Raw genomic sequence first — 72,089 nt, 5'->3', positions numbered from 1 at the left:
GTAGTCTCATAAAATTGTTTCATTAGAAGCTGTGATGACCATCTGTAGTGACTGACTGACTGACTCTGGAGGTTTATGATGTTTCATCCTTATCCTTATACCAATTCAAATATAGCGTTAAAATATACGGTTATTCTGTAAAAGCCTTTATTTTAATATCACTGTTTTATCACTGTAATAGTTTTACGATTGTAAAAATTCATTCCACATTAAAATGGAAGACACTTGCTCTTGTTCCAAGCAAGACAAATTTAATTCTGGGAGTCGATGAAAATGGCATCAATTCGTATCACATTAATATTATAATTATCTCTTAATTTTTACGTATTCACTTTGATTAATTATTGCAAAACATAGACGAGTGAAAAAAAAAAGTGAAGAGAATAATGTAGCTTCCTTAATCACTCGCGTTGTTTTCACATGATTTTAATTTAATGAATTTCACTGATTATCACCAAATAAGAACCATGTGAATAACTAATGCTTTATACCCTAAACTTTAAAGAGGAAAAACTGTCACTGTTTTGTAATTTCATGATTTTGGAATTCCCAAATATGTCGTTAAAAATGAGTGGTAACTTCTGAGTTTATATATACCGGTAGCCTCGTTTGTGCTCATTTTTACTACTGTAAAATATTTTATTTTAGCTGGAATTAATTTTCGCTAAAAAGACTTTTGGGTATTTTGTATGGAATTTATTTTCACTGATATTTGTGAGTTGAATGTAAAATATAGGAGAAAAGGTATATTTGCTAGATTTTATTTTCACTGAATCTTTCCTTCAGTGAAAATAGCGAAAATTAATTACAAGCGAAAATAAACAGTAATCTACTAGGGAAATAAAAATGTCTACAATTTCACCATCCAAAGAACTAGAATATTCCATGGCGATACAAATGTAGTTATAATTTAAAATTCAGTTTGTTGAATTGCCTCAATACTGCCATGCAGAAGCATTTTCTGTACTATTCATATAGGCAGATTTAAATAGCATATTATTGTGATTTTCTGGCTTCAGAAAATTGTAATTGGTTTCTCGATTTTCAAGGCTGCATTGATATTCAGAGACTATTTGATTTCAAGAACCAAATGTTATTGTAGTTTGCAGAGAAATAAATGTTCTTTACTAGGCTGCCATTCATAGTGTAGGTTGCTAGTATTTCATTTACAAATCAGAAATATGATGCATGTCATCGGAGTTATTGCTATTGATGACCAGGGCTTCTCTTTCTTTGATGCAATCAAAAATGGATAGCAAGCAGAAAAAAATAATATATTAAATTTAGCGAATCATGGTGTAGACAGTCTGTGGGTAAATAATTGGTAAATTACAAGTCGTGAAATTTGGTTTCAGAATGTCTCATGGCTGACATTTTGTTTTGTGCCTCTAGAACATTTTTTATACCACGAGACAGATATCCATTTTGATCCATTCACTCCACTGTCTATCAGTCTCTCAGTCTTGCTGCAGAAACCACTAAACTGAGTTTTCAACCATTGAGTGCAACTACCATTGTAAAAATCAACTAAGTGACGTGGCGAGAAAATACACAACATACTGTTGACGCAATGGCTACAACATCTGGGACGTGTGCACATCCTTGCTCCGTGCATACATTTATCATAATACATCATTAATCATCATATAACATAAAATTTACACTTTCCTATCTAAATGCGTTACATTAATAAAACCCAGTGAAAACGTTAAGTTAAAAACAGAATGTATTGTTTCCTTCACAACCAGTGAATTTGAAATAATCCCGTCAACTTCAAATCAGCTAAAATTAAACCCAGTTAATATTTTCCTGCCATACATTATAAATTGAGAATCAGGTATACATGACCATCTTTCAACATGCTGTGAATAAACTCATTATTGTCATACTTTTCAGATAGCTGGTAAAAGCATGATGCACGTTTTAATATATATGGTAGGCAAGCTCTCGTAAATGTGAATAATTTAATGCGTTAGATTTGGCCATAGTTCAAGGAAGCAATGTTTTAGCACACTGAACCGTTTGCAGTATTGCAATGTAGGTACTGACCAACCAGAGAACAAATATAACAGTAGAAAGCACAGGCATGCCCATGGAGTTCTTTTGACTGTATCCCAACAGTCTGAAAGTAGACTTGACCGGTTCTGGTTTAATACTGGTATAGTGCATAAAATTGACACAATTAGGTAACAGCAAGAATTGCTCTGGCAAAATGCAATGTGTGACATCAGCATTTGTAATTTACGCATAGAAAAGTCAGGAACATCAACAGAAACATTCAATGTCTCTAACTGTCACATACATGTATGCTAAGCGCTAAAGTGTACAGGAGAAATGTTTCTATTCATCTTAGATATTTGTGACAAGGCGTTTCAGATCAAAACTTGTACTAGGTGGAGCTCTTGAAAGAATTGGCAGATTGACAGGTTTCCAGTTTACGTAGTTTAGACAGGTTTCACTCTATTAGGATTTATCTTCAGAGTAATTGTTGTGTATTCTCAGTCATTCCCTAATCACTCTCGCAAACACATGTACCACATTGGTTAACAGTCACTGTGATCACCGCTGAATAGCGACTGTAAGGAATAAATATATTTCTTCTGTTAGTAAGCAGATGTATTAATGGGATAGAATAATGCTGTTTGTTGGCATATAAACATATGGGAACAATTGGTTGATTGATGACTCAGATAGAACATGATATGACAAGTAGCAACTCAACTGTGCCCTGCATGCCCTTATTAGAATTTCTTATTTTCATTGATAGACTTCAAGGCCAAGCTCTAAGAAATGATTGCAATGTTTTATGTAATATTCATACATACAGTTTAGTTATCTTAATTTATTGTTGGGCAGGCGTGTGCTTCCTCAGCCCGGACAGTATAGTAATATAAACAGCCTAAAATACAACACTTCATGTATGAGGAATGTCAACTTCAAATTTGTTTATCAATGACTTTGGGGGTCATTTGCATATTCTTCACCATGTTCTGGTGCTGCAGTTTTCTACAATAAAGCTTCATGCTAATTTCTGTAGCTTACATTTAGTCAGTTGAGTTGAAGCATATATATGCTAGGTAGAATTTGATACGTCAAAAAAAAACCTGTCAGCAAGTAAACCGTTCTCTGATTGGTCTGACTGTTAGGTGTTAGGGCTGGATAGCCAATCAGACGCAATCTTGTAAAGTATAACTTCACATTTACAAAATATATCTACAAAAAATGTAACCCTTTGAGTGTCAAAGTACAATGTTTGTCAACTTTCACACAATAAAAACAAATAAAAATTGTTATTAGCTGATAGGATATTATGTTCATTTGGTCCAAAATTAGAAAAATAAATTAATTAGAGAAAAAAAATGTGTTCACTAAAATCATTGCAGGAAGAACGATAGTGTTCAAGGGGTTGACATTTCTATTTTCCATCAACGAAAGGTCTATTGTTAGAAACACAATGCTCAAACAATATTTAGAGACTTTAGGAAGTTGAAAACAGGATGAAAACAAAAGTTGCGACGAGTTCAATTCAATTCATTTATTTTAAAGTCAGTTTGAAATACCTAGCCAATGGATAATATCACTGACTACTAAAAATTACATCAAACAAAAGCAAAAATTACAAACATCAAATATAGAGAAAAACAACAGTAAGACTTCACAAATAATTAATTGTTTAAATAATTAAAATATCCTAAAATGATGGTGACCACAATGACACCATTTGCTTAAAAGAATACAAATCATTGCACTCCTTCATTTGGTTAGGAAGCGAGTTCCACATTTTAGCACCGTAATAAGACAATGACTCCAGTCCATAGCGTTTTGTCCTTGGTCGCTTTAACTGTAATTGTTGAGAATTTTTTAAAATTGTACATTACATTTTTCTCCTTGTATAAATGCCACATAAGAGATGGGGAGAGTTTGTACACACTTTTATAAACTTCAACAATTATGTCATGATTCCTTGACATCTCTAGTGCTTTTAGACCAGCACGTTCTAATAAAGTTTGATAGCTGGATTGAAAATAATTGTACACAAATTTCAGAGCTCTGTATTGAATACGCTCCATCTTAGCAATGTTTACTTTACCACAAAAATTCCAAACTAAAGAACAATAAGTAAAATGTGATAAAATAAAATATCTAAATATACATAGTCTTGAGGCTTGATCTAAATAACCAGACATTCTTTGCAAAACTTTCAATTGGGCACCTGCCCTTTTACACAGAACACTAACATGATGATGAAAATTTAAAATGATGATGAAAATTTAGTTCTTTCTCCTGTCATACACATAGCAGATAAATTTATGTGGGAATTATTCAGCATTTCAGACTTACGGAAGTTGTTTTCCCTGAAGTCTGAAGATTTGTAGAAGTACCATGTCTTATAAGTTTGTCATAGCGTGAAGTGAATTACCCTTTTGCGCATTCATCCTGGAGTGGATTACGCTTCTACAAGTCTACATGTACCCTTTCCTTTTGACAAGTGCATTAATATATTGAATTTATTTTAACCAGGGAGTTGTAAAGGACTTTGTTGTTTTCATGCTGCAAAGGGATCTTAGTATGCAAATGTTATCTCAAAATAAAAAGGATGGTAATTACTCTGCATGCAATTTCTGTTTCTGTTTCTGTATCCTGAATACAAAAATATAGTATAATTCTGACATTTTAAATGCAAATTAATACACAATTCTTCGTTTACTTGAATAAAAAGTACTTGAGGATAGACATCACATAGCTAATAAGTAATACAGAAAACTTAAAACACTAATAAATACTTGATTTTTTTCTTGAACAAAAGGTTCCTTCTATAAAATGCTCAAAAATTATAAAAATTGTGTCTGCTTGGTCATAGTTTTTTGTGACAATAAAGTAATATAGCTACAACTGTGAGCATGCATGCACTAAAGGCCAATCAAAGAACAGAACAACAGAGCAGAGGAATTCGCACTTGTGCAGAACAGACTAGTGTTGCTTTACTCTGTAAATACTGTATCACAAATCTGTATTCAGACATAGCTGTATGTGTAGACTAACATGTTTTGCAATTCAATGCAGCCATAGTACTGTCTGAATGCAAACTTGTAGGTGCTCAATGTTCTTCCATTTTGAGAGACAAATGTTAATGAATTTCGACTCGTCAGTGAAAATCATGAAATTTCATAGCACACTGAAAATGTTCAGGGGTATTCAAACGTTGTCAGTGACTTTCACAAAACGTTTGTTCTCAAAAAGACAAAATAATTAAGAATATACCTACAATGTGAAAATTAAGTGATTTACATGTAATAACCTTATTATAAAATTCTGCAATGTCTTAGATCTGCATTTGCATTATTTACTGTAAAATCTGTGTAAAACTGGTAAATCAAACCAAACTTGGCTTACACATTTCTACAAATATGATACCATATAGCAACCATTAAAAGAAGTTGTGTGTAACATAACCTGCTGAAAATAGATAGCAGAAATGAATTGGGGGGGGGGGGGCAGTACCAGCAGGCTGTCAACAAATACATGTATAAATTAATTATTTGAATTAATTCTTAGAAATTGACTACATTTGTAGCAAGTAATTAAGTTTCATTTTAATTGTCCATTTTTCACCACAAAAAAAAAAAATTAAAAAGATGCCAGATGTAGCAGTGCTGTCAATTTTGAAATTCAAATATTATTGTCTGATTGTCTCTTGCATCGATTCCTCTTTCTCAGCAAATTTGCATATGTTGTAGTGGAGAGAGCAGTTTTATGTTTTTAAGGCATGCATCATGCAAGAACTATGGAGCACTTGGAATTGATGTTTTATTCAACATGTAAAAAACGTGACTGATATGGATTTTCACATGTTAGACACAGTCTAAAATACTAATTAAAGACAATTTTGATGTGTGCAGTACTCATTTTCCTGAATCTCCTCTATAGCAATCATGATAGAAATATTAACAAAATATATGTACAATACATTCTGATTCTGTCGGTGATGGGGCTTTATTTATTTTTTTGTGGTGTTAAGATTATTGGTTTACAGCCACTGTAAAATACTTTATTTTCACTTGAATTTAATTTTTGATGAAGGAATAATTCAGCAAATATATCCAGCGAATATACTCTTTCCTATATTTTACATTCAACTTGTCAAAAATCGGTGAAAATAAATTCCATACAAAACACCCAAAAAGTCAATCAGCATCAGTAAAATAACGTACATTTACATAATGTATAATATGGCTGCCTTTAGAAATACTAAATGATTAACAGTGTGGTGATGTAGGTCTATTTGGTCTTCATAAACTGCTCACTAAATACACAAATATGAAAAAAAGTGTATGTAAATTAAGCACCCTTGACAATTTCCTTTGAATAAATAAAAGCATATGTACATTAATCCAGCTGCAAAAATGTGTAAAATATTTGTACATTTTTATTTATTTCTCCATACTGTCTGCTCTCAACCTAAATGACAAAATAAAGTCAAAATGATCCTATAATAAATAGCAATTTTCGGTTAATGTGTGGTAATGTAGTAGTATCTTTAATTTAAGGATATGATTTCTCATTGCCTTTAGGTCTTGGTCCAAATTTTCAAAGAGGTTTACTTGTTGTATATGTTATAGAAATTGACCCCTTAGACAGGTGTTGCTGTAGTATAACATCGTGATTATCTCCCTTAATTTTGTTGTATACAACATGTATTAAGTAATTCTTGATAACATTATTAATGTGTTTGTTCATGTTTTTTTTCTTGCAGATATTGGCAACGAAGATTACGTTTTATGCCGATTTGGTTGTAGCTCCAGCATACCAGCTGTAAAAGTGCTATTATCAGTAAAGACACTCCAAATGCATTATGCTGTGGTTTGTTTTGATGTGCCGGAACTTTACAATCTGAAGGGTCTTACTGACTACTTGGTAAAAAAAAATGATAATTTTAGCATCTGTCATCGTTTAAATGAGATTTGTGGATTTTTTTACGTTCAACTCTTATGGTCCAAGTTTGATCCCAATACACTAGTACAAAACTATTATTTGTTTTCAAAATCAGATCATGCTATTCCTTAACAGAATGCCTATGGCATTCACAAGTCATATTAAGGTAGTGACAGGACTGAATATACATATTAAAATATTGTAAATATGTTATACTGTGATGTCACATGGTTGAGTGCACAGACTTGTGATGCATATATATTCACAATACAAAATGTATACCACTCTCAGAATTATGAAACACTTATGAAACCTGACATGAGCAAATTTGATATAGTGTCAATATAAAAAGCAATAATTTAATTTATCCTGGTGTATCACAAGATATTACATGAAAATACTACATACAAACTCAACGAGTCTTGTTTTGTGTTTTTGTACAATATCTTGTATTATCCTCAGGCTGGGTGATTATTTATTACTTATATTACTGGATATGTATTTTCAGAAAGTTGAGAGATTTTTCACTGGAAGATTGAGTTTAAAAAAATGTTTCTATCTTATTTGGATTTGTTTCTATTTAACCTTCATTAGGAAATGGATAGAAATCTTAGACACTGCCTGCAGCAATGATAATAACTTAATTACAAAATCCCTCACAGCTCGAAAAACATTTCCCAGAAAATATGACACAGTTTATATTCATTGTTATCTCGCGTCTAAGCTTTCTGAAAACATAAATGTTGCCATGGTAATTGCCTTATTTAACATACACTTCATTACATAAAATCATTTCTGACAGTGAAATTTACAACATATTTATTTTTATCCATCCTGTCACTACCTTAATCCTCAATTCTTGGACGAACTGCTAAGAACAGTGTCACTGACGATGCTTTAATTATCCACACCATTCAAGTAAAAGTCTTGATAGACAAACAGTCAGTCAGTTAATTAAACATTGATATTTGCTTAGAAAAAAAAAGTTAAAGCAAAATTAACCTTTTTAAAACTATCAGGTCAGTAAAATTATTAAACCATTTATATTAATTTGTAAACTTTATTAACCTACCAGTCACTATGTATATTTCTCCCTGTGCAATTTATCCTGCAGTTTACAACTCCTACCATAAGCATTGAAAGAAGTTTCGTCTCATAGTTGGCGGGCTCAATTTACGTGCAATTGTTTTATGATTGTTTGGAAATGTCTGTGTGTGAAATCACTGTGGTATCATAGTGCGTTGTTGTTGAACGTGAAGAGTAAAACACTGTGTGTGATAACAGATACATTACCTTGCATCTTAGTGTTTCTGCTGCACCTCGTCTGTGTAAGTGTTCATTGTGAATTCTCTTTAGTACACTACAGCTGATAAATTTGGTTCAAAATGGAAAAAGTGAAAACTTCATGATGGCAGGTTTTAAGGATGGGTGTGGCTGATTGACTGAAAATACTGTATATCAAATCACTGACGAAGAACAAATGAAAATTGTGATGTTTCCATGGAAACAGGGAATCGTGATTTCTCCATACCATTAGGCCCTATGAATGCAAAGTTATTGATTCATTTGAGGTTCATAATTTAATTTTAGTACTTTTTTTGATATTTCAAATAGTCATAGGAAATTCTTATGGCACAATGACCACTGCCTTTTAATAGCCACATCCATTCTTAAATGGATTGTCCATTTGAGTTTGTACTTATTTGTTTTGTAACACCAGTTTAGAATGTAGACAATGCTCCAACAACATGTGATAAGAGTTAGAGAGGGACTGTTGTCATGATGGCTTGATGGACATGCATGTTCTAATCGCTGCCATTTACCAGCCATTACTACACTTAACAATTGTTAGCTCATTGCTAGTCGAAGTTGGTTGATGATATTAATGGTTCATATGTTTCCTATGGTTAACAGACCATTTGCAGATTATTGTTAACCATGAACCATTGCTTGTTTTGTTAGCTCATCACTTGTGTTCATGGATGATCAACACTGGTTTGTAATTTATTGGGCAGTTGTGACTGGTTAATGTGAAATTTGATGCTGGTGTGCAGATTGTTGGGTTATCATTTATTGCTTAGATTATATCTAGGTAATGAACAATTGGTTAGTCGTCATTCATAATGTAGCATTTGATTCATTTGCAAACCATTGTTAACGGTTGACAAATTTTAGTTTTTTTGTGATTGATTAACTAAGATTAAAATCATAACTGGTTGAAACAACATTGTTAAATCTTGTTCACCTAGCCAACCTATCATCATGAAGTTCTCCACCCGAGTTATAGCTTAGATACAGTATGTATTGTTAGAGATGAGTTATCAGACCATAATCATGATATTAATTTGTTTATGTGGCTAATAAATCATGATAATAATTTATCATATTCAGGAGAAATAAAATTAAAAAGCATTAATTTTGAGGGGTATGCGCTGCATTTTTTTAATAACTTTTTATCCATTAACCAGTGATGGTACCAAATGAATGAACACATGGTGCTATGCCATATATTCTTGATAATTACATGCAAAACATTCATGGTCCAGCTGTCTGAGGCACTGTTTATGTGTGACCTGAATAGTTACATTTGACCCAGCGTGTGTTGATTTAGTATCACATGGGTCATTTTGGCTCTCTGTTACATGATTAAAACATAAATGCAGCTCCTGCCCTTTCAACCACTGTAACTATAAGAGTATTTATTCCTATCATTATCCAGCATGGCTCCGACTGATTTTTCTTGTTGTTTTAACTTTGATACTTTGTAAATAAGACATGTATAATGTGAAGAGATCATTGCTTACTGTGTTTACTCATTCTTATAAAAGTCCAATAACTTCCTTGTTGAATATTTTACTTTAACCGAAGGTTTTAATACTAGTTTTATTGTATGGCATTATTGCCATATTTTTCTCAATCACTTTTTTTTTTTTTATATAGACTAGACTAGAAATGTAATTTTTTTTAATAGTGTGTGCGTATCAGTCAATTAAAATGAAATCCTTCAGGTTTTTCGTTGTACAGGAGAACACAACAGTCTTGATATCCAGAATGTGCGATTCTCTACGTACAGATATTAATCGTAAATGCCATCAGCATTTATTTAAAGCGCCAATATTATCATGACGCACATGTTCCAATTTTGCATAAACAAAACGTATCTAATTTACATGCATGGCATACGTTGTATGGGACCCATATAAAACTTGACGTGGCATGACAATGTGGCACTGGATACTGCAGGAAAGTGTCTATATAAGTGGTGTTGATGAAAATTGTACTTGTCTCTTGCTCGCTGTTGATTTTTTTGTTATCTGTAGCACCAGAGTTGACCTCAGGCAGATTAATTGTACTTTCGCTTCTTAGAAACGAGCGCATAGTTTTTTTTTTTAAAAACTATTATAGCTACTCACTAGTGATTATAGATTTATATAGTTTATGTTGTAATAGAATTTGCATTGTTGTGTATATGCTCTTGAATTATTAGAATGTATTTATTGCATGTAATCCTTTTATACCTAGAAATGTTTTTCTTGATAGTGTTGTACAGTAGCTTTAGATTATTATTAGCACTGAATTATAATTCTCTAGTGATACATCCTACTTGAGTCTGTTGGTAGCATTGATTGCGCAAGTATGTGTGTGTGTTTTTACTCTACTGTTTTGATTGCATTGGTACCGGTACTTTAGATATGGGGGTATCAATAAGTTTCTCAGTTATTTTCTCCAAAATAGTGCAAGCTATTGCAGTTTATTATGTTGCATATTATTGTTATCGTTCTAATTTTCTTCTTCTTTCGCTGTTTTTCCGTTGTTTGAGAAAACTGCTGAACAGAATGGTCTGAAATTTTTCATACTGATAGTCCCTAATTTGAACTGCATATCTATAGTATTCACTTAATAACTGCATATCTATAGTATTCACTTAATAACTGCATATCTATAGTATTCACTTAATAACTGCATATCTATAGTATTCACTTAATAACTGCATATCTATAGTATTCACTTAATAACTGCATATCTATAGTATTCACTTAATAACTGCATATCTATAGTATTCACTTAATAACTGCATATCTATAGTATTCACTTAATAACTGCATATCTATAGTATTCACTTAATAACTGCATATCTATAGTATTCACTTAATAACTGCATATCTATAGTATTCACTTAATAACTGCATATCCATAGTATTCACTTAATAACTGCATATCTATAGTATTCACTTAATAACTGCATATCTATAGTATTCACTTAATAACTGCATATCTATAGTATTCACTTAATAACTGCATATCCATAGTATTCACTTAATAACTGCATATCTATAGTATTCACTTAATAACTGCATATCTATAGTATTCACTTAATAACTGCATATCTATAGTATTCACTTAATAACTGCATATCTATAGTATTCACTTAATAACTGCATATCTATAGTATTCACTTAATAACTGCATATCTATAGTATTCACTTAATAACTGCATATCCATAGTATTCACTTAATAACTGCATATCTATAGTATTCACTTAATAACTGCATATCTATAGTATTCACTTAATAACTGCATATCTATAGTATTCACTTAATAACTGCATATCTATAGTATTCACTTAATAACTGCATATCCATAGTATTCACTTAATAACTGCATATCTATAGTATTCACTTAATAACTGCATATCCATAGTATTCACTTAATAACTGCATATCTATAGTATTCACTTAATAACTGCATATCTATAGTATTCACTTAATAACTGCATATCTATAGTATTCACTTAATAACTGCATATCTATAGTATTCACTTAATAACTGCATATCTATAGTATTCACTTAATAACTGCATATCTATAGTATTCACTTAATAACTGCATATCTATAGTATTCACTTAATAACTGCATATCTATAGTATTCACTTAATAACTGCATATCTATAGTATTCACTTAATAACTGCATATCTATAGTATTCACTTAATAACTGCATATCTATAGTATTCACTTAATAACTGCATATCTATAGTATTCACTTAATAACTGCATATCTATAGTATTCACTTAATAACTGCATATCTATAGTATTCACTTAATAACTGCATATCTATAGTATTCACTTAATAACTGCATATCTATAGTATTCACTTAATAACTGCATATCTATAGTATTCACTTAATAACTGCATATCTATAGTATTCACTTAATAACTGCATATCTATAGTATTCACTTAATAACTGCATATCTATAGTATTCACTTAATAACTGCATATCCATAGTATTCACTTAATAACTGCATATCCATAGTATTCACTTAATAACTGCATATCTATAGTATTCACTTAATAACTGCATATCTATAGTATTCACTTAATAACTGCATATCTATAGTATTCACTTAATAACTGCATATCCATAGTATTCACTTAATAACTGCATATCTATAGTATTCACTTAATAACTGCATATCTATAGTATTCACTTAATAACTGCATATCTATAGTATTCACTTAATAACTGCATATCTATAGTATTCACTTAATAACTGCATATCTATAGTATTCACTTAATAACTGCATATCCATAGTATTCACTTAATAACTGCATATCTATAGTATTCACTTAATAACTGCATATCCATAGTATTCACTTAATAACTGCATATCTATAGTATTCACTTAATAACTGCATATCCATAGTATTCACTTAATAACTGCATATCCATAGTATTCACTTAATAACTGCATATCTATAGTATTCACTTAATAACTGCATATCCATAGTATTCACTTAATAACTGCATATCTATAGTATTCACTTAATAACTGCATATCTATAGTATTCACTTAATAACTGCATATCTATAGTATTCACTTAATAACTGCATATCTATTGTATTCACTTAATAACTGCATATCTATAGTATTCACTTAATAACTGCATATCTATAGTATTCACTTAATAACTGCATATCTATAGTATTCACTTAATAACTGCATATCTATAGTATTCACTTAATAACTGCATATCTATAGTATTCACTTAATAACTGCATATCTATTGTATTCACTTAATAACTGCATATCTATAGTATTCACTTAATAACTGCATATCTATAGTATTCACTTAATAACTGCATATCTATAGTATTCACTTAATAACTGCATATCCATAGTATTCACTTAATAACTGCATATCTATAGTATTCACTTAATAACTGCATATCTATAGTATTCACTTAATAACTGCATATCTATAGTATTCACTTAATAACTGCATATCTATTGTATTCACTTAATAACTGCATATCTATAGTATTCACTTAATAACTGCATATCTATAGTATTCACTTAATAACTGCATATCTATAGTATTCACTTAATAACTGCATATCTATAGTATTCACTTAATAACTGCATATCTATAGTATTCACTTAATAACTGCATATCTATAGTATTCACTTAATAACTGCATATCTATAGTATTCACTTAATAACTGCATATCTATAGTATTCACTTAATAACTGCATATCTATAGTATTCACTTAATAACTGCATATCCATAGTATTCACTTAATAACTGCATATCTATAGTATTCACTTAATAACTGCATATCTATAGTATTCACTTAATAACTGCATATCTATAGTATTCACTTAATAACTGCATATCTATAGTATTCACTTAATAACTGCATATCTATAGTATTCACTTAATAACTGCATATCTATAGTATTCACTTAATAACTGCATATCTATAGTATTCACTTAATAACTGCATATCCATAGTATTCACTTAATAACTGCATATCTATAGTATTCACTTAATAACTGCATATCTATAGTATTCACTTAATAACTGCATATCTATAGTATTCACTTAATAACTGCATATCTATAGTATTCACTTAATAACTGCATATCTATAGTATTCACTTAATAACTGCATATCTATAGTATTCACTTAATAACTGCATATCTATAGTATTCACTTAATAACTGCATATCCATAGTATTCACTTAATAACTGCATATCTATAGTATTCACTTAATAACTGCATATCTATTGTATTCACTTAATAACTGCATATCTATAGTATTCACTTAATAACTGCATATCTATAGTATTCACTTAATAACTGCATATCCATAGTATTCACTTAATAACTGCATATCTATAGTATTCACTTAATAACTGCATATCTATTGTATTCACTTAATAACTGCATATCTATAGTATTCACTTAATAACTGCATATCTATAGTATTCACTTAATAACTGCATATCCATAGTATTCACTTAATAACTGCATATCTATAGTATTCACTTAATAACTGCATATCTATTGTATTCACTTAATAACTGCATATCTATAGTATTCACTTAATAACTGCATATCTATAGTATTCACTTAATAACTGCATATCCATAGTATTCACTTAATAACTGCATATCTATAGTATTCACTTAATAACTGCATATCTATTGTATTCACTTAATAACTGCATATCTATAGTATTCACTTAATAACTGCATATCTATAGTATTCACTTAATAACTGCATATCTATAGTATTCACTTAATAACTGCATATCTATAGTATTCACTTAATAACTGCATATCTATAGTATTCACTTAATAACTGCATATCTATAGTATTCACTTAATAACTGCATATCTATAGTATTCACTTAATAACTGCATATCTATAGTATTCACTTAATAACTGCATATCTATAGTATTCACTTAATAACTGCATATCTATAGTATTCACTTAATAACTGCATATCTATAGTATTCACTTAATAACTGCATATCTATAGTATTCACTTAATAACTGCATATCTATAGTATTCACTTAATAACTGCATATCTATAGTATTCACTTAATAACTGCATATCCATAGTATTCACTTAATAACTGCATATCTATAGTATTCACTTAATAACTGCATATCTATAGTATTCACTTAATAACTGCATATCTATAGTATTCACTTAATAACTGCATATCTATAGTATTCACTTAATAACTGCATATCTATAGTATTCACTTAATAACTGCATATCTATAGTATTCACTTAATAACTGCATATCTATAGTATTCACTTAATAACTGCATATCTATAGTATTCACTTAATAACTGCATATCTATAGTATTCACTTAATAACTGCATATCTATAGTATTCACTTAATAACTGCATATCTATAGTATTCACTTAATAACTGCATATCTATAGTATTCACTTAATAACTGCATATCTATAGTATTCACTTAATAACTGCATATCTATAGTATTCACTTAATAACTGCATATCTATAGTATTCACTTAATAACTGCATATCCATAGTATTCACTTAATAACTGCATATCTATAGTATTCACTTAATAACTGCATATCTATAGTATTCACTTAATAACTGCATATCTATAGTATTCACTTAATAACTGCATATCTATAGTATTCACTTAATAACTGCATATCCATAGTATTCACTTAATAACTGCATATCCATAGTATTCACTTAATAACTGCATATCTATAGTATTCACTTAATAACTGCATATCTATAGTATTCACTTAATAACTGCATATCCATAGTATTCACTTAATAACTGCATATCCATAGTATTCACTTAATAACTGCATATCTATAGTATTCACTTAATAACTGCATATCTATAGTATTCACTTAATAACTGCATATCTATAGTATTCACTTAATAACTGCATATCTATAGTATTCACTTAATAACTGCATATCTATAGTATTCACTTAATAACTGCATATCTATAGTATTCACTTAATAACTGCATATCTATAGTATTCACTTAATAACTGCATATCTATAGTATTCACTTAATAACTGCATATCTATAGTATTCACTTAATAACTGCATATCTATAGTATTCACTTAATAACTGCCAGCAATGATGGTTTATTGATGGCACTGCACAACAGATAACTCTCTGTCATTAGCCTTTTCACCACCAGTTTCCTCTTTTCATCACAAATTCACAAAATAGTCCCATTTATAGTCTGCACTTTCAGTCAAAAGATTGGGACAAATATAGCCAAGTAAAACTGGAAACTGACTCAGATTTTGCTGTTAGCTTCAAAATTAGGCTTCATTTCCAGAAATATTGAGAAATATTGGGCGAGAAAGTATACTATCCACATTATCAAGTCATTCAATAACCCGCTTCTGCTTGGATCCTGCTGCTTGTTGGTATATTATTAGTTCCCATTCGAACAAAGTTTGAAACGAAGACTTATAATTTGGTCTCTGTGTCATGACAATTTGTCCATGTCAATTTGTTTTACAATCAGATCAAAGATGGCTGACTGGCAGCCATGTTGCTTTTTGAACATACTACTATATCTCCATATTTTTAATCATATTTCACACATACATCATACATGATGGCTTACTTGTCCTTTTAAGTTTGTTCCATAATTAGATCAAAGATGGCCAGCTGGCATCTATCTTGTTTTTTGTGTGTGCAAATGTGGTATCTTGGACATGATTTGTCGGTTTTTATTCAAATTTTATACAAACATTATACATGTTTAGATACATGTCCATGATGATTCGTTTTGTGTTTCTGTACATGAAATTCAGTTCAGATAAAAAAAATGCATGAATAGCATATCCTGTTTAATTTATGACCATATATGATTTTGGAAGAGTCATTTATTTAATACATCTAATTTCTGTTGATACTAGACTAGAATTATTAACTATGCTTTTGGTGCATATTACTATATTTTTGGCATAAATAACATTTCCCCTAATTCCAACAGAGACTTTATTCATTAACGATGACTTGTTAGGAATAATTGCTGTTGTCAAAACAACAAAATACCATGTGTGACATTTAGGGGTTCTGCATACTGTCTATTGTTTATATGCGCAGTAGATGTAACTTTTAAGAATTTTTGTTTTCAAATAAAACATTTCTTTTGTTGTAACTGGGAAATGCCTAGCATTTCAAGGTTGAAAGAAGGCTGTCACTACAAGAGATGTTACTGACCTAATTTTGAATTTGGAGACATTAGTGACGATTTGTGAAACACTCGTGAAAATTACTTTACATCACTACAATCTTGTGAGGGTAATTTTCACGTACACCATCACACTTTGTAGTTGTTGACATTTTGCTAGGGTCCTTATCAAAGAGTGAGAGACGCACCAATCTACAAGCATATATCTTGTTGCAAAAAAAAAAGCTAAAAGTTGCAAAAACTGATTTTAAAATAAAAACAATCTGAGGCGAAGTGCCATTGTATACTTGAGTACTGTTAAAAAGTATCCAGTTTTAGCGGTTCTTGTGAAATCCATATAAATACATTTGAACATCGTGTAATGAAAGAATTGGTTTTCTTTTAAATCTTAATTTAAAAGTTTGTAGCAATGTATTTAAAGCACCGTCGTCGTTCGAATTTCATGTAAATAAACAATGTATATTACACGCATTGTATACGTTGTGAGTCCCATATCGAACATACATGAAATGGAACCCTGTAGGATAACTATTGCACTCGCGTAAAAATATTAAAATGATGAAATTGAGAACGACTGAATATTCCTCAAGATTTTTCATCTGCGTTATAATTATGTCACACGTATTGAAGGGCAGTGGTCGTCGTGCTGCGTCCTGTTCGATATGGGACTAAATGCGTGTAAAATACATTGTTTGTTTACATGAAATTCGAACACACGCTGCATTCAAATTTAAACTGACAATGACTTTATCCCCAACGGAAAAATCAGTCGAGAAACCTACATTTCCATATTTTCTGCTTTCCTGTTTACATGAAATGGACATAAATAGCTTTAAATGGAATTTTTATGGCTTCAGATTATAGCAGCAACCATTTTTCTGTGAGTTTTGAACTGTGTTGATAACTGTACTGAAAAAAGTTTTAAGAGATCTGCTGAATGCCAACTGTGCATTGCATGTAAATTCAGCAATTGTCAAAGTTATGTGTCATGCTTGATCTAGTTTAGTTACGGATGTTTATGAACTGCATAGTGTGTGTAGTTTCATTAAATACCAACCAGAAAACAGAACAATATTAGTAGAATGGGCACGTGTGCAGTATCACAAGTGTTTCTCATGACAAACAGTATATTCTTATGAAAATTTAACATCAAACATTATAATTACACAGTAACATGCAAGAGAAAATAAAAAATACGATAGACAAATTCAATATTTCAACAATTCTAAATAGATTTAATTTTAACACTTAAATTACATGACATTCTTAAACTCCAATATTACAACAATATTTTCATCACTGTCACCTGTAAAGCTAGCATTCCTGGAAGTTTTACACTGAATTCTGGGTAATGTCACTAAGCATTGTGGGTAATCATGTCATCACTGCCCATTACCCTGCTTATTCTGTACAAAGTTGACCGAGTAGGAGCCGCTAGTTGGATCCTGCTGAAGTTGAAAATTGTTAGTTGATAACCCAAAGGGTCGCAAAACCATATTTCCAAGATCTTTCAGTTTATCCATCATTTCTGCTTTCATTTTCTCGTTTCTTTCTTTTATTTCGTCTGGAAGTCTCTGCAGAAAAGGAAAATGGAGAGAGTAAGGGACGACATCAAAAGATTGATGTCGGATAAAAAACTTAATTCCTTTAGTTTTTTTCTAAACCCCCCTACCCCCCACTGAAACTTAATCGATAAATATTGGTCATGACGTAAGACTACATTCACCATTAAATACAAATTGATAATCGGACAGTAGTATTGCATAGCAGTTGGTTGTCGGGTGGGTGTAAAAAGATTTTACATTTGACGCACAGATTTACACTTGAACCAAACCATTTTTCTGTTGTTATTTTCTTTCTCGGTTATTTCAAAACATGCACAATACATTGCTCCAGTTATAAACAAGAACACTAAAAAATTCAACCTGAGAGACAAGCCATCTCATTCAAAGAAACACTTATTTGTAATAGAATTTCTAGAAATGAACATTTATTTTTGTGGTTTGGGATCATCTTGCAATTCATGCGACTTCAAATGTTGCTCTTCATTGCATATTGCAACAGTTCCATCCCCTTATCATAGAAATCTTTGATGCTATTTATAACATGCTAAGATCTATGCAGCCTGAGGAAACAACCACAAACAAACAAACTGGTGTTGAGGCCGATGATGAAATGTTTACTGCTGATAAATTTTGGGTACCTTTTCACCACCAGACTTTCTAACCCAAATTTTTTTGCATTTTTTCTTACATTCTTCTATATTTCTGGAAATGAACCCCAATTTTGGGGCCAACAGACAAAATTTGAATAAATTTTTGTATTCACTCAGAAAATTTGGTTATTTTTTGTCCAAATCTTCTGAAGGAAAGTGCAGACTATAAACAACACTATTTTGTGAGTTTGTGCCAAAAAGGGAACTGGTGATGAAAAGGTTAAAGGGGTTTACAGTTGGCTGTCTGCATAGTGCTTTTTCCCCCCATTAACTTACCATACATGCTCGTCTTGCTTCCCATGATGAGTTGTCTAGGTGTAACACTTTTTGGTAGTCTTCTAATGCTTCGTCTAACTTCTCTAATTTCTCATACGTTTGTGCTCTTCTTAGTAACGCTTTCACATATGTACTGTGCAGTTCAATAGCTGAAAAAAACGAAAAAATAACGACAATGTTGAACGATAAAGTTGATTTTGTAAAGAACTTTATTTTCAGCTGGAATTAATTTTTGCTGAAATTATTTTTTGGGTGATTTGAATGTAAAATATAGGAAAAAAGTTACATTCGCTGGATTTTATTTTCACTGAATCATTCCTTTACAAAAACAATGTTAGACAATATTATAAATTGCTGGTGGAGATAGACCATTAAATTGTCACTTATAGAGTCCTAAGAATATAGCTTCCTATGGCAAACAGCACTTGAATGATGCTTTGCTCATATCACATGCAACTTACACAAAAAAAACATCAAAACAAAAACGATAACATTCAATGCAACTATCAACTGGTTACAACATTTAAAAAAATAAACATATATACCTTTAGAACAGTCTGATATGGCCTCTTCATAGTTTTCCTGTAACAGAATCAATGTGTTACTAATTAGCAATTCTACATTATGAGTTGCTATTAACGACATTGGACATACCGGTATGCAACATTCGTAAAATACAACCAGCATAGCGAGCTGATCATTGCATTTAGATTCATAGTTCAATGTGTAAATGAGGCACGATGGGTAATCTATAGATTATGTGTCAATGAGGCATGATGGGTAATCTATGGTTCCAAGTGTAAATGAGGCCTGATGGGTAATCTATGGTTCCATGTGTAAATGAGGCCTGATGGGTAATCTATAGTTCTATGTGTAAAGGAGGCCTGGTGGGTAATCTATAGTTCTATGTGTAAATGAGGCCTGATGGGTAATCTATGGTTCTATGTGTAATTGAGGCCTGATTGGTAGTCTATGGTTCTATGTGTAATTGGGGCCTGATGGGTAATCTATGGTTCTATATGTAATTGAGGACTGATGGGTAATCTATGGTTCTATGTGTAAATAAAGCCTGATGGGTAATCTATGGTTCTATGTGTAAATGAGGCCTGATTGGTAATCTATGGTTCTATGTGTAATTGAGGCCTGATGGGTAATCTATGGTTCTATGTGTAATTGAGGCCTGATGGGTAATCTATGGTTTTATGTGTAATTGAGGCATGATGGGTAATCTGGTTCTATGTGTAAATGAGGCACGATGGGTAATCTATGGTTCTATGTGTAATTGAGGCTTGATGGGTAATCTATGGTTTTATGTGTAATTGAGGCATGATGGGTAATCTGGTTCTATGTGTAAATGAGGCATGATGGGTAATCTATATTTCTATGTGTAAAGGAGGCCTGATGGGTAATATATGGTTCTATGTGTAAATGAGGCATGATGGGTAATCTATGGTTCTATGTGTAAATGAGGCATGATGGGTAATCTATGGTTCTATGTGTAAATGAGACCTGATGGGTAATCTATGATTCTATGTGTAAATGAGGCATGATGGGTAATCTATAATTCTATGTGTAATTGAGGCCTGAAGGATAATCTATGGTTCCATTTGTAAATATGTGTAAATGAGGCCTGATGGGTAATCTATGGTTCTATGTGTAAATGAGGCCTGATGGGTAATCTATGGTTCTATGTGTAATTGAGGACTGATGGGCAATCTATGGTTCTATGTGTAAATGAGGCCTGATGGGTAATTTATGGTTCTATGTGTAATTGAGGACTGATGGGCAATCTATGGTTCTATATGTAAATGAGGCCTGATGGGTAATCTATGGTTCCATGTGTAAATGAGATCTGATGGGTAATCTATGGTTCTATGTGTAATTGAGGCCTGATGGGTAATCTATGGTTCTATGTGTAATTGAGGCCTGATGGGTAATCTATGGTTCCATGTGTAAATGAGGCCTGATGGGTAATCTATGGTTCTATGTGTAAATGAGGCCTGATGGGTAATCTATGGTTTTATGTGTAATTGAGGCATGATGGGTAATCTGGTTCTACATGTAAATGAGGCATGATGGGTAATCTATGGTTCTATGTGTAATTGAGGCTTGAAGGATAATCTATGGTTCCATTTGTAAATGAGGCCTGATGGGTAATCTATGGTTCTATGTGTAAATGAGGTCTGATGGGTAATCTATGGTTCCATGTGTAAATGAGGCCTGATGGGTAATCTATGGTTCTATGTGTAAATGAGGCCTGATGGGTAATCTATGGTTCTGTGTAAATGAGGCCTGATGGGTAATCTATGGTTCTATGTGTAAATGAGGCCTGATGGGTAATATATGGTTATATGTGTAAATGAGGTCTGATGGGTAATCTATGGTTCTATGTGTAATTGAGGCCTGATGGGTAATCTATCGTTCTATATGTAAATGAGGCCTGATGGGTAATCTATGGTTCTATGTGTAAATGAGGCCTGATGGGTAATCTATGGTTTTATGTGTAATTGAGGCATGATGGGTAATCTGGTTCTATGTGTAATTGAGGCCTGATGGGTAATCTATAGTTCTATGTGTAAATGAGGCCTGATGGGCAATCTATGATTCTATATGTAAATGAGGCCTGATGGGTAATCTATGGTTCTATGTGTAAATGAGGCCTGATGGGTAATCTATGGTTTTATGTGTAATTGAGGCATGATGGGTAATTTGGTTCTACGTGTAAATGAGGCATGATGGGTAATCTATGGTTCTATGTGTAAATGAGGCCTGATGGGTAATCTATAGTTCTATGTGTAAATGAGGTCTGATGGGCAATCTATGGTTCTATGTGTAAATGAGGCATGATGGGTAATTTATGGTTCTTTGTGTAAACGAGGCCTGATGGGTAATCGATGGTTCTATGTGTAATGTGGCATGATGGGTAATCTATGGTTCTATGTGTAAATGTGGCCTGATGGGTAATCGATGGTTCTATGTGTAATGTGGCATTATGGGTAATCTATGTTTCTATGTGTAAAGGAGGTCTGATGGGTAATCGATGGTTCTATGTGTAATGTGGCATTATGGGTAATCTATGGTTCTATGTGTAAATGTGGCCTGATGGGTAATCGATGGTTCTATGTGTAATGTGGCATTATGGGTAATCTATGGTTCTATGTGTAAAGGAGGTCTGATGGGTAATCTATGGTTTTATGTGTAATTGAGGCATGATGGGTAATCTGGTTCTACGTGTAAATGAGGCATGATGGGTAATCTATGGTTCTATGTGTAAATGAGGCCTGATGGGTAATCTATAGTTCTATGTGTAAATGAGGTCTGATGGGCAATCTATGGTTCTATGTGTAAATGAGGCATGATGGGTAATTTATGGTTCTTTGTGTAAATGAGGCCTGATGGGTAATCGATGGTTCTATGTGTAATGTGGCATGATGGGTAATCTATGGTTCTATGTGTAAATGTGGCCTGATGGGTAATCGATGGTTCTATGTGTAATGTGGCATTATGGGTAATCTATGGTTCTATGTGTAAAGGAGGTCTGATGGGTAATCTATGGTTCTATGTGTATTAAATGAGACCATTTTTTGTGTGCACAATTTACACAATATATCCTCTAGAAATGTTTTTGGTTTGGTATGCCTACCAGTTTCTATTTTCAGATTGTGATTACATCACCCAAATCTACTAAAAAATATTGGTTTATATATTTTTTTAATCAAAGTGATTTTTTGAATATTCCGCAGTCCTGAATTGTTTCGGTTATCAGAGTGGATTTCATTTTCCCAGTGGTTTTTAAATTTATTTTTTGAACCTATTGATGCTATATGAGGATTTTGTGGCCATTGGTGTCAAATGTCTCTAATGAGCTACGTCACAGTACGTTCTAGGTTGCTATGACGTGCACCACTGTATCGTGTATTTCTATGGGCTCTGTGCAAACTGCTGTGGAATGCCGGTCAGAGACAGTGAAAACAGCTGAAGTCGAGGAAACAGCACAAACTCAACTATTACACTGTTCAGGAGAGTCTTAACAACTATCCCAAAGTAAAGATTTCTAAGAGTTATTAAACTTTGTTTACATCGTGATGCTTGCCAGGCGGTGAAAATGTCCACCTCTGAGAATACATGTAGATATTTTGTGTCTCAGTTCAAACATTTGTGAAGCTTCTGGTCTCCTCAACAAAAGATGTCCTGTTGGAGTTGAACTGATGAGACATTTTACCACATACTGGTTTATTATCTTATTTATAATACACGTGTAATCATAGACAAATGGGAATTTTGTCGGTTCTTACCGTTCTGACGTGACAAGCTGCTTTATTGGAATACATAATGGATCGTTCTTTTTTGTAGCACAGTGGACATATTAGCAACGCTTGTGTGTAGGCATCGATAGCTTCACTGAAATCTAGGATAAACAGAGCAGTACCAGTTAAATAAAACAAAGTAACAATGTCTGTACAATAAAAAAAGAAGTACCCTTTGAATACCATAATTACCCCCAATGAAAATTGTTTTCAAGGTCAAAGGTTATAAATATGTCCAAACTAATTTTAGAAAATCTGTTGATATTTGGAAAAAAATAATTTATTTATTGTTTATACATATATATGGGTGTACAATATCAATTTATACTCATTGATAAATTCTACAACCCAAACCCCCCTCCCAAGAAAGATAACATCATTGTGTTTCAAAACAGTCAGAGTGATGCACCATGGTATTGCAATGGCAGCCTCCTCACATGTAGTGTTTCATAATAATACTTGTAAAATTTCAAACTATATCGACAATTATAAATATTACAATGTTGTACGTTATTATAGAGATAAAAACATAAAAAGATACTAATTACCTCCATCTTTAAAGACATCATTTCCTTTAACTTTTAGTTCTTGGGCTTCCTGTTTTCTCCTCTGAAAAATCAGTATAACAGTGAGACAGTGTTTCACACCCCTCCTCTCTCTATTTTAGAGTTCAACCTCAAGAGTTTTGTTGAGCCAAACTCGACTCATGCTTAACACGTTTACACAGCCATTTTGGCTACCTCAAGCTTGTTTAAGCTGTAGGGCTCTAGTAAAATGCTGGTGTGTAAATGATGTAAATATCAGACTCTTGTTTGATGTCTTATGAAGAACATGACAGTGTAAGGTCAAAGACAGAACCTATGAGTAAGTGTACTACCAATATTATTATTATGCCCACAGAGGCTATTTTGTCACATCCCTGATAAACATGGCTTTTTTTGCAGTAAAATTCATTCATTAAATTATTAACTAGTCATGAAAATTAGCCTAGTTTAGATATCAAACATATTTTTGGATAACTTGAAGAAATAATCATAATCTGAAAAGCCATGAATGTCACCATTCTCAGTATAATATTTAAAGTACTGGTAGTAAGATAATGGAATTAATTCCATTAAGGGTTTTGTCCACCAATTTTGCGTAAATATACAACATATACCCCATATGTGATTCATATTGAATGTGCAAATCTTTGACATGAAATTATCATGCTTTGAGTTTAATCTGGTTGCCATGAAGCCAAGCATGCACTAATTTGAACAGGGACCTTGATTTTAAGATCAGTCATCATAAATACCCGGTAACTTCTATTTTTCACACATTTAACAGTTTTCCTCGTACCCCAAGATTTTATAAACTTTCAAAGGCAATATTCAACTTGGCACATGTCTGTATTTGACCAGAGGTACATTACTTGGGGTTTGCAACGCGCATTGTACTGTATGGTGACATCATGCCAAGATCTCATTCAAGTCTCATCTCGTAGATAGCGAGACTAACGCTACGACCTTCTGACATGACATAGGCGGTTTGTAATAAAACAATAACACATGTATTACCACATTCATAGCGAAAAAATGTAATGCATCGAAAATGTACAGAAAATATAGTTATCGCAATCCGTCACATCGTGAACAGCTATTTTGATCCACCTGGACATCTCAGTATCCTAGTTACCTCGGGCATGCGCATTCGCATTTTTCTACGTTGGAATGCTTATGCGAAAGCGAGATTGAAACGGGATCTTGGTATCATGTCACCGTAGTTGCAAGCCCCAAGTAATGTACCTCTGATTTGACCTATTCCATATGCTGACAAGGTTTCATAATAGTGACCAATGCTATTGCATACTGATGACAACAGGAAGTATATACTGGTAGCAACTCAACCTAATCATGCCTAAAGATAGCCGAGCAAGCAGAGAACTCAAAACTCAACTAGATGAATAATTAGATGATGTGGTGTAACTATGGTAACTACCTCTTTATCCTCATCTGTCATGTCCTTTTCTATTTCTTTTAAATGTTCTTCGTCTTGCTCTAAAGTTGAAAATGTCTTTTTGATTTTTTCCTCTTCATGTAAATTTGATTTGTCATCATCTTTTCGTCCCTCCTCCCCCTCATCTTCCTCCTCCTCTGAATTAATAAATCTCTCTTCAGCATCACTACATTTTAAGACAGTTTTCTCAATGCCTGGTTTGTCACCACCACCATCATCAGCAATATCTACATTCCCTCCACTTTCAACTTTTACAATGTCATCATCGTCATCCTTTTCAGTGATGATGTTGGTACTTTCAGTCTTTTCTCCATCAGAGTCTAAACTCTGTGGTGTTTCATCTTCAGTTTCATTAACTTCTTCTGGCTTATCGTCTTCCTTATCAACGTCTACATCAGCAACACAGGTTGTATTCTCCTCTTTATCATCATTTAAAGCATCAAAGAATTCCTCATCACTATCTGAATCTGATTTATTGAGTTGTGCAGACTTCTGGTTGTCTTCTGTTGCCAATGTTTCATTTGATTCCATCACGAGTTTCACATCCAGCAAATACTGAGAACCAAAGAATAATAATTATGATTATTGAATAATGGAACCTTTTAAAATATAATTTAACCAAAAACTTCAGAAATGTTGGTAGGTGAATACTTTAAAATTGTACAAAATGTATGCTTGTCATACAATCAAATGTACACTGAAGGAATTTAAATGAGCTGATTTTTATGCAGAACATGGTTTATTACTATGCAGACATTCATTCAAGAAACTGACAAGATCATGTCTGTGGTGTGTGTTTTGCCAATGCCAATATTGGTCATTTATTTGCTTGTTAATCCATCTTAATTCTGAGACACAGGGTAGATAAAATCCAGATTTTTTTATAACAATATAGGTGTTCTCAAGAGGGGCATATACTGTAAAAGGATTAATTATTCACTGGGTTTTAATTTTGCTTATTTTGCTGACTGGAAAATGCGCTAAATTAAAACCCGGTGAATATGTAAATTTACTATAGAACATATTACCTAAATGATAAAACCATGAATTTAAAACCCAATGAATATGCCTGAAATGGTAAATCAGCGAAATTTAAACCCAGTAAAATTAGTCATTTTACAGTAATATTAATCTAGGGGCGATGGAGGGTAGGGGGAGGATAGGATTAGTTGTGGGGGTACAATGAAAAGTCTTCATTATTTTCAAATATTTTAAAACCAAGATTTTTTCAATAATTCAGGATAACAAAAAGTACCCCACCAGTCATTATATATAATTTGTTCACCCTTTGTCACCAGTCTACAATCTGAGATATGGCATAATATTTCCAGCTACGGTGTTTTTCAGTAACCGTGCTCCTTTAAAGTCGATATCCGGGTGTACAATTGATTGCAATTAATTCATGAGCAACTACTAGTACCTTAAATCGCTCGATTCGTTTTTTTCCAACGTCACGCGTTCACGGAAGCATGATTGGCGTTGAAAAAAGACAGTCAACCACGTTTACTAGCTATGTGGGATCAAGATATAGTACTGGCATTTCTCAAGCGCTTGAGAAAGAAGTGCTTTATCACATCTTGTTATCATAATTACAAATAAAAAAACATCGGTTTCTGTGCTTCTGGAGATCAAAACCTACCTGGGGTCTTGAAGCCAAACTTCCGGGTATTTTATAAAGTAGTTCTGTTGACCCCGTTATGATCTTTGACCTACTATATCAATCCGCGTTAGTAGGGACTGTTTATTTTCTAAATATTATAATTCAGTCACGATAAAACCAGTGTATGTATTTTATTTACTGGTCTTTCTTTACTCGCGTAGTCTTCTAAATAAGGCGGCTACAGTTGCGTACTACATTTGTTCTCGTGGTTGGTTCTGACCTTAAAAGCTGTTAGGCACTTCCGGTGTAAATCATTCAGGGCACGATTTTTTAAAAACAGTCACAACGGAAAGTGTGAATCCAGCTGTTTTTTTTTATCTATCGTTGATACCGTTATATTATGACAATGTTCCCGTTTTCCACAGTAGTGTGATATTGAAGGATTGAACATGAACGAAGAGAGCTATGCTCTGTGTGAACGGTTAATTCCAAGTTCCTATGTGAGACAAGCACGCCAAGCTGTTCGTAGCAGAGAGAATCAAATACGGACTTTCCTTGAACACGTGAGTATGAGACAAACACATTGTGTTAGTAAATCACTTTGCTCTGCAATCACCCAAATAAAAACATTTACAATTTGCATAATAAATTAACAGTGCTGTGTTAGGTACTAATTTGCATAAATTACATCAGATCAACTAGCATATGCTTGTTAATTAAATCTGATTAAAATCACATGCTAAGTAAACAAAATTTTGGATTTGTTACAAAAAAAAAATGTTTATACAATTTTTAACAATATTCTCGTAAATAATACTGACCACAAAAGACACCTATCATGAGCGTCCTTTAATATTAAATAAAAATATATTTAAATTAAATTAAAAAAATTAAGCCCACCAGGATCTTATTTTAAATGCATTTTAAAAATTAAATTTTTATATTAGCCATATTCATAGTATAATAAATTACAATATATCTGGTGACAAATATTTTATTCACATATGTCTTGTTAGAGCATTTTGCCTGCTGCAAATACGGACACTTGAATCAGGAATTGTGATATTGTTAAGGTATAGGGCAAAGTTCAATTGTTATCCTAGTTACTATTGGCAACCATTTTTAAATTGTTAGTGGTGAACTGGAAAATTCAGTAGCCAAGTACAAAATTGTTAAGCATCAGAATTGTTTATGTTTTATAAATATATAATAAACTACTCAATCTGTATTAGAAGTCATGGCTTCTATTAAAATGGTACAATGCAACAGAAGGGATGTGGCTTCTATTAGTATTAGAGCATCTAAACATAGGTGAAATAGTGAATTTTTAGTTTTCAATTGATCAAAAACAAATGAGTGTGACTTCTATTATTTCACTATTACTTCTAATACAGATTTTACGGTATTTTAAAAATTCAGATATCTATTCAATATATTGGTATAACTTTCACAGAGTAATCACAAACAAATTTAGTCCACGAATGAAAGCCTCCAGGAATAGCAGAATGAATGCGAAAAATTAGCATCAGCACACAATATGTTGATATAGTGCTGGTTATTAGTGTAGATTTCTGTTACATTAAACTGTCTTCAATTCATAAGTGAAATTTACAAATTTATTGTAAAAAGGTTGTCTGTATCAACCCCTAACAACTACAGTAATAAATAAAAATTGTCCTTGACATGCTAAGTAAACAATTGCAATTAAAATCTTAATTATATCTTTTATTGATTATCAGCGAAGATGGTCCGAAGATGGTTGGGATGATGAGACTATTGAGTTACTGCTGCATCAACTATCACTGATGGACAGTAACAACTTCCCTGGTAACTGCGGCGTTGGTGAAAGAGAAGCTAGGTTCTTATCGGGTATTGTTGCTAGGCGACATTTTAGGTATATATTAGAACAAATTATTAAAATTAAAATGCAGTGCTTTCTCTTTAGTTGACAAGTACAATTATGTTTGGACTTGGCATTCGCTACACCAGTCATCAGCTTTTTTTATTAGTCCTTATCAGACATACATACATACTCTGAAAAAGGCTTTTGGGTTCTGTGTGTCCATCCGCTCAACATCATATCTAGACAAATTTTATTCAAATCCGGTCAAGTCATATGCATGTCAATTTGTTTGGTTGACATTTGACTGACTGGTAACATTTTTCAATATTTTTGTTTGACACTGTATGTTGGTGAATACATTGGACTATGAATTATCATGAACTAAAACACTGTTGTGTAGCACACAAGTGTTTCAATAAAACAATGCTACCCTAATTCCTGCTAGGCATATGTTGCAAAAGTTTTGGTACATACGATAACAATCACTGCACAAGTGTATTCATCTTTTTTATTTTTCACTGTGTGATTACTGTTATATGTGCTACAAAAGCAATTTTAGTTTATGATAAATCACAATCCAATTTTTGACTCCCATGTGCGAAGCACAAAATGGGAGTCTTTGCAGTTAGTGTGTCTGTATGTGTGTATGTGTGTATGTGTGTATGTGTGTGTGTATGTGTGTATGTGTGTCCGACTGTTCCACTGCTATCTCAAGAACCATACATCGGTTTTTGATGAAACTTGGTGCATAGATGCTCTGGGCCAATGCGCAGATTTGATTAGGTTTTGGTAAAAATCCATGCTCGTTAATTACCTAATTTGCATGATAATTAGCTAATTTTTAGCTGTTCTATGACTGTTCCACTGATATCTAAAGAACCACTCATTGGATTTTGATGAAACTTGGTACATAGATGCTCTGAACATATGCGCAGATTTGATTAATTTTTGGTAAAAATCCGTGCATATTAATTACCTAATTTACATGATAATTAGCTATTTTTTAGTGGTTCCATGACTGTTCCACTGATATCTAAACAACCACTCATTGGATTTTGATGAAACTTGGTACATAGATGCTCTGAACTAATGCTAGGTTTTGATTAGTTTTTGGTAATAATCCGTGGATACTAATTACCTAATTTGCATAATGATTAGTCAATTTTCGGTTTTTCCACTGATATCTCAAGTACTAATCATCACATTTCAAATGAAACTTGGTACATAGATGTCATACGACACTGCACAGACCTGATAGTTTTTATGATAATATCAGTACATATTAATTACCTAATTTGCATAATTAATTAATTTTCAGCATTTGATATAAGTAGTTAGCATTACATTTCAATGAAACTTGTTACTTACATACTCAAGGACTATGCAGAGATTGATTGTTTTCGATAAATATTTGTGCATATTAATCACCTAATTTGCATAATTAGTTAATTTTCAGCTTTTCCATGGGTATCTCAAGTACTAATCATCGCATTTCAATGAAACTTGGTACATAGATCCTTTAGGACTATGCAGAGACCTGATTAGTTTTAGGGTAAATAATTGTGCATATTAATTACCTAATTTGCATAATTAATTTTCAGCTTTTCTACTGATATCTAAAGTACTAATCATTTACATTTCAATGAATCTAGAATTATGCAGACCCAATTAGTTTCCGGTAAATATTTGTGCATATTAATCACCTAATTTGCATAATTAACCAACTTTCACACTGATATCTCAGGTACATGTACTATACATCACATATCAATGAATGTACATGGATGCTGTAGGACAATAGACAGACCTGAATAATTGTGGGTTACAATCTGTACATATTAATTACCTAATTTGCATAATTAACCAATTTTAAGCTTTCACACTGATATCTAAAGTACCGTAAAAACTCCAAAATTTCGACCGGTTTTAAATAATTGGCGTTAGAAATGTGACATGTTTTTAGAGTCGTGGCCGAGTTGTAACTCAAAATCTAAACAAAGTCATCAATCAGTGAGTATTATGACAAGCAAAACAAAACATCAAGACGCGCAGAAGAGGTCAGCACAAAACTAATAGGTCAAAAGACAAAGCTGTCTCGCACTACCTAGGAAAACTTGCGAATGTTCGAAGTACAGGTACCCATTGGACAAAAGATACATGGAAGTTTAGCAAACTATCTCCCCGACCCAGTGCAATGTATCCGGTTAGAATCAAAGCTCACGTGTCCCTTATTTGAGGGACCAAATTCTGCCGTAAATTCGCCCTTGGATTAAAAAATAAAATGGGATTTAAGAAAATAAAATGGGACTTTTAAGGTGTATTTTGGCGTCATTTTTCGGACATTTCAATCAATCCTGCCGGCTAAAATAGAGTCTAAGTTTTACCGTAGTCATTGACATCTGTCTATTCAAGAGTACACGTGTATGATTTTTATCGTGACTAGCGTGAGCGGGTAAGCTTCCTTTCGAGAATGAGCTGTTATCACTGTGAACAATGTTAAATTATTCTTCAGATGACCAGTTTATTTTTTAAAAACAACTAATTTTTTTATTTAAAAAAAAATCATGCCGTTTTCGCATCAAAATCCAAGTCAAAATATCATACTACAACATCAATCTCTTCGCATTGCGTTCAATAACATTAACATATTTAAATAAGCTATGGTAATTTGAACACGTTGGCATCATCCAGCTTTTTGATTGGTTAATTACGATTTGACCTATTTGACCTAAGAGAACATGGCGGATATCCTACAGCATCAAACGTTTATACGAGACCGGAATCATTCGCTTACGATGAAACTTAGTTGACTTTTATTTGTATTTCATAACCATTCACCAAATTTATTTTGTGTACATTATTATAATCACTACTGAGTACAGTAATAATCAACAATTCAGAAACGCAGCATGCCGAGATTTTTGTGTTCGTTTTTATTTGAAACTTCGTTTATTTAGAATATATTTTCGTTACCAATAAAATAAAAATCTCTCAGTCAATCAGAAACCCGGATTCATGCCTTCGAGGAAGGTCCCGTTTGAACGCTCACATCGGTTTTTTTTTTCGTTTGGGGGAAAACTAAAACTGGTCGCAATTTTCGAATAAGAATGAGTCGGCAATTTTTAGTGGAGTCGAAAATTTGGAGGTAAATAAAACACCGAAACCCGGCAAATAAATAGCCAATCGAATTTTTAGAGGGGTCGAAATTTTGGAGTTTTCACGGTACTAATTATTCCATTTCAATGAAACTTAGTACAAAGATGCTCTAGGACAATGTACAAACCTAATTAGTTTGGGGTAAAAATCTGTTCATATTAATTCCCTAATAAGCATAATAATTCATAATTTTTTGGTTCTAATCACATTTCAATTAAACTTGGAGACATAGATTTTCTGTTACATTGCGCAGACCTCATTAGTTTTACACTCAAATCTGGTCATATTAATTTTCTGATTTGCATAATTAGTTTTCAGCTAAGTAATTTCGAATTATATTTAATGTGTCTCCAATACTCTCAGCACATGGGAGTTCTTTCTAAGCTTTCTTTGATTTAATAATAAACTAACATTTTTAAAATTGTATGGTTTCATCCATATTCTACAGTAAATTCTTCACTGCTACAAAATTGTGTGACATTCCCATACTTTTGAAAATTAGTCTCCTGGGGAATCAAAGCAGTTTACTATATTTTATCATGATCCAACTTCACTGAATTGAATGCTGGTGTTGTAATCACTGTAGTATTATACCTAATCTGATGGCACTAAGCTACTGTGACAGGAACACAGTTGTAAGTCTTTCAGAAACTCTGTTGTGTCATGGTATTTAATTTTCCCCTAATTGTTACATGTATATTTCATTCTCCTTGCCATACCTCATGCAAATTGCCATTAAAGCCACATTTTCATGTAAGCGACTTTTAAATAGTAAGGTTTCAGGAGGATTATGTTGTTGAGTAAGATGATTCACAACTTTGTAAAACATTTTATTTGCATTGGTAGACTTAATGGCACTGTTTGACTGATAGGCATGTTGTCAATCTAGATCTACAAAAAATCAAATGTTTTGCAAAGCTGCAAGCTGCCTTGCTAACAGACAGTACAAATAATTCTCAGAACCACTGTAATTGTCAATATCTATTGTACCTGTTTTGTGTAATATCTCTCATTTCTTTATTCCCCTTTAAAAACCAATTATTTTAATACGTTTACGTTTTATTGTTTCTTACTGTGGATCATAGATAAGGTGATGTCACAGCATTTTCACATGGTGTAGGTATGTTACCATACACAAGGTCTCTGCTACAGTGTTCCATGTTTTTTGTTCAGTAATATCCAGGTGATTTAAATACAATTTTGGACTCCATCACTCAGCAGGAGTGTGTGCAATTGTAACTTGATGAATGACCATAGTAAAAATCCAAAACAAGCTTGTAAGTTCATACCGGTACATAGCATGTATGAACTTACAAACTTGATTCCCACAGTAATCGTTATAATAAAGTCAATTTACATAAAACTGTGGCTGTATATAATTGTTGTAATCGGCATGAGACAAGGTAAGGTGATTTATGCAAGTAGTAATAGCCAACTGGTCTACTTCCGATACTAACTGTCCTTTTGTCTCTATAGATTGGGTCATGGTATCGGTAGATCAGGTGATATCACTGCTATCCAACCCAAAGCTGCTGGCTCCAGCATATTAATGAAACTGTCTAATGTCTTAGTTACAGACGCAATTAAAATTGCAGGTAAAATTAAATGTGAAGAGGCACTGAGGCATAATATAGCAGATTTGTTGCTAAATGATCAGTAATTATCATATCACAGATGTCTCTGCGTAATTGTAACTTGTTGACAGGTGTCATTCCTGTGTGAGGGGTATAAAGTCCTCGGGACATTGTTGACTGACCATTATGTAAGTGAATTTTTGTAGATTCAGTTGTGATTGAGTTTTCGGCTTTTTTAGACATCATCAAGTGCACCGAATCACAGGCAGGAGACTGATGATTTGAATGCAACCTTCAAAATACTATGTACTTCCTAGGTTACTTATGTTAAGTCTGTTCAGAAGCAGGATTTTAATCTACGTACGTTGCACGACAGGATTTTAGATTATTCTGATTAAAATTAAATCAGTCTGGTTTCATTCTCACAAACAACTGGTTATGTCCCAAACCCCCCACCACCATCTTTTCTGACAGTCGCTGGTGTCGGCTTAGTAACATGGCGGCCATAGAACTCTAAACTCACTACCCCAAATGCATCAAAAACATTCTATATTGATTATGCTAAAAGGACAGGCTGAACAAAAATGAGGACTCTCCCATGCCACTCATACTGGACTGACACTCATCTCAATCTAAGCCAAGATACCTGGATATGTGAAGTGCTGATCCTTTAACTAAATGACTGTTCTATTATTTCTCAGTGGTAAATATATTGAGAAAACTAGTTAATTCTATGTGTGTGTTGGAATATTGTGGGAGTTATCCAAATTAAAAACAATATGAGAAAAGTTGAGTTCTTGTTAGTTTGTTTTTTCATAATCTCATTCCTAACCAACAGGTGCTCGGACAGTTGCCAGTAGTTTCATTGTTCCCATGGCGACAGGGATGAGTATTGTTCTGTGTTTTTTGGCTCTTCGTCACCAGCGTCCCACTACTAAATATATAATATGGCCACGAATTGATCAGAAGTCTTGTTTTAAAGCCATCGTAACATCAGGTATGTATCTCATGACAACATTTTGAGTTTAGTGCGCAAACGCAAAAGACACTTTAAAAATAGTTTTAAAACACTTTTGTTTCCTCAAGTCGGAGATATAAAAAAGGGAAACCTTGAATACTATCTTCTTTCCACATTTATATAAACATGTTGTTGTATTTTATTTAAAGTTGTTTTGACCAGTTACTTGTTTATTTCTACACATCACTAGGTACAATTACTTTAGCTGTGTAGGCTATTTCGTTATTAATCAAATTTGTTGCTTTTTCACAAAATAAGCACTCATTTTTTTTTTTATTCAGACCTACAATGGGAAATTAGGTTCATTTGGTTGAAATTACAAAAAAAAATAATCATAGAAAATTACCTAATACACAAACTTATGGCATTGAAGGGGCTTTTCCATTTGTAGGGGTATGTGGATTCTGTTAACTATTATTTGTGACTTATGGCATTGAAGGGGCTTTTCCATTTGTAGGGGTATGTGGATTCTGTTAACTATTATTTGTGACTTATGGCATTGAAGGGGCTTTTCCATTTGTAGGGGTATGTGGATTCTGTTAACTATTATTTGTGACTTATGGCATTGAAGGGGCTTTTCCATTTGTAGGGGTGTGTGGATTCTGTTAACTATTATTTGTGACTTATGGCATTGAAGGGGCTTTTCCATTTGTAGGGGTGTGTGGATTCTGTTAACTATTATTTGTGACTTATGGCATTGAAGGGGCTTTTCCATTTGTAGGGGTGTGTGGATTCTGTTAACTATTATTTGTGACTTATGGCATTGAAGGGGCTTTTCCATTTGTAGGGGTATGTGGATTCTGTTAACTATTATTTGTGACTTATGGCATTGAAGGGGCTTTTCCATTTGTAGGGGTGTGTGGATTCTGTTAACTATTATTTGTGACTTATGGCATTGAAGGGGCTTTTCCATTTGTAGGGGTGTGTGGATTCTGTTAACTATTATTTGTGACTTATGGCATTGAAGGGGCTTTTCCATTTGTAGGGGTATGTGGATTCTGTTAACTATTATTTGTGACTTATGGCATTGAAGGGGCTTTTCCATTTGTAGGGGTGTGTGGATTCTGTTAACTATTATTTGTGACTTATGGCATTGAAGGGGCTTTTCCATTTGTAGGGGTGTGTGGATTCTGTTAACTATTATTTGTGACTTATGGCATTGAAGGGGCTTTTCCATTTGTAGGGGTATGTGGATTCTGTTAACTATTATTTGTGACTTATGGCATTGAAGGGGCTTTTCCATTTGTAGGGGTGTGTGGATTCTGTTAACTATTATTTGTGACTTATGGCATTGAAAGGGCTTTTCCATTTGTAGGGGTATGTGGATTCTGTTAACTATTATTTGTGACTTATGGCATTGAAGGGGCTTTTCCATTTGTAGGGGTATGTGGATTCTGTTAACTATTATTTGTGACTTATGGCATTGAAAGGGCTTTTCCATTTGTAGGGGTGTGTGGATTCTGTTAACTATTATTTGTGACTTATGGCATTGAAGGGGCTTTTCCATTTGTAGGGGTATGTGGATTCTGTTAACTATTATTTGTGACTTATGGCATTGAAGGGGCTTTTCCATTTGTAGGGGTATGTGGATTCTGTTAACTATTATTTGTGACTTATGGCATTGAAGGGGCTTTTCCATTTGTAGGGGTATGTGGATTCTGTTAACTATTATTTGTGACTTATGGCATTGAAGGGGCTTTTCCATTTGTAGGGGTGTGTGGATTCTGTTAACTATTATTTGTGACTTATGGCATTGAAGGGGCTTTTCCATTTGTAGGGGTGTGTGGATTCTGTTAACTATTATTTGTGACTTATGGCATTGAAGGGGCTTTTCCATTTGTAGGGGTATGTGGATTCTGTTAACTATTATTTGTGACTTATGGCATTGAAGGGGCTTTTCCATTTGTAGGGGTATGTGGATTCTGTTAACTATTATTTGTGACTTATGGCATTGAAGGGGCTTTTCCATTTGTAGGGGTATGTGGATTCTGTTAACTATTATTTGTGACTTATGGCATTGAAGGGGCTTTTCCATTTGTAGGGGTATGTGGATTCTGTTAACTATTATTTGTGACTTATGGCATTGAAGGGGCTTTTCCATTTGTAGGGGTATGTGGATTCTGTTAACTATTATTTGTGACTTATGGCATTGAAGGGGCTTTTCCATTTGTAGGGGTGTGTGGATTCTGTTAACTATTATTTGTGACTTATGGCATTGAAGGGGCTTTTCCATTTGTAGGGGTATGTGGATTCTGTTAACTATTATTTGTGACTTATGGCATTGAAGGGGCTTTTCCATTTGTAGGGGTATGTGGATTCTGTTAACTATTATTTGTGACTTATGGCATTGAAGGGGCTTTTCCATTTGTAGGGGTATGTGGATTCTGTTAACTATTATTTGTGACTTATGGCATTGAAGGGGCTTTTCCATTTGTAGGGGTATGTGGATTCTGTTAACTATTATTTGTGACTTATGGCATTGAAGGGGCTTTTCCATTTGTAGGGGTATGTGGATTCTGTTAACTATTATTTGTGACTTATGGCATTGAAGGGGCTTTTCCATTTGTAGGGGTATGTGGATTCTGTTAACTATTATTTGTGACTTATGGCATTGAAGGGGCTTTTCCATTTGTAGGGGTATGTGGATTCTGTTAACTATTATTTGTGACTTATGGCATTGAAGGGGCTTTTCCATTTGTAGGGGTATGTGGATTCTGTTAACTATTATTTGTGACTTATGGCATTGAAGGGGCTTTTCCATTTGTAGGGGTATGTGGATTCTGTTAACTATTATTTGTGACTTATGGCATTGAAGGGGCTTTTCCATTTGTAGGGGTATGTGGATTCTGTTAACTATTATTTGTGACTTATGGCATTGAAGGGGCTTTTCCATTTGTAGGGGTATGTGGATTCTGTTAACTATTATTTGTGACTTATGGCATTGTAGGGGCTTTTCCATTTGTAGGGGTGTGTGGATTCTGTTAACTATTATTTGTGACTTATGGCATTGAAGGGGCTTTTCCATTTGTAGGGGTGTGTGGATTCTGTTAACTATTATTTGTGACTTATGGCATTGAAGGGGCTTTTCCATTTGTAGGGGTATGTGGATTCTGTTAACTATTATTTGTGACTTATGGCATTGAAGGGGCTTTTCCATTTGTAGGGGTATGTGGATTCTGTTAACTATTATTTGTGACTTATGGCATTGAAGGGGCTTTTCCATTTGTAGGGGTATGTGGATTCTGTTAACTATTATTTGTGACTTATGGCATTGAAGGGGCTTTTCCATTTGTAGGGGTATGTGGATTCTGTTAACTATTATTTGTGACTTATGGCATTGAAGGGGCTTTTCCATTTGTAGGGGTATGTGGATTCTGTTAACTATTATTTGTGACTTATGGCATTGAAGGGGCTTTTCCATTTGTAGGGGTATGTGGATTCTGTTAACTATTATTTGTGACTTATGGCATTGAAGGGGCTTTTCCATTTGTAGGGGTATGTGGATTCTGTTAACTATTATTTGTGACTTATGGCATTGAAGGGGCTTTTCCATTTGTAGGGGTATGTGGATTCTGTTAACTATTATTTGTGACTTATGGCATTGAAGGGGCTTTTCCATTTGTAGGGGTATGTGGATTCTGTTAACTATTATTTGTGACTTATGGCATTGTAGGGGCTTTTCCATTTGTAGGGGTGTGTGGATTCTGTTAACTATTATTTGTGACTTATGGCATTGAAGGGGCTTTTCCATTTGTAGGGGTGTGTGGATTCTGTTAACTATTATTTGTGACTTATGGCATTGAAGGGGCTTTTCCATTTGTAGGGGTATGTGGATTCTGTTAACTATTATTTGTGACTTATGGCATTGAAGGGGCTTTTCCATTTGTAGGGGTGTGTGGATTCTGTTAACTATTATTTGTGACTTATGGCATTGAAGGGGCTTTTCCATTTGTAGGGGTATGTGGATTCTGTTAACTATTATTTGTGACTTATGGCATTGAAGGGGCTTTTCCATTTGTAGGGGTATGTGGATTCTGTTAACTATTATTTGTGACTTATGGCATTGAAGGGGCTTTTCCATTTGTAGGGGTATGTGGATTCTGTTAACTATTATTTGTGACTTATGGCATTGAAGGGGCTTTTCCATTTGTAGGGGTATGTGGATTCTGTTAACTATTATTTGTGACTTATGGCATTGAAGGGGCTTTTCCATTTGTAGGGGTATGTGGATTCTGTTAACTATTATTTGTGACTTATGGCATTGAAGGGGCTTTTCCATTTGTAGGGGTATGTGGATTCTGTTAACTATTATTTGTGACTTATGGCATTGAAGGGGCTTTTCCATTTGTAGGGGTATGTGGATTCTGTTAACTATTATTTGTGACTTATGGCATTGAAGGGGCTTTTCCATTTGTAGGGGTATGTGGATTCTGTTAACTATTATTTGTGACTTATGGCATTGAAGGGGCTTTTCCATTTGTAGGGGTGTGTGGATTCTGTTAACTATTATTTGTGACTTTGCATCGTCTTTTGTTTTATAAATAGGTTTCACACCCGTCGTAATTGAAAACCTGTTGGAAGGAGATGAGCTAAGAACAGATCTCGCTAAAATTGAAGAAAAAATTCTTGAACTTGGAGCTGAAAATATATGTTGCATTTGTAGCACAACAAGTTGTTTCGCGCCTAGAGCACCGGATAGGTTAGTTTCATCTTGTTTTGGGTTTACAGGGCTCAAAACTACCCACATTTTGTGGATGAACTGGGGGATGCATGTTTTAAAACATGTTTTATATGCTCCCATGGGACTTGTATCAAACATGGTATTATCGGTTAGTTTATTGAGTTTAGTATAGCCATGCAAAAAAGTATGAACAGAAGTAAATACATGTCGATTCATGTAGGACACCTGTAGACATATTATTTAAATTTAAAAATAATTAAATTTTGTAAATTTATAATAGTCTGGTAGGACTAATTTTAGAAAAATGGTAGCTCCAGGACAAGATTTGGTAGTATGTACCTTGAGCTACTGTAAATTTTAAGGTTCATCTTCCAGGGTTTTGGTTCATTATGGTTGTAATAGATGCTTTGGAATGGAATGGAATCCATGTACAAGTGTGTTAGCTATTATGTTTTAATTTATGTACATGAACTAATTAAACTTGGTCCATAATCATATTTTCATTTGTTTACATTGGATGCTATAGCATGCAATAGAAATAGTATCAGTACATCTTAATGTTCAAAGTTGAACTCAAAATGGTCGATTGATGGCCATTTTGTGGTGAAGTCTCCCTAGATATTAAACAATGATTGCATTAACTCTAACTTAAAAGGTATACTATAGAGCTGTCATTTATAATATATTTGTATGTCAACAACCATGTTTGGGACATGGATGCAAGCGGTGAAAGCCCCTACTAAAAATCTCCACGAATAGCTTTATGAATAATATAGAACAGCTTTGACAGGCGGTGTATTATTCTAAACTAGGCGTGGGATGTATTCATTAGCTTGCTTCACAGAAATGAAATGGTATACATGTCAAATGGTTACTGATCAATATTTACTTGTTGGCTGGTATGTGTGTCAAATCATTTGTTGTCATTGTTTACTATGAACATACAAACTTTTCCCACTTGACCCAACATGAACTGAGCACCTAGACATGGATTCATATTGCTATTTCAAGGGGATTGCGAAGATGTAATTGGTAAACATTTCAGGGATTCAACGATAATACCAGAGAAAGAAAAACAAATATTGTAATGTAACTCAAAATGAATAATTTATTATTTTGTTTTAATCTCTTAAAATATAATCTTATCTGTATATCTTTAATCCGCAGGTTAGAAGAGATAGCTATACTTTGTAGTAAATATAACGTCCCACATGTTGTAAATAATGCATATGGTTTACAGTCTTCCAAGTGTATGCACCTCATTCAACAGGTCAGTAGTCAGGATCTTCCTGCTTAATAAGGTTAATTATATAAATTAATTATAAGAGCTATAATAAAACAAAATAATTGAATTGAATTTCCTTGTATTTTGCACATATTGCATGTAACATTGGACCTATATACCGAACAGAACATGATGAAACGACTATGGCACTTTCTGTAAAATGTCTTGCAGTGTGTTTTGTTTCAGTAAATCAGTGGCTAATCGTCATTGGCTGGGAAGATTGTTTTATTCTTAGCTTCTAGTCCCTACTCTAATTCTAACAATCAAAACAGACCTTCCGAATGACTGAAGATGAGCAGCTGTAGTTGATATGTAGTTGTTATTTATACTGCATATTTGGTGTTTCCTCTTTATTGCAATTTAGTTTGTTTACCGTAGTAAAATTTAGGGAATGCCTTGTTGGTCTCATCCTCAATTGTCAAAGTTGTTTTAATGTAGTAATTATGCATATGATGAATCAAACAAAAACATTTAAACCACCTCTAAAACAAAATGGTTTCATCTTGAGCGTTTGTCAAATGTTTAGAGTGCCCTCATTGTCAAATTTAGGATATCTTTTGTTTTTATGATTGATTTTATTATTGTTTGTTTGTTTGTTTGTTATTGCAGGCCTCACAGGTTGGCAGACTAGATATATTTGTACAAAGCTCTGATAAGAACTTTATGGTTCCTGTGGGTGGATCAGTCATAGCAGGGTATAATAAAGAACTGGTTGATTCAATCAGCCAGATTTATCCAGGTTAGTAGTCATGACAACACATGTTAAAATTACTAGTCTATCTAAATTAGTGTGCACAGATACATTGTGTAGATTTTGAGTCAACAAACATTTGTATTTGACGCGTGTTGTATACATGTTATGGGTCTCACATCGAACATGACACGCTGACCACTAAAGGGTAAAAAAATGAGTAATTTTGAATACATTGTTACAAACACGCTGAATGGCTGAGTTACAGTGCCATATGGCATATTAAAATCACCAAATAGACCAAATATGGTATAGTCAGTTATTTAGTTCATCGCGCTGTTAACGACTTAGTAAAATAGTATGTTATTGTGGTTTGAATTGTGTAAATTCAAACTTAATTTCAGTGACATGTTGAGATATGTAACAGGATTGCATTTTGAGAAATTCCTATACTGAACACTTCTGTACACCAGACTATTAAACTATTTATTTTTCAGGTCGAGCCTCTGCTGCTTCATCAATCGATGTATTTATTACACTATTAACATTGGGGAGCAAAGGTTACAAGAAATTACTAGCTGATAGGAAGGTGAACACTTTATAACAAATCGTGATCAATGTGTGTCGTGAGGGGGTGAGGGTGTATATATTGTCCATTAGGGTTTGTCTCTATCAGAAATTCTTTTCTACATATCAGTATTTTGATAATAGTATTGTTGTCATCAACAATGGCTATTTATATCATGCCTCAAGGAAGTTTGAGCTGAATTCAAATGTCATACTACTAAGCAATGTTACTGTACATATGTGCACTGCATTCTGGAAAAAAAAATCCCATTGCATATACTACCAGGATAATATTAGAAAACTATTATTCAGGAATGTTTAGCAATATTAGGAATTGTATCAATTTTAATAATATGACGTTTTCATTCAATGTCACTGAACACAATTTTGAGATTCAACATGGATGGCATTTACAATGAGAGTATGATGAACATGACATGTAATCTTTGATTTGGTTTGAACCTTCGTGATTTTCTCACAACTTCAGTTAGTCATAGTATAGAACTTGTATAACTTGTAGTCAATTAAAACACCATGGTATATGTGTAACAGCCTGATGTGCAATACCGGTAAATGGAAAGATACTTTAATAAATGTGTTAGTAAGGTGAAATTATATGTGAATTATTGGATTCATCTGATTATCATTGCAGGATATGTACAAGTACCTGTCTCAGGAGATAAGTAAAGTGACCACAGTACACGGAGAGAGGTTGTTAAACACAAAAAACAACACTATATCTCTGGCTATATCACTGTCACAACTGCAAGGTAACACTAAACAGCTGACTGAATTTGGTTCCATGCTGTTTACCAGGTTTGTCTCAGGTACCAGGTGAGTTACCAACTACTTTCTTTCACTTGTGTGTTTACTTTGAAGTATTTTAAAACTGTAACAAAATGGAATTGAAATAACAAAAAAATGTGTTTGCTCTCTAGGTTCATAATCCACTGATTACTGATGAGTAAAATACGATTCATTTTGACCATAGACACACATTCATCATTTACGTGTCAGAACCTGAGCAACCAGCAGTACAATTACAGTGAATATACAGCGCCCTCTAGTGACAAGTGTTTCTGTGATGTAAAAATGGAAGACTTTGATATTGTTTCTATTTGTGGTTGTCTGTCAATTAATACATTTGGGAGATTTACTTTCTTCCATATTATAAATAACTACTTTCACTCTTCTACTTCGTCTGTATGTCACAAATGCTTCGTGGCTAGAGGACACAGCACGACTTTTAGGAAAGGTGGATATAACCCAAATATTGCACTGTATTAAAGTGACAGTTTTTTTATAATCATGAACGTTGATATGGTTCCCATGCAATATAAAAAATATATTGTTTGTGTATAATTATCCTTACAGTCCCTGTTAATGAGTTAATCAATATGCAAGGATAAAGAGTTTAGAAAAGTTGAAACGTGAGCTTTGGTAATTTATCCTGCAAGGCAAGTTTGAGATGATCAGGTTCCAATTTTCTTTTTGAACTGAAATTAACCAAGTTAGTTTATTTTTTTTCAGAGTGATTGCACATGAAAGTCCACCTCTCGTTGTCTCTGGTTATGAATTCAACAACTATGGGGCACACACTAACAGATATCCTTGCACATATTTAACTGCTGCAGCTGCGATAGGAATGACTAAAGATGATGTGGACATGTTTGTGAAAAGACTTGATAAAGTACTGGGAAAATGTCTTAAAAACGTCAAATCTCAACCAGACTGCTTGGTGGAGAGTCGCGTTGACAGTAGTGAACAAAGCACTGTAGAACTTCAGGAAGGTGAACAGTTATCCAGTGACTTGGAGAATAAATTAACTTTGAATTGCAAGGACAATTGAGCATATATTTGGGAATTGATTGTTTTTGGATCTACGTGGTATTGTATTTTACTGGAGGAGAAAAGATTCTCATCAGGGTGGGGACATTAATAAATCATGCCATAAAATTAATCTGAAATTTTTATTTTTAAATAAATGAAATACATGATAATCATGCAAAAAGTGAATAAATGTACATTTCTGCAATTACACCGAATGTTTGTACTTTTTCCCTCTGACCTCATATGTCAGGAAAAAAAATGATTCAAATTTGTTTGTGTTACTAGACTCCCTAGGGACTAGTGAAAATATTCACTGCCCCTCCCCCCAAATACACAAAAACTAACAATTGAGAACCATTTCTCATATGTAGATGCCCATTAACACGACTCAAAACTGACGAGTTAATAACCCTGGCAAACAGCATGTTAAATTTTGAACGTTGTAACTAATACACTGCTCGGACTTTAAATTAGTTGCTATTGATTGTTTTAGATTAACATTACTCTTATTTAGGTTATGCATGCAATAGAAATAAACTACCAGTATATATGAAGTCTCACAAAATCGATATTGTTAATACAGGTAGATACTTTAGTCAATTCATTGATTTGATGACAGTGGAGATAGTATACACTACTCCAGCCACAAAATCACTGAATATTTAGTACTCTGGTTGATCAGTCTAAACTTTCTATAGTGGGTGCTGTAATGTGCACAAACTTATGGTTATAACAATTCTCACTTGAGGCAAGAATTATATTTTGTTCACAAATGAAAATGCACACAAGTCTGTCAACATAAAGAAATGAGTATATCCATATTACAATGTTATCCCCAGACAACACTTAGTTTAGATGAAGATACATAGATTGGGGAGAGGGTGGAGTCTGCATAAGCATTGAAGATCAACAGTATTGTGTTAGGGTTGTCACTAGAAAAAGTTACATGTGTATAAACCAGGCCTAACAAATTCTACACATCAAGAGTATAATATACACTTTGAAACAAGATAACTTCGCCCGCCCAAAGCACTTACAACACCAGTCCAAGTAGGGGATGTCATGTACATGTACACCCCAGTTTTCAAGTGCAATAGTTACACCAGTACCGATACCCCCTGTACCATAGGGCATAAAATCTGCTAGCATAAAGGGATGCAAACACGATATAAAAACACAGGGTTTCGTAAGATGTACAGCATAATTTCATTTTAATACTCGTTTATAACAATACCTGACAACAATCAGTTTGGCTATCAAAATGGGCAAACTATATAAACACTTACAAACTTTGAGAGAAAAAGATAGTCATCTTTAATTAGTAGCATACAGGCCACAATTTATACCATCAATTTTGTAACAAAGTACTCTCATCTCCTCTATGGTGAAAGTGTTGGAAGCCAGATATATACATTTATTTTAAAAGAGTTTACTAATTTTCCAAAAACAAACACGATATCATCAATCATTCCAGGTCACTAAATATAAGGATGAAAACAAAGTTGAGATGTTATTCTAGATTGTTTTATCAGTCATAACCTTAATGACCCCCAGAACTTATTTCCTTGACTTTCACAGGTTCATTTTATGCTGATAAAAAAAAATATGGGTCAATCATCCATGAATTTGAAAACAGTGTTTTTTGAGAGACTTACTATCAGTTTCTATGGTAGAAAGGTTTTTTCATATCTCAAAATTTTGTTTGGGTTTGTATGTGTCAGAAGATGATTATTCTTGGTTGGTCTGAATTATTGAGAAATTCTGCTGAATATCATATATTTTTTATGAAATAATGGTTTAACAGATTCATATTTGATATAGTTCCAAAAAAGCTCATTTTTTTTCAGGCAGTTTTCCTCTAAACAAATATTTGGTACTGGGTAAAAAAACACATCAATGTTTTGCTCTTATTTATTAGGCAGAGTGCCCACCAATAATCCCAAGTAAGCTGTCTATGAAGAGAGGTTCAAAATAATGAAATAATCATATTTCAATCATATGCCAGTCCAGTGTACAGCCTTCACAAACAAAAACCACATTACCAGTGAGGTAGCGAGGTAAATAAATTTAAAAAATGACTGGACAAAATCTTGCGTACTATGGTTAACACTGATTTAAAAGAAGTCCTCCGCTACAAACTGTTCGCAACTTGCACAAACAATGGAAAAAAATAAACCTGTACTGATTTCCCATTTAATATAAAATAACATTTCCCATTCACAATCCATCGAGTATCCATTCCGCCTACTGTAAAAGTTGGTGGCGTAAGATTTCTCAAGCTACTTTTATCAGTTTACCACGTAAAATTGTTGATATTTCATCTGACGATAAAGTCTCGTACTTGAGCAGTGCCTCTGCCAGACTATGGTGTTCACGTGAGTGTGTTTTCAACAGATTCTTGGCTCGTTCATATGAATCCTGTGAAAGAAATACATTTAGTGTTTAGTGTTACAATATTATTTTCAGCAGAAAACAAATACATGCATTTATAAATACCATATAAAAACCCAAATTTTCACAATTCTAAGATTTATAAGGGCATAACACAAGGATCGCATTCTGTAAATTTGGGGAACTCACTGAAAAATGGTTTCAAGAAATTAAAGCAATTTTCAGCATATAAACTTGAATTCTTGTGAAACTAGTTAAATTTTGATGTGTGAGCCACATTACCTTTATTAATGATCTGACTTCATTTTCTATAAGTGCCTCTGTTTCAGGACTCTGAGTATTCTGCTCAGTGTATGTCATCAGACCAAGCTGAAGAGACATAGACAAATGGATGATTAATACATGCATAGACCAGTAAATAAGACTAACATCTCATCTCTACAATCTTGACACACACGCAGATACATTGTATTATTAGAATAGTCATCTTGGCTCTGATCGGAGGATTCTTAAAGGCACAAAATTGGCGCCGTGGGCCACTATTGTCTAGTGTTATTGTAGGAGGGGCTTTCTGTAAGTCTGAAATTAAAGAAGATGCTATCATTTATTTGGGGGATTATAAACAATGATAACTATGTAAGGAAAACAAGACTGGAATTTGAATATGGTACAAGTAGATAACCCAGTTGACAGTCAAGTTTATTTATTCAGTACTGCAATACATGTCAGTTTACTCGCACTTTTTTTCACCAAATTTTAACATTACACTGCCTGTAAGTTTGTAAAGAGGACACGCATTGCTTGAGTAACGAGAATTTGGGGATCTGAGGTAAAACTACACAATCCTCAGTAGATCAAGTCAAGTCAATTATGGCTGATCTGTGCATGCCTGATTGAGTAATAGATTTGAACTCTGCAAATTGCCACCAGTAGTTATAGGATAGGATATGAAATCAACAGCCGCAGTGATCGAATTCTTGATATGAAAGGGATGTGTAGTGAGAGGTAAGGATGGTTGGAAAGTGAATGCAAAGGGGTTAACAGGTTGCATAGTGATTTGAGTAGAAAATATGTGACTGTGGCTGTAAAAGTGGAATATCCGGAACAGCACCAAGCCTTAACAGAGGAAAATAAAATAAACAGTTGATAATCATACCTTTTCACTCATACCAAACTGAGTAACCATCATTCTTGCTATCCTGGTAGCTTGGTTGAAGTCACTGGCGGCACCCGTAGTAATTGCATCAGGTCCGAAGATGAGTTCCTCGGCAGCTCTACCGCCCATACAGATATCCATCTGGGCTAATAACTGAGATTTTGTTTCATTCCACTGGTCTTTATCTGGAAGTAATGACACCTACAGCAGAGAACGTAACATGGTGGATTGTTAACATTCATGGAACATATACACGTACATTACTGTGAACGGGTTTCATTCTACAAACATAAATGTGTATGGATTTCTTAAGCAAAGAAAAACCATGACATTATGTGAGGAACTTTCCATTTGAATTTTTAAGACAGCGATTGGTGTGTAATTTCGTTCTCACCAGTGAAATATATAATGTTTTCCTTTGTTCACAGCTATATAGAAATGGTGATACAATTTAATTATTTTGGTTTTGGTGGGCACTGCAGATTCAAGAAGTCCAACTACTGTACTACTACTGTACTACTACTTTTTTGGAGTTTATTTTAACTGATTTTTGACAAGTAAATTCGCTGGATTTTATTTTCACTGAATCATTCTTTCAGTGAAAATAGTGAAAATAAATTTCAAGTGAAAATAAATAATTTTACAGAAATGGTTGATTCATAATACTTGCATGTTTGTGTTTGTAAAATAAATGACAGAGGAGTTTTGCTTTTTCCAGTATAATTATATCATAGTCAAATAGATTTTATATGGTTAAGCATTTGTCTACCGTTAACTTTGCTGTCTTAATCTCACCAGATGATTACTTAACTACCTTTTCTGACTGTCCCAGGGAAGTGTGCCTTTAATTACTTACATGTCCAAGTGTGGGTCCTCTTGGCATAATAGTTGCTTTATTAATACTAGTTGCATCTTTAGTAAAGAATGCAACTAATGCATGTCCTCCTTCGTGATATGCTGTGATCTTGCGGTTCTTCTGATCAATTTGTGCGCTTTTTCTTTCGGGACCTAAAAGAATTGTTAAAGAGACAGTGAGCCTGGGAATTAAATAAATTCATCAAAAATGATGGTAAACAGACTGAATTTTTAATTTAGTAGTATTGCCAAGACTAAAATGCACAACAGTGTAAACAGAACCATGTAACTTTTTCATGACACACCAAGTTTGTTTTCGTCATTAAATTGGTATTGATTCTTTACATACAGACTCTGAAATCTTGTTTGGTGCAAAAGAGCTATAGAGTGATTACATCCACCATTCCGAACCACATAGGTCAGGGGAAAAATGCAGGCATGATGACAAGAGACAATGAGTTGAGGTGCGAAAACTCTTAGCTCTCTTGCTCTCAACGAGATCTCAGCGGCTACCGAGTCGAAGATCTATTGCAACAATGTTAAAAATGCTAACATAGAAACTTGGTTACTGTATCAATAGGTTCAGTTGCAGGTGCTTCTAAGACGCTGTTGATTTGGGAAAATGAGTTGGTAAAAAAACTCACCCATCAATATTTTATCTTTGGCATATTCTAAATCACTCATATCAATCATCTGTTTCTTGTCACCAGCCGCTTTCAGCGCGGCCTGATTCACCATATTTTCGAGATCTGCACCTGTGATAAAAAAAGCAATGAAGGTGGAATGTCACATGACCAGTCACAATGAGGTAAAAGTAATAAACATTGTACATACATACATACATCAACTTCAATATCAGTGACCATACATATCTTACCTGTGAAACCAACGGTTCCTCTTGCCAACAGCTCTGAGTTGACGTCTGAAAATTAAAAGAAAAATAGGTAAATAACAAGTATTCAATGTGTTTTAACATAATGAATTCGATCATTTCCCAGCAACAAAACGATGCAAAATTAAGTAGAATGACTTTCCTTGTCCTTACCCTAATTCTAAACCTAACCCTCTATAGCTCTCCAATCAGTTGTATTAAGTAGGAACTTTCCTTGCCCTTACCCTAATTCTAAACCTAATCCTCTATAGCTCTCCAATCAGTTGTATTAAGTAGGATGACTTTCCTTGCCCTTACCCTAATTCTAAACCTAACCATCTATAGCTCTCCAATCAGTTGTATTAAGTAGGATGACTTTCCTTGTCCTTACCCTAATTCTAAACCTAATCCTCTATAGCTCTCCAATCAGTTGTATTAAGTAGGAACTTTCCTTGCCCTTACCCTAATTCTAAACCTAACCCTCTATAGCTCTCCAATCAGTTGTATTAAGTAGGATGACTTTCCTTGCCCTTACCCTAATTCTAAACCTAACCCTCTATAGCTCTCCAATCAGTTGTATTAAGTAGGATGACTTTCCTTGCCCTTACCCTAATTCTAAACCTAACCCTCTATAGCTCTCCAATCAGTTGTATTAAGTAGGATGACTTTCCTTGCCCTTACCCTAATTCTAAACCTAACTCTCTATAGCTCTCCAATCAGTTGTATTAAGTAGGATGACTTTCCTTGCCCTTACCCTAATTCTAAACCTAACTCTCTATAGCTCTCCAATCAGTTGTATTAAGTAGGATGACTTTCCTTGCCCTTGCCCTTACCCTAATTCTAAACCTAACCCTCTATAGCTCTCCAATCAGTTGTATTAAGTAGGATGACTTTCCTTGCCCTTACCCTAATTCTAAACCTAACCCTCTATAGCTCTCCAATCAGTTGTATTAAGTAGGATGACTTTCCTTGCCCTTACCCTAATTCTAAACCTAACCCTCTATAACTCTCCAATCAGTTGTATTAAGTAGGATGACTTTCCTTGCCCTTACCCTAATTCTAAACCTAACCATCTATAGCTCTCCAATCAGTTGTATTAAGTAGGATGACTTTCCTTGCCCTTACCCTAATTCTAAACCTAACTCTCTATAGCTCTCCAATCAGTTGTATTAAGTAGGATGACTTTCCTTGCCCTTACCCTAATTCTAAACCTAACTCTCTATAGCTCTCCAATCAGTTGTATTAAGTAGGATGACTTTCCTTGCCCTTACCCTAATTCTAAACCTAACTCTCTATAGCTCTCCAATCAGTTGTATTAAGTAGGATGACTTTCCTTGCCCTTACCCTAATTCTAAACCTAACTCTCTATAGCTCTCCAATCAGTTGTATTAAGTAGGATGACTTTCCTTGCCCTTACCCTAATTCTAAACCTAACCATCTATAGCTCTCCAATCAGTTGTATTAAGTAGGATGACTTTCCTTGCCCTTACCCTAATTCTAAACCTAACTCTCTATAGCTCTCCAATCAGTTGTATTAAGTAGGATGACTTTCCTTGCCCTTACCCTAATTCTAAACCTAACCATCTATAGCTCTCCAATCAGTTGTATTAAGTAGGATGACTTTCCTTGCCCTTACCCTAATTCTAAACCTAACCCTCTATAGCTCTCCAATCAGTTGTATTAAGTAGGATGACTTTCCTTGCCCTTACCCTAATTCTAAACCTAACCATCTATAGCTCTCCAATCAGTTGTATTAAGTAGGATGACTTTCCTTGCCCTTACCCTAATTCTAAACCTAACTCTCTATAGCTCTCCAATCAGTTGTATTAAGTAGGATGACTTTCCTTGCCCTTACCCTAATTCTAAACCTAACCATCTATAGCTCTCCAATCAGTTGTATTAAGTAGGATGACTTTCCTTGCCCTTACCCTAATTCTAAACCTAACCATCTATAGCTCTCCAATCAGTTGTATTAAGTAGGATGACTTTCCTTGCCCTTACCCTAATTCTAAACCTAACCCTCTATAGCTCTCCAATCAGTTGTATTAAGTAGGATGACTTTCCTTGCCCTTACCCTAATTCTAAACCTAACCCTCTATAGCTCTCCAATCAGTTGTATTAAGTAGGATGACTTTCCTTGCCCTTACCCTAATTCTAAACCTAACCCTCTATAGCTCTCCAATCAGTTGTATTAAGTAGGATGACTTTCCTTGCCCTTACCCTAATTCTAAACCTAACCCTCTATAGCTCTCCAATCAGTTGTATTAAGTAGGATGACTTTCCTTGCCCTTACCCTAATTCTAAACCTAACCATCTATAGCTCTCCAATCAGTTGTATTAAGTAGGATGACTTTCCTTGCCCTTACCCTAATTCTAAACCTAACTCTCTATAGCTCTCCAATCAGTTGTATTAAGTAGGATGACTTTCCTTGCCCTTACCCTAATTCTAAACCTAACTCTCTATAGCTCTCCAATCAGTTGTATTAAGTAGGATGACTTTCCTTGCCCTTACCCTAATTCTAAACCTAACCCTCTATAGCTCTCCAATCAGTTGTATTAAGTAGGATGACTTTCCTTGCCCTTACCCTAATTCTAAACCTAACCCTCTATAGCTCTCCAATCAGTTGTATTAAGTAGGATGACTTTCCTTGCCCTTACCCTAATTCTAAACCTAACCATCTATAGCTCTCCAATCAGTTGTATTAAGTAGGATGACTTTCCTTGCCCTTACCCTAATTCTAAACCTAACTCTCTATAGCTCTCCAATCAGTTGTATTAAGTAGGATGACTTTCCTTGCCCTTACCCTAATTCTAAACCTAACTCTCTATAGCTCTCCAATCAGTTGTATTAAGTAGGATGACTTTCCTTGCCCTTACCCTAATTCTAAACCTAACTCTCTATAGCTCTCCAATCAGTTGTATTAAGTAGGATGACTTTCCTTGCCCTTACCCTAATTCTAAACCTAACTCTCTATAGCTCTCCAATCAGTTGTATTAAGTAGGATGACTTTCCTTGCCCTTACCCTAATTCTAAACCTAACCATCTATAGCTCTCCAATCAGTTGTATTAAGTAGGATGACTTTCCTTGCCCTTACCCTAATTCTAAACCTAACTCTCTATAGCTCTCCAATCAGTTGTATTAAGTAGGATGACTTTCCTTGCCCTTACCCTAATTCTAAACCTAACCATCTATAGCTCTCCAATCAGTTGTATTAAGTAGGATGACTTTCCTTGCCCTTACCCTAATTCTAAACCTAACCCTCTATAGCTCTCCAATCAGTTGTATTAAGTAGGATGACTTTCCTTGCCCTTACCCTAATTCTAAACCTAACCATCTATAGCTCTCCAATCAGTTGTATTAAGTAGGATGACTTTCCTTGCCCTTACCCTAATTCTAAACCTAACTCTCTATAGCTCTCCAATCAGTTGTATTAAGTAGGATGACTTTCCTTGCCCTTACCCTAATTCTAAACCTAACCCTCTATAGCTCTCCAATCAGTTGTATTAAGTAGGATGACTTTCCTTGCCCTTACCCTAATTCTAAACCTAACCATCTATAGCTCTCCAATCAGTTGTATTAAGTAGGATGACTTTCCTTGCCCTTACCCTAATTCTAAACCTAACCCTCTATAGCTCTCCAATCAGTTGTATTAAGTAGGATGACTTTCCTTGCCCTTACCCTAATTCTAAACCTAACCCTCTATAGCTCTCCAATCAGTTGTATTAAGTAGGATGACTTTCCTTGCCCTTACCCTAATTCTAAACCTAACCCTCTATAGCTCTCCAATCAGTTGTATTAAGTAGGATGACTTTCCTTGCCCTTACCCTAATTCTAAACCTAACCATCTATAGCTCTCCAATCAGTTGTATTAAGTAGGATGACTTTCCTTGCCCTTACCCCAATTCTAAACCTAACCATCTATAGCTCTCCAATCAGTTGTATTAAGTAGGATGACTTTCCTTGCCTTTACCCTAATTCTAAACCTAACCCTCTATAGCTCTCCAATCAGTTGTATATGTCCTTCTAGATAATTATAAGGTGTCCACAAGAGAGGGTAGGGGTCGGGTTTGAGTAAGGATTAGAGGAAAGTCTTTCCAATCAAATATTCAGTTACTTTTAAAAAATAAGCTATTACTGTAAAAATCATATTTAAGGTTGCAGCTTTAATAGAAGCCGCACCTCTAACTTGAGACATTGTTTTATGTTGATATTGTTTTGAAGTTTTGAACCCTGCAATATAAGCCGCACCCAAAACTTTCACAAACCAAACAGCCACCACATATTTCGGAAAAAGATGTACCATTTAATTTTAAATTAAGGCATCATTTTTTCGAACATTTCAATCGTTCCTGACGCCTAGATTACAGTCTAATTTAGGTTTTCCGAAGTCATTGATGCCTATTCAAGAGTACAATGTTTATTGTTCTTAGCGTAAATGGGTAAACTGTGTTTCGACAATGAGCTGTTATCATTGTAAAAAGTGTTAAATTCAACAAAATTATTATTATTTTTTATCATGTGAACAGCTTTTTTTTTTTGATTGAGAGTAATTTTTCAATATTTCGTGACGTACTCCCTATTTCGAAATTAAGGCTTTGAACTTGTTCCCGATGTCTAAATTAGAGCATGGAAAGCACTGGTTCTAACAAAATGTCTAAAAACTGGACGTCATCTTAACCTTCACAGAATCACAATCAGCTTTGACCTACCAGCATCGACTTTGACCTTTCCCAGATATAGCGTCAGGATTTCCATGCGTCCTCTCACATCAGGTTTAGGTACAACGACTTGCATATCAAAACGACCTGGTCTTGTCAATGCACTATAGAGGGGGGAATTGATATTATATTTATAAAGTTTGTGTTAATAATGGATTGACAACCACTGAGACAAAGCAACCAATTCAATTTATTAATTTCACAGATAAATATATGCATCAGTGTAAACAAAGTCTTTGCAGATTTGAAAATAATTAAAGCAAGACATGTTGCGTAGTAAAATTACCTATCAAGTGCTTCCGCAAAGTTAGTAGCTCCAATTACAATGACTCCTTCATTCTGTTTAAACCCATCCATTTCTGCCAGTAACTGATTAATCGTTTGTCTGGAATATGGATGCAATGGCGAATCAACTCGCTTGCCACCAACTGAATCTAACTCATCAACAAAGATCACACATGGTGTGTTGGCTTTGGCCTCGGCAAATAAATCTCGCACTCTCCTGGCTCCAGATCCCACAAACATGTTGTCGAACTCCGATCCCGATGCATAGAAGAACGGCACATCAGCCTCCCCAGCAACGGCTCTTGCTAGTAACGTCTTTCCAGTGCCAGGTGGACCAACGAGTAACACTCCTGTAGAATTAACACAAACCTAAGTGGTCAGTTTGCACATGTGAGAATACTCATAGTGCTTGACATTCAATTCCTCTACTAGCGCCCTCGGGGGTGACTAGTTCAGCTTCACTTGTTTATATAACTAACTGCACAGACATTTTACTACCACCTATCTTTAGCACATTTCATTTTTTAAGACTAACAATTACCAACAAGCAAACCATTTTCACAACACGATGGATGACTTGTGAGAACAAACTCCTTAGATCACAAAAATAAAAGTCCTAACCACCAATCTTCACACAAAGTTGAAATACAACAAATTGTTGTGGTTAGCTTAATATTACTGATCCCACTAATGTTTATTACCTTTTGGTAGTTTACCACCAAGAGATGTGTACTTCTCAGGATCTTGGAGAAATGATACGACATCCTTAAGTTCCTGTTTAGCTTCTTCAACCTATAAAATACAAACATCAGTGTTTAAGGAGATTATGTACAACATAATTTGCACTGTTAGGAATTTCCCTGATTTTATCAGTGCTTCATGATTTATAGCGACTTGCGAAATTTGTCCTTTTCAAAATTAAAGCATTTTACAGTAATCTATGATATAAAAGTTCAAGTTTATTTAAGCATGTTGAGGACAAGATAAAGTCCTTATGACTTGGGGAAAAATGCACTCTTAAACATCTCTGGCTGAATAAATGCATTTGTCACAGGCACAGATGATTGGCTCAACATTAGGAAAATAAATATTATCCTTGTGTGGGATTACAATGCACATATTCAGACTGCCATATTTAATTAAACGTCTTTCCAAATTAATCATAGACACACATGGTAAACACACTACAGCAGACGTTTGCGATCTTGAAAAAATCATAGTAACTGTCCATACAATGGTCAGTACAGCCTTCACTGGACAGCAAAATACTCCTGCTGTTAGTATTCATTGGAGGAAAGTGAAGGCATGAAACAAACATTGATACACCTAGTTTTGCGATCACATAGAACTAAAAATACTTCTACTGTCAGCATTAACTTACCCCTTGGACGTCATCAAAACCAATATTCTTAACATTCATGGCATCAACCTGGGCAGTGGATATCGACACGCGAGCTGAGGAGAAAACTAGTTGGCGTTATTACACAGTCAATATGTTCACATGTAAATCATGTTTCCGCCTCCAGAAATGCTCAAGATAACTATGTGCTAATTTAGGGTTAATGCACACTTCAATATTTTGTACACAAGTCTTGAACAGTCAATTTGGGTAGAAATTTGAATGATGATCCATTGCGTATTTATTATGTGTATATGAATAAACGTACAATAGTTAGAAAAGACGTAGAGATGAAAGATTGTACTCACCAACAAGGGACAGCTTGTAAATGCAATACACAATGATTGCAATTAAGATGACACTTAACCATCGACTGTAATTATCTAAAGAGAAAACATTAACCAAGAATAATAGTTAGATATGATGCAGTATTAGCATGGATAAGGTTGAGATAGGTTGGGTTGTGTAAAAGGGGCAAGATGAGATTCAGATGGGTTGGATTGGGTAAGGTAGAGTTGGACGAATAGAGTAAAGCTGGGATGAGTTGAATAGGAAAGGACAAGGTTAGGATGGGTAGGATAAGGCTTGGATGGGTTAGGTAAGGTAAGGTAAGATAAGGTTGAGTTGACTGGGATAGGTTGGGTTAGATAATGTTGAGTTGATAAGAATGGGATGTGTTTTGTGGTGTATTGCTTTGGGTTGGGTAAGGATAGGTTGGTTGGGTTGTGCTGCATTACATTATTCACACACGCATCCAAGGTGATAAGGTTGGGTAAGATAGGGTTCAGTTGATTAGGATGGAATGAGTCGTTTTGGTAGATAAGGTCATGTTGTGTTTATTTCTGTTTCCATGAATGACCTTTAGCAAAAGATTTTTAAACATTTAAAGTGTCTTACCTGATTTTTTTATTTCTTTCTGAGATCTGAGATATCCTTCCACAAAGCCAGTTTTGAAGGAATCTCTTTCATTTTCCTGGATTTTTTCTGATCTCAGTGCTTTCTCAATATTCTCTGATAAATTCACCTTTTCTTTGCTGCTTAAATTCTATTCAAACACAAAATAAAAAAATAAATAGTAACATTTCTCATAAAGTAAAGAACTAACTTTCAATTGAAGATACATGTATGCCAAGAATCTGCTTTTCTTGTTTTAACTGGTATGAGTGTCAAGCGTAAAAATAAACCGATAGTGAAGCCACATAGTTTGATTACCTGATTACCTAAATCGAATAACGCACATATATTTTGCTGGGATTTTCAAAACCAGAGTTTCTGCTAATTTGCCAGTTGCCAACGACAAGGTACATTTAATCAGAAAAGCTGACAATGATTAAACCAACCTGTAGAATGGTGTCTAAACTTCCCAAACCAGGTGTCTGTTCTGAAGGCATGGCTAGTTTCAGACTGCTCGACTTCATTGGTGGAGTGGGAATTGATCTTCTTGTTTTGAATCCTCTTCTCTGCTGAAAAACTGAATAAAATCACAATTTTGAGTATTTCAAAGAACATATCCAATAACTGTGAAGAACTTCCTGTCTTGTAAATACGAGATTTCAACCAAGTATCAAATGGAAGACAATCATCACTTTGTCAGTCAACTTCTGTTAGATAATTGGGACGTTTTTGGGAATACTTTATCACATGTGGCAGAATACATACTTTTGTAATGGCGTTATATGTCACCTGATAACCCAAGTGTATTGATATGTGGAAAGTAGTGTCCTTGATGTAATTGAAAATGGCGGAATAGCCTACTGGTTTCTTTGATGTTTTGTGTGTTCCCAAGTCAACACATAACAATAATATATAAAAGAAAATAACTTCAAATACACTTAAGAATTTACAGCATCAATTCTTGCTATTAAATGATCATGTAACCCCCCCCCCCCCCAATCCAACATTAGGCAGGACATGTTACGTGGGGACACAAATGATAAAGGTTACAGATACAAAGAACAGATGTTCAATTCTAGTGTATTTCATGCAGTAATGAACAACGTCTACTTACATGACTGTGGAATCCATTGCGTTTGATATCTTTGTTGTAACTGTACATTTGACAATAGATTTGAAAGTATATGTGTACTGCTATGAGGATTGTGACTCAGGCTTTCTATTGAAATACCTACAAAATAACAGTTATGTTCTGATGAGCTTTTCTTACCATTTCGTAATTTGCTAATTTGACTTGAAAATTAGCATCACATTATTAAAGTATGGTAAACTGTTTAATTTCCACTGCCAGAAATTTTCGTGATTTCAGGATTTTATGGTATTCGTAAAGTGAATTACGGCGAAAGTCACTAACGTTTCATGTCGAATGACCCAATAACATGCTTATTTGTATGCTTGAAATCAAATCAAATAATAATTGAATGAATGAATGAATGAATGAAGTTTATTTCACTATAAACATATATACATATAACAATATTCAAATAAATGTGATATATACACAGATGAGTAAATAAAATTAAGTAAATAAGTCTATAATTTGAATTTTAGATATATGTATTTTTTTAGATATTTTTATAAATTGTTTATAGTGAGGATCATGGAAATAGTTCCTTGGAACTAGTCTAGTCCATGACCCTAATAAAGAATGAACAAAATAAACAATAAATAATAATATTAATAAGTCATATACACTGTGGGCAAATGTAGAATGATCGTAGTATTGAATAATTCACCATTTTCATATTTCACACAATTATTCACACTCATTGTGTTTAAATCCGAGGTTTTCACCGCACTAAAATTATGCTTATCCCTCGTGAAATTGGTTGTGTCCAGAAGCTTTGGCTTGCGAATGAATGTTCTGAAGCCAAAACAAACACAACTGACAATGCTCTGTCGCGGAATATTGCAATGTTGAAAGGGAAGCTGATTGGGACAACCTGATCAGTTTTCTTTGCCACTTGCTATAAACAACAGCAGCAAGTAGTATTACGAATGTCATTAAATTTAACAACTGAAGCGTGGATTCACCACTTATTGATTGCACAATATTCTCAAATTAAACCCCTTTAAAAAATGTTTTAAGCTAGCAGATAACCAAGACACCTACCGTGTTTATTCTGAAAAAATGTTTCTGCAGACACATATGACACATGCCAGTTGTTTTTTGTTGTTGGAACGGTGCATTCTGACAACCAGTTGTTTGGTAGGTTGTCACTGAGTCCCAACTCAGTGAGATTTGCAGTTACCTGCAATTGAATACACATAAATTAGTGAAAATGAGTACCATACTAAGATATATATCTGACAATACCGTAGTTTATAGCTGCATATCGTGTATCTCAATATATTACGGTTGATTCTGTGTATTTATTGGGTTGAAATTTTCTTATTCTGAAGAGGGATAGTAGGCAACAACAGTGACAATTTTATTACATAAATCCCAGATTTAAATTGTCTACTTATTTACAGAGTTAAGTTATGACAAAAAATACTACAATCACTTTTTAAAGCATACTTAAGGATTCATACATGTAACTAAAACTATAACTGTATTTTGTTCTGTTATAGTGATGCACAGCATTTCAATGATTGACAACACTCTAAGATGATTACAAAACCTAATCACAGCCAAAGCTAAAAACTGTTCATTGAAGTACTGATATTGACAACATGGATATGTTGTGAATTCTGTAGCTATTGCATTAATTACACTACATATATTACCATACTTAAAGTTCTTCTTAAAACACCCTCTGCCAATTTTGAATTTGAATATAAAATGTTTATTATATTCGATCGAAAACATTTGCTCCCCATGAAACTAAGTTGAATTTAACAATCCAAACAATCGATTATTTTTGTACATTATAATTATTATAATCACAACTGAGTAATAATCAACATTTGCAACACTTAAAAAACAAACAAGTTATTCACTTGTGAAGGATACCATGACCAGATAATTTGTAACTAAGTATTGCATTCATGTTTATTTTTCTTCTTAGACCATACTTTTCATTATGAACAAAATAAAAATCATTTTATGTTATGGGGAAATACCAATATTCTTTTCTAGTTTTACTGTAAACTGTCAACAGTTTGTGATGCCTATTTTAAGGTCTTTCACTCTTCCATGATGACTAAATTAAAGTATTTACAATACTCACATTGTTGAGACTCTCTGGACATATCACTTCTTCCGATGACTGCTTTTCCTTCCTTCTTGGTTGTTTCCTTTTTCTGTTGAACTGTGACACACAAGAAGTTGCGGCATTTTTGACAGACGAACACACTGCAGCCAGTTGCACCAATGGTAAGTTAGCCAACTGCTGTGAGAGAACAAAACAAAAAGCAAAGTCATTCAACGGCAAAAGTAACCACGAACATACTACTAACTTTGGCATTATGCTAACGCAGAAAAAGAAAGAGCTTATTATGCAAAGTTTTGGTTTAAGCAGTAGGATATTTCTGGCATAGAAATGATTGCAACTAGATTTTCAGTTGATGTACTTTTAAGGGTCATGCAGTATGGGCATTTGGGTTGCATGTACAAAACCATCAGAAATACAATTCAGTTAAAACTTCAAAAATGTTACTGTAAAATCTGTATTAGAAACCGCGGCTTCTATCAAAATGGTACAATGCAATAGAGGGGATGCGGCTTCTATTAGAGCATCTACACATATGAGAAATGATGATTTTTTTGGGTTCTCAATTATTCAAAAAGAATGGGTGCGACGGGTCCTACTATTTAACGCCCGGACACGCGAGGGAGTGTCCGGGCACGCGCGGAGGCGAACAGGGGGGAATACCTAACGCGCGGGGCAGCGGCAGCAATCCTTGTACTGTATAATATTCGTTTATGCTCAAAATTTGAACCGGAGTGGCGAATTCGAGCAGCTATCCACACTTTTTATGATCGACGCCCGGGCATTCCGGCGAGTCGAGTCCGCCATGTTGTTTACTAATTTTGGTTAGCGTTTAACAATAGGACAATACCATTCGATCCATGGGAGTGACAGTCCTACGAATGTGCCGACATTGTCGAAGGACAAGGACAGGAAAAGTTTGTGCAAGTGTGGCGAGACTCCCGTAGTTACGCGGAAATTATTTACCTCATGTGAAAAAAGCATGTTTCTCATTGTTGTGCTATATTGTATCGTATCATGGATCTAGGTAGTCCTGCGTACAGTCTATGGAGGTACGCCGGGCTGTGGTGGGGTCGTCTATCAACCAAACGCGCTCCCGTACACACAGCACTGTATTCAGGGCTAGCATCCAAGAGCTTCGTGGTTGTGTTATAATGTTACAATGTGAAAACAGACAACCACTCAGCCATAATACGTATCGAGACCAAACATAATTTGTCGATAATCGAGTGTTGCAAGAAAAAGTGAGATTGTCGCAAAATGTAGCAAATCGTTTTCAAAACAGTGCCGCTAAGAAAGTCTCGCTTTGTTTGCGCCCACTGTAAACCATGTATAGTAAACAAACCGCCCTTTTAGAAAATATTTTTATTAAAAATAAGTACAAGTCAACTAAAACGAAAATTAAAACATGTATAGTAAATAGACAGACACCCCGCCCTAGTGGAAAATATTTTTATTCAAAATCATTCAAAGTACAAGTCAACTAAAACGAAAATTAAAACATGTATAGTAAATAGACAGACACCCCGCCCTTGTGGAAAATATTTTTATTCAAAATTATTCGAAATTGACAATGCTATGATAAACGTGTTTTTCGTTGTCGCTATAATGCAGTATCAGAACTCCAAGTTAAAATATTAACGGGGAAGTACAATTGCGCATGCCTCCCATTAGTTCCAAAGAACGGCATTATCACGTCGGTATGTTCAATGGTCCACACTGAATACAATGGCATAACACTAATAGTTTTGAAAAAAATACATTAACACGTCGGCAAGTTCAATGTTCACACCTAAGACAATGGCATAACTCTGTAATAGTTCTGAAAAAAAAAAACATTAACATGTCGGCAAGTTCAATCGTCCACACCGAAGACAATGTCATAACTCTGTAATAGTTCTGAAAAGAAGGTGTTATCATGTCCGCAAGTTAAATTGTTCAAACTAAAAGCAACGTCATACACTGATTTAAAAAAAAAATGCTTTGTCTCTCGACGCAACTCGCCCTGGTTATGTAAATGTTTTCCCTTACCATCAGGCTCCAAGCCGGAACAAATGACAACCTTTTTTTTTCTGAATTACACAAGTTCATCATATTTGGTATGTCATGTTTATTTGAAAAAAAAACGTGCCTTGCTTGGGCTGAACCACGGTTACTAAAAAATAGTGACCGTGGTTGAACTGAACTAGGGACAGTGTATGTTCCCCTCTCTGTTGTAGTTGTACAATAGAGTGTAAATCACAGCTGAATATGTGTGGCGGCGTCAACACTTTGAAATATGTGGACGAAACGTAACATATTCCGTACGCTATACTGTGCACGAGATTGACCAAACTTTGTGTTTTCGACAAGAGGTATAAACCAGGTTTACCGTAAACTGCGTGTACAATAAGAAATTTACCGCATGCTGTAAGAGTGGGGACAGGGGGTGGGTGACTGGTACAGGAAATAAAAAAGGCATCTTAAGTTTTTACAGGAAGTTACCATTTACAATAAAAAAATGGATTTTTACACTTAAAGATATATTTGATATTTTGTGTTTAAGAATCTATATTGAAAGCTTAATGTGGAAAATGCTTTATACACTTACAAAATATACGATCTTTGTACAAATCATGGATGAATAAAACGGTTGATTACATTTTAAGTCTTGTCCATGGCTACGAATATACGTTTTTTATTTATTTGTTTGAATTACATTACAAAGTATAAAAACATTGGACGAACATATCCCCTCTGTACCGTACACGAGATTTACCGAACTCTGTACCGTTCACGATAATTACCGTACCGTCACCCCCATGGATCGAATGGTATTGTCCTATTGTTAAACGCTAACCAAAATTAGTAAACAACATGGCGGACTCGACTCGCCGGAATGCCCGGGCGTCGATCATAAAAAGTGTGGTTAGCTGCTCGAATTCGCCACTCCGGTTCAAATTTTGAGCATAAACGAATATTATACAGTACAAGGATTGCTGCCGCTGCCCCGCGCGTTAGGTATTCCCCCCTGTTCGCCTCCGCGCGTGCCCGGACACTCCCTCGCGTGTCCGGGCGTTAAATAGTAGGACCGGGTGCGACTTCTGTTAGGGATGCGGCTTCTAATACAGATTTTACGGTAATACAAACAGCAAAAAGTTTTCCATAGGCACATGCATGCTATTATGTCAATACTATAATTAAGAGCAAAGTACTGTAAAACGCTTAATTATCACTGCTAGAAATTTTGCAATATCAGCATTTCATAATATTCGTATAGTAAAATTTGCAAAAGTCACCGACACTGTATATAGGAACCCTGAGAAATTTTCACAACTACAAAATTTCTTGATATTTACTGACTTGTGAAATTTTGTCAGGTTTACAGTAGATTTAATGTTTCTAAGAAATGCTATAATGTTGATCATACCATAGTTATAGACTTTATTTGATTTGTTTTATAAGCTTAACAATGTTCTATTGGTTACATTATACATAGCAGACTCTCCTTCTTGTCTTGTTTTATCCCCATTTAGTTTATGAATGTTTAGGGCCCCTCTGTACATGTATCTAGGGCTTTCAGTTTGTGAATCTGCTAACTGGTGACACACCCGTTTTACTAAATGGTCCATTCCAATCACGCCAGTGACATTTAAGCCTCCCACATGGAATTTTCTGTTTTTCAACCACCCTTTCTAATTCTAGCAGTTTCTATTCCAAATATCTTCTATCATTCTCCAAGGCAAATCTATTTTTCTCACTGGCATCCAATCTACTCTTAAGAGCTTCCCATTAGCTTGTTATTACAATAACCAACTACATGGATTGAGATAAAATTTGCACCATTCCACATTTTCACATTCTCACCATGATTAAATTCAATTTCTGTATCGCTATCACTGCCACTATTATTCTCCTTATTATCATTCACATTTACTGCATCCACCATCTTCACACAAAATTTTGATAACAAGCCATGCATGGCACAGTCCCCGTTAGTTATCAAATTTAAGATATATGGTTTTGTTTACAGAAATATAGCTGAAATATAACCATGATAACCATTATGAAGATTGTTACATTAAAATGATTGACATTTGTATCTGATCGTCAAACAAGTACTTGTCCATATTGCTCTGGAACAGCATTAAATAAAACAAAATCAGCCATTTTGAATACATGTATATATCTATAACATGATGTATAACGAATATATAAAATTTGAACATAATCAGTCAAAGCATGTCAGAGATATGGCTCTAAAAGCCCAATCATTAAAACAAAATGGCCGCCAGTCAGCCATTTTGAATCTGATCTGAAAAATAAAATGATGTGCATCAGGAACCCGTAATGTCTAATGTATGTACTAAGTTTGAAAGAAATCCATCCATAAATGCTTGATATGTGATGATTTATGTGTGAAGTTTGATTATGATTCGTCCAGGCATTTCTAAGTTACAGGACGCACGCATGCACGGAAACACGGACGCACAAGGGTCAAAACATAAGTCCCGTTTTCGGATTGCGTCCGAATGGGGACTAATAAAATTGTTCTGAAATACACCATACCCAAGTTATGCCTAAATGAATGCATACACTCTCAGCCTAAAAGGGTAATCAAGGTGACAACATAGTGTCAATGACAAATTTCATCATGATCAAATAGTTACAGTCAAGCCCATGGTGTATATAGTAGTTCTACACAATGGAGGGTATCTGTGCACAGTTGAATAAAGTAAATATGGCAAGCTCACATCTGGGGATCAATACAGTAGCAGACAGCAAGTACCGGTAGTCCAGTATAGATAAATGTACTGGGAAAGATCAGAAAGCCTTCATATAAGTACATGTATAATCTGTAGTCTTTCGAGCTTTTGATGACTGTATAGCATGCAGTGTCATCTTACAAGAGTCATATACTTAAGCTGTTTAACTGCTCAAGGTTTCAACAAGGACTGACTAAAAAGCTGCTGCTGATCAATGTCATTAGTAATGCAACAATCAACACAGTTACTTGTGTGTATCTGTTTACTTGGAATGGAGAGCTTTAATTACAGTATGGGGATTGCCCTTGAGAACATGTTATCATCTCACAGTTGTTACCTTGGTACATTGTGTAATTGACAGTTTCCACAGCTAAAGTTGGGCCAAAAGTGGTAGAGTGCAACTAAAACTAAGAGTGTTTAATATGAAGTTTGATCAGAACAATATCAAAGCCTATGTTTCACGCATAGCACCTCTTTTTAGTTCATTGACTGTGCAGGTCAAGCTGTGAAGTTTACACTTGGCAAATGGTTTGATCCGATTATCATTTGGCAAATGGTTTGATCCGATACAGTACTGTAAGATAGTATCACTGGAGATCAGATTTTCAAAACTACTGGTAATATATTAAAACTAAGTAGAAACTAAAATACAATATAGAATACATGTAATAATATTTAAATAAAGTACATCTGTACTATCTGTACAGATGAACCCACTCACATACTGTGAACTCCCTATGGCCTTTGTTTGTCCGAAACTAGGAACACATCACATATAGCCTTACAGATTCCAAAGTCTGCTATGCTTATGTTGCCACAGAGCCCATGGCTAACAAGCACCACAGGCAAATCAAAATCTTAGTCAATCTATTCTATAAAATTTAGTGATTTTAAGCGACTCATGAAATTATACTGGTTCACAGTATGTGATCAGCAGTCAAGGATGCTGAATGCACAAGATCGGTGCAGTGCCTGAGTGGACCAATATTGCAGGGCTTGAACTTCACAGAGGAATCAAAAGCAATTGCTTGATATTTCCCATTTTATTCCTATATACTAAGGTCATTTTATCAATTTTGCCCTTGAAAATGGGCACCCTCTTGTTATTAGGGTCTTCTATTATCCGGTTTCACTTCATTTTAATTCTAGTGGACATAACATTACAGATATGTCTATTTCTCGTGTATGTGTTGTCAATGGCAACGAAAATCAGCTCAGGCGTGACGAGGAGGAAACTATATTCCGCCTTGGAACTAAAGAATCCCATGGAATTAACAAACAGTTCAACTCATTTGTTGAGCTTACTACCTAAGGCGCGTTATTTGTTCTATTGTGGAATTTTTTGTGATTCTAATTTATAGTTCATGCGTGTTCTTACGTTCCTATGTTCTACCTGTACGTTTTAACATTTTCTTCTATGCTATCGATAAAGAGCCATTGCTCGAAATGTCTAGCTATTTTTAATAGTTATTTAGGACTACGATTACCAAATATTATCTTCTATATATCAAAGATGTTACGAAGATGTTATTTTGGGAGGAACACCAACAATGATGACCATTAGTGAAAGTGAGAATTATTCAGTGCTTTTTTCCCCTAATAGAACATGTTTTGCACCACAATTTTAACCCTAATCTTATCAGCCACATGTCCTTTTACATTAATTTGGCCACATAACTCTTAAAGACCTAATTCAATTACCCACGGTAATTGTTTATTGGAGGAGTGACGGCGATGACTAGTATATGCACATAGAATTCCAGTGCTGTATTCAAGATTGCTACACTTAACAATCTATATTTTACTATCAATAAGCACTAAGTGGGGTTTCTCACTAAATTACTTTATGAAATATGCTATATATCACCAAATATGCAAACTTGGAACATAACAATGAACAATACTAAACCCAGTAATACCCCATAATTTCATGTCAAACAACTAGGGGTATTTCTGGCTTGTGCTCTCAGCAGTAATTAAATTTGTAAACACTATTTTCTTTGCCTGCGTTGAACTCACTTTGTGATAATAAGTACTGTATTACAAAGTGTGTGAATGTTTAGACCGGTACATCGTTTTTCCATGATTCAAGAAACCCCACAAAGACTCTTTGGCATATTCTTTGGATTTGAATAAAGCATAAAGATCTTACAAATAAATGTTTTATAAATAAATATTTATAAACGTATAAATAAATATTTATAAATGTACATGTACATCAAACAAATTCACTACTTCCTGAAAACCAACCAGATTCTTATCATGGGCTATGAGGTAAAAAACGTAAGCCAGTGCTAAAAAATGTGCGCTAACACTTAGTACATCTCAGTACGAGCTAATTCTGACATGTTTTTCAGACCCTGTTTAGATCCTTAGCATGGGCAAACTAAGCTTGTGCCAACATTTAGCTCAGCTTTGTATTCATTGTCAGCTTGGACAAAACTTCCACTGAGAGCTAGCAAAAAAGGCCAAGTGGTTGCCATTGTGCTGTAAACATGACGTTGAAACATTCACACACATTATATCAGATAGTGGAACATACCACTAATCTTATGAAGTCATGTCACAGTTAACACGTAAGCAGATCTTAATCTAGTTATAAACTTTAACTTTTGATGGGATAATCGGGAGGGGTGGTGGTGTTGGTTCCCGCAAATCTGCTTTAACAGTTATTAAGCATGAATCGAGAATAAGTAAAATACAGAACAATGTTAATTAAAGTGAGACATTTTTTTGAGAATGTAACTAACCGGACAAGTTACGTCATCACTGAACGAGCACACAAATGCTTTGTCTAATAATACTGATATAATTATGTTTATTTTAATAAAAATTAGCGAGTATAATCACAAAACCTAGAACAGCTGTTCGAATTCAATAACAATTTCACCCTCACTCTCTATAAATTATACAGCGTACGTAGCACACATACTTAATAACTACAGTGACGACATAATATGGACTTGGAACGAGTAAATACACCCGACAATAAAGACAGACGCACACCACGTTTCGATTGCGTGAACATTGGGATAAATCATATCAACAATCTCGCAGTTCGGAAATTACCGTAAATCATCGGAAAAGTCGTTTGATAAACACTCACCTGCGTCTGGAAAGTAGTCAATGCAGACATATATATTATTTGTAAGTGGTGGTATATATAAATCTACATCAACCAGAGAAATAAGCGCAAAAACGCCAGATATTTTCACAACTTTCCTGCCCGAGCCTAAAGAAATTGAATGACGTATGTTAACTTCCGCTGTGTTGGTTGTAACAACGGATTCGGTACAAACTTAATGAACAAACGTGAATCTACCCATATATTTGACATTACAGCTTTATACTCGCTAATTTTTATTAAAATAAACATAAATTTCACACTCAGAAGCATCAAGTATTTTATAATCTAATGATGGCATCGTTAACGAGACAAAAAATGTTAACTATCACAGTACTGAATATAAGACTAAGGTGAATATGATTTCTAAACGAACTCAATCCGTGTGTGATGGTTTTGTTCGTTATATCTCGTCTCCACCAATTTGTATTCATCTGAAGAGGGCGCTATCGATGGAATAAAACCCCGAACGTCGCGCTGGAACTTCATGTTCCATTCCATTAGCAACTATATGGATTAGATGGAAGAACTACTATTTTAATTCATTTAGTTTTGAAGTTGATTTGTTCACGATGATATTGCTTTCAAGTTTGTGTGGGATTGTTGTAAGCATATTTTTCTGTAATTCTCACAGTAATTTTGTTTTTCGTTGTGCAGATTGTTTTATTCAATCATAGTACTAGTACATCCACCCAAGAGTTTCTAAATGATCAACCTTTTAAGGGCGGTGATCGTCGCACCACGCATGCGTGAGATCTCATAATAGTACATGTATGCACAAAGATGGCGTTATTAACTGTTGTGCACGCCAATGAGCACAAACTATGAAGTTATCAAGCTTTAATTTGATATTTTTTTTATTAGATTAGAAGTTATTGAAGGAGTTGCCGGCGGTTATTAGAGCAAGTTGGGCCGAGGACAAAATTCGTACTGTGATGTCATTAGAAAAGCGCACTGGATTGTGGGCTGTTCCGTTCGGACATTCCTCCTCTATAAGGGAGTGCTTCGCCGGAATATTCACCTTGAAAATTCCGAAGTTGGCATCACACATTTTGTATATAATATCAATTGAGCTCTTGCAGTTATTTACTTAATATAACTCGTAAATATAAAAATGAATATACATGTATATAATATACATAATTAATTTCTAGCTTCGTGTGTTACGAGCAGATTTTTTTTTTATATTTATTTAGTTGACTTTTTCTCTGTAAAACAACATTACAGTTTGCCATCAACACAATAATTACAAACTAACAAACTAAAACTACAAACTAATTCACAACTTTTCACTTTTATATTATTGTTGAAAAGTGTGATTGACTGATCCGACCGAATCATTAGCTGTTTATTGACGTGTAGGCGTTGGTTGCCTTACTTGAAGGCACTGGTGTTTACCGTCATCGCCATATTGTTCCGAATATCTATATAGCAACATTGCCAGCAAAGACATACCATCGACTGTGTCCTGACATTTATACTGTGCCAGTACATACCATCGACTGTGTCCTGACATTTATACTGTGCCAGTACATACCATCGACTGTGTCCTGACATTTATACTGTGCCAGTACTTACCATCGACTGTGTCCTGACATTTATACTGTGCCAGTACTTACCATCGACTGTGTCCTGACATTTATACTGTGCCAGTACATACCATCGACTGTGTCCTGACATTTATACTGTGCCAGTACATACCATCGACTGTGTCCTGACATTTATACTGTGCCAGTACATACCATCGACTGTGTCCTGACATTTATACTGTGCCAGTACATACCATCGACTGTGTCCTGACATTTATACTGTGCCAGTACATACCATCGACTGTGTCCTGACATTTATACTGTGCCAGTACATACCATCGACTGTGTCCTGACATTTATACTGTGCCAGTACATACCATCGACTGTGTCCTGACATTTATACTGTGCCAGTACATACCATCGACTGTGTCCTGACATTTATACTGTGCCAGTACATACCATCGACTGTGTCCTGACATTTATACTGTGCCAGTACATACCATCGACTGTGTCCTGACATTTATACTGTGCCAGTACATACCATCGACTGTGTCCTGACATTTATACTGTGCCAGTACATACCATCGACTGTGTCCTGACATTTATACTGTGCCAGTACATAAATTTTTTTGTATAACTTTGCCATTTATTATATAGAAATGTATAGGATTTAATGAAATAAATTGAAAACCAATCGCATCGTGATCTTCTATTCATATTCAACGTGTCCGAGTGCCTCACTATTAATTTTCCGATGACACTGCCGTTTTAGTTTTTTTATCACCAGCAGTGGTTTCAATCCATTAACACAGCTTTGCGTTTTTTTTCTCTTAAAGGGGAACCGCTCAATCCCATGGATTGCACCAAAGAATCATGGGACACTATTGTTTATGTTATTTACAATGTTAATCTATCTTTTGTTATCCATTGTTATTTTAATCCAGAAAGTAAATTTGTTGTGAGATTAGGCTTAACTGGAAGGTGCCCCTTTAATAGTCTTAAAATTAACGAATTTGATTACCTAGATACAGTTACAGACCGTTACGCTTTGTTTGGAGTTGAAAGTAATGAACAAAATCATAACAAGTGACACTTAGTTACACACGAAAAAAGAACGTAACATCGCTATATCATAGTTAAAAACAGTATTGAACGTTTCAAAAAAAAACTGTAATCTTCATATTAATTTTACGCAACGAACTTGGTAAACGGTTCTGCTATCCATGAGAAAACCTTAATTGATCTATACTTATCCAGCATCTTGTATTTCTTTCACCAAAAGTTGACAGTAACTAAAAAATGGACTGTTTCTTGTTATTTCTTAGGCGTCTAGCCGCAAATTCGAACATCGGCCATTTTGTTTCACCATGAAAATAGTTTTACTAGTATTAGATCTCATACAAAAAACACTTGAAGGATTAGCTTGTTTGTAAACAGTCAGCGTGTACAGTGGGACAGTAATGTTTGTCAGAGGATTATCCCTCGTTGTAGGTTTGCTTAACATTGGGATCATGTCCCCCGAACACTCAAGCAGCACGGGACTCAAAATGCCAGATTTTTTCTTCCATTTTCACACTCGCGCTGGAAATTATTCGTTACCTTACACGCTTAATAGGTTATATGATATCAGTGGTGAATAAGTTTGGACATTCTTAGCGTATGTTTATAATAATACAGCACATCTGTAGTGTTTTTTTTTTTATCCAAAACTGCTTTTCGCGTTTTTTTCGAGTTAAGTTTTGATTCAGCAACGGCTCGTTGGGACCGCCGTCAAATCGAGTGAGTTCGGTCTATGGCACAAAATAATGATGGTGACAAATACGTCTTTTTTAATGAAAATGCTTTATAACAGAATACTAGTCTGTTAAAGCTGGAATAATTAGGGGACAACAATATAATCCTTCGTGGAAATCGGAAAAAAATGGGACATTTGATTATCGGGGACAATTGATTTGATTACGGATTTCACCCGAATTTGCTCTCGCAATCGCAGACTTGGTCATTTTTACAAGGTTCGCTATTTTTGTTGTCAAGTGGTAATTATCATGTAAACAATGACTGTCCAGTTTGTGCGAACTTGCCCCTCTGTACTTAGGCTTTTGAATCATATACGCTAAATTACGGTTCTGAATAAGACAACAGACAGAGAATGCGTCATCAAACCCTTCTCACTCGCGGAGAGGTCCCGATGACAGATTTGAAAGCGAAATTGGGAAGGGAAATTCAGTGAGACTGGATGCGAATGCATTCGATAAGATTTTAGCCCGCTTAGTACCACATTTTTTGGTTTTAAAGTGTCTATATACTTGTATACTAGTGTAAGTCTATTGTTGCTGGATTCGTTTTCATGAAATTGGGTTTCAAATTTGTTTTCCTTTAGTATACCGCTATCATATATTTCAAGTCCTTTACCCCTAACATGGTCGACCACAAAATCGTACAAGTGGGCGTGTTCCAAATATTCTAGTTTGCGATAATTATTTAGAATGACGTTTTATTTTGCTTTAAATTTTACCGCCTCTCAAAAACTGTCTGATTAGCCCAAGTTTTTCCATGGAACCATTTTACAGTTGTTTTAACACTTTTCGTTGTGGTGCGGATGTGAGCGGCTCTTCACATGAACACTAACTGCATCAAAATTGCCAATCGCACTGCACTTCAAATATCAAAATGTTACGTCACGATTAAGGGAGGGTGTGGAGGTGTATGCTAGTTAGTTAGTTAATTCTGCCATAAGCAGTCCCTAGATTTTTTTTGATATTTTCCGTTTGCTTTTCAAAAATTAAACTTTGTACAACAAAATAACGAGTTGTTTTGGAGGCTAATATTAACACCCCCTCAAAACATAGATCAATGACTATATTTACTATTTTAGAAAATCATAGAATACTCAGAGATGCTTT

The 72,089-nt window shown here is 34.4% G+C and overlaps 4 protein-coding genes across 4 annotated transcripts in view; 2 read left to right on the top strand and 2 right to left on the bottom strand.

Annotated features, from left to right (window-relative positions):
- Positions 1 to 10,536, top strand: part of LOC100373643 (PWWP domain-containing protein 2A-like) — a 14,734-nt gene extending 4,198 nt beyond the window's left edge. The window contains exon 3 of the mRNA XM_002741351.4: positions 6,755 to 10,536. The gene's annotated coding sequence lies outside the window, so the exon portion shown is untranslated. The remainder of the gene's footprint in view (positions 1 to 6,754) is intronic.
- A 7,639-nt stretch (positions 10,537 to 18,175) lies between these two features.
- On the bottom strand, positions 18,176 to 27,467 carry LOC100373793 (tetratricopeptide repeat protein 1-like). The gene is made up of 7 exons (XM_085504215.1): positions 27,397 to 27,467; positions 25,740 to 26,312; positions 24,308 to 24,368; positions 23,748 to 23,860; positions 19,998 to 20,034; positions 19,453 to 19,601; positions 18,176 to 18,535 (listed from the first exon to the last, which is right to left on the bottom strand). The coding sequence occupies exons 2-7, from the start codon at positions 26,286 to 26,288 to the stop codon at positions 18,344 to 18,346; spliced, it is 1,101 nt and encodes a 366-aa protein (XP_085360341.1). The 5' UTR covers positions 26,289 to 26,312; positions 27,397 to 27,467; the 3' UTR covers positions 18,176 to 18,343.
- Positions 27,468 to 27,663: 196 nt separating this feature from the next.
- On the top strand, positions 27,664 to 44,210 carry LOC100373943 (O-phosphoseryl-tRNA(Sec) selenium transferase-like). Its single transcript, XM_085504214.1, has 10 exons — positions 27,664 to 27,920; positions 29,097 to 29,251; positions 33,833 to 33,951; positions 34,769 to 34,927; positions 39,494 to 39,647; positions 40,797 to 40,899; positions 41,524 to 41,653; positions 42,103 to 42,194; positions 42,825 to 43,006; positions 43,703 to 44,210. The coding sequence occupies exons 1-10, from the start codon at positions 27,807 to 27,809 to the stop codon at positions 44,019 to 44,021; spliced, it is 1,527 nt and encodes a 508-aa protein (XP_085360340.1). The 5' UTR covers positions 27,664 to 27,806; the 3' UTR covers positions 44,022 to 44,210.
- LOC100374098 (ATP-dependent zinc metalloprotease YME1L1-like) lies at positions 44,129 to 67,807 on the bottom strand. The gene is made up of 17 exons (XM_085504213.1): positions 67,640 to 67,807; positions 59,807 to 59,968; positions 58,747 to 58,885; positions 57,688 to 57,804; positions 57,020 to 57,150; positions 56,577 to 56,724; positions 55,988 to 56,062; positions 55,662 to 55,735; positions 54,982 to 55,072; positions 54,282 to 54,630; positions 53,987 to 54,099; positions 49,282 to 49,326; positions 49,049 to 49,159; positions 48,406 to 48,557; positions 47,550 to 47,750; positions 46,676 to 46,762; positions 44,129 to 46,420 (listed from the first exon to the last, which is right to left on the bottom strand). Exons 1-17 carry the CDS (start codon positions 67,667 to 67,669, stop codon positions 46,277 to 46,279), a joined length of 2,169 nt encoding a protein of 722 aa, XP_085360339.1. The 5' UTR covers positions 67,670 to 67,807; the 3' UTR covers positions 44,129 to 46,276.
- Between the last annotated feature and the right edge of the window lie 4,282 nt (positions 67,808 to 72,089).

This window comes from Saccoglossus kowalevskii, chromosome 10 (assembly GCF_978046115.1).
Source record: "Saccoglossus kowalevskii chromosome 10, keSacKowa6.1, whole genome shotgun sequence".
Classification (NCBI taxonomy): Eukaryota; Metazoa; Hemichordata; class Enteropneusta; family Harrimaniidae; genus Saccoglossus; species Saccoglossus kowalevskii.
This window is presented reverse-complemented; position numbering and strand designations above follow the sequence as displayed.

Bases quoted from the DNA above. Each gene is read 5' to 3' on its own strand.
- LOC100373793 (XM_085504215.1), bottom strand. From the start codon at position 26,288: ATGGAATCAAATGAAACATTGGCAACAGAAGACAACCAGAAGTCTGCA. The intron at 23,861-24,307 runs GTAATTAGTATC...TGTTTATCCTAG, and splicing joins TGATGTCTTTAAAGATGGAG to ATTTCAGTGAAGCTATCGAT. The intron at 19,602-19,997 runs GTATATATGTTT...CGTTTTTTTCAG, and splicing joins CATATCAGACTGTTCTAAAG to CTATTGAACTGCACAGTACA.
- LOC100373943 (XM_085504214.1), top strand. From the start codon at position 27,807: ATGAACGAAGAGAGCTATGCTCTGTGTGAACGGTTAATTCCAAGTTCC. The intron at 33,952-34,768 runs GTAAAATTAAAT...CCTAACCAACAG, and splicing joins AGACGCAATTAAAATTGCAG to GTGCTCGGACAGTTGCCAGT. The intron at 34,928-39,493 runs GTATGTATCTCA...TTTTATAAATAG, and splicing joins TAAAGCCATCGTAACATCAG to GTTTCACACCCGTCGTAATT.
- LOC100374098 (XM_085504213.1), bottom strand. From the start codon at position 67,669: ATGTCTGCATTGACTACTTTCCAGACGCAG. The intron at 55,073-55,661 runs GTAAGTTAATGC...TGTATTTTATAG, and splicing joins GTTTTGATGACGTCCAAGGG to GTTGAAGAAGCTAAACAGGA. The intron at 49,160-49,281 runs GTAAGATATGTA...TTTTTATCACAG, and splicing joins AGGAACCGTTGGTTTCACAG to GTGCAGATCTCGAAAATATG.